The 54,819-nt window shown below is 36.0% G+C and overlaps 3 protein-coding genes and 4 pseudogenes across 3 annotated transcripts; 1 reads left to right on the top strand and 6 right to left on the bottom strand.

The window, feature by feature from the left end:
* The first annotated feature begins 6,229 nt into the window (after positions 1-6,229).
* Positions 6,230-8,375, top strand: LOC147293491 (uncharacterized; annotated as a pseudogene).
* Positions 8,376-14,147: 5,772 nt separating this feature from the next.
* On the bottom strand, positions 14,148-14,861 carry LOC147293490 (secreted RxLR effector protein 161 pseudogene; annotated as a pseudogene).
* A 3,891-nt stretch (positions 14,862-18,752) lies between these two features.
* On the bottom strand, positions 18,753-21,041 carry LOC147293489 (protein DETOXIFICATION 16-like). Its single transcript, XM_086232745.1, has 8 exons — positions 20,760-21,041; positions 20,108-20,652; positions 19,854-19,940; positions 19,678-19,734; positions 19,331-19,569; positions 19,127-19,245; positions 18,902-18,988; positions 18,753-18,812 (listed from the first exon to the last, which is right to left on the bottom strand). Exons 1-8 carry the CDS (start codon positions 21,039-21,041, stop codon positions 18,753-18,755), a joined length of 1,476 nt encoding a protein of 491 aa, XP_086088871.1.
* Positions 21,042-26,370: 5,329 nt separating this feature from the next.
* On the bottom strand, positions 26,371-30,124 carry LOC147293488 (phosphoserine phosphatase, chloroplastic-like). Its single transcript, XM_086231866.1, has 8 exons — positions 29,994-30,124; positions 29,275-29,515; positions 28,743-28,875; positions 28,555-28,662; positions 27,670-27,763; positions 27,115-27,264; positions 26,987-27,040; positions 26,371-26,646 (listed from the first exon to the last, which is right to left on the bottom strand). Exons 2-8 carry the CDS (start codon positions 29,507-29,509, stop codon positions 26,506-26,508), a joined length of 915 nt encoding a protein of 304 aa, XP_086087992.1. The 5' UTR covers positions 29,510-29,515; positions 29,994-30,124; the 3' UTR covers positions 26,371-26,505.
* A 7,082-nt stretch (positions 30,125-37,206) lies between these two features.
* On the bottom strand, positions 37,207-40,518 carry LOC147293487 (protein DETOXIFICATION 16-like; annotated as a pseudogene).
* Positions 40,519-47,385: 6,867 nt separating this feature from the next.
* Positions 47,386-48,875, bottom strand: LOC147293486 (nuclear transcription factor Y subunit C-1 pseudogene; annotated as a pseudogene).
* A 2,020-nt stretch (positions 48,876-50,895) lies between these two features.
* Positions 50,896-54,137, bottom strand: LOC147293485 (protein DETOXIFICATION 16-like). The gene is made up of 8 exons (XM_086231703.1): positions 53,820-54,137; positions 52,856-53,400; positions 52,611-52,697; positions 52,448-52,504; positions 52,085-52,323; positions 51,681-51,799; positions 51,477-51,563; positions 50,896-51,395 (listed from the first exon to the last, which is right to left on the bottom strand). Exons 1-8 carry the CDS (start codon positions 54,096-54,098, stop codon positions 51,348-51,350), a joined length of 1,461 nt encoding a protein of 486 aa, XP_086087829.1. The 5' UTR covers positions 54,099-54,137; the 3' UTR covers positions 50,896-51,347.
* Between the last annotated feature and the right edge of the window lie 682 nt (positions 54,138-54,819).

Below are 54,819 nucleotides of genomic sequence, written 5' to 3'. Positions count from 1 at the left end.
GGGGCGTGGCAGGCGGCGCGGCAGGGGGGGCGCGGCAGGGGGGGCGAGGCAGCGGCGCAGCAGGGGTGGAGAGAGAGAGAGAGAGAGAGAGAGAGAGAGAGAGAGAGAGAGAGAGAGAGAGAGAGAGAGAGAGAGAGAGAAAAAAAAAAAAAGAAAAATAGTGGAAAGTTGTGCTGAGAGTGGAGACTCGGGGGGAAAGAAAGAAAAGGGAAGGAAGGAAAGAAAATGGAGAAAAGAAAAGAAAAAAAGAAAAGAAAAAAAGAAAAAGATGAAGAAAAAAAGAGAAAAAAAAAGTAAGAAAGAGAAAAAAATTAAAAGGTTTAGGGTAGATTGGAGTTTGGGGCCTTTGGTCAATTGTAAAGAAAATAAAATAGTTTGGGTTTTTATTTGGCTTTTTTGGAGTTTTATGTAGTTGTTTTTAAACCCTAAATTTGTAAACTCTAATATATTTCAATATAAAAAATAATTTAAAATACTCTAAAGAACCTAAACCCTAATATCATATACCTTATCCTAGTTTGAGGTTTTTGGGCAATTGAAAAAAAAAATGATCTGAGATTTCGTTTGGCCGTGTTGGAGTTTCGTTTAATTGTTTTTAAACCCTAAACCAATAAACTCTAATACCTTTTTATATAAAAAATAATTAAAAATATCCTAAAGGACCTAAACCCTAATATTCTATACGATATGTTAAATAATATAGAGTATAGATTGTAAAGTATATAGAATTTAGTATATATATTATAGAGTATAAATAATATATTAATTTTATTTATTCATTATACTAATTTTATTTCATAGTATTTGCCTCCAGCGCGCATTATATTCATCACATATCACATGAAACCTACCATATAATTTGATTTTTTTCAATGTTTTTTATCAATGTAGTAGATAATATGTTAAATAAACATATTGTGAAGTTTCATTCAAAATTTCCGTATTTTGATAATAATTTCCATCGTTTCCGTCGAATTTTTGTCGAAATTTAAAAATCTTCGAAATTTCCGTCGAAATTTCCTCGAAACCCGAAATTTTATTCCTTGAATGCACCAATGATATAAACATTTAAAATCTCTCGAGTTACGAATTGAAATTTTCAACGAACGACTTGGGATGTCCTAAGGAATAATTGGAGATACTCTAAGAAACAACATGAGAAACTCTAAGGTATGACTTGGGTAGCAATAAAACATGACTTGAGATGTTATTAGGTACAATTTGAAATGCACCATGGGTATAACTAAAGAAACAAGGGTACAATTTGAAATGCACCAAGGGTATAACTAAAGAAACAAGGGTATAATTTGAAATGCACCAAGGGTATAACTTTTAAAATACCTCGATGTACGAACTGAAAATTTAAAGAAACGACTTGAGATGCCCTAAGAAATAACTAAAGAAACTGTAGAGTATAATTTAGGAATCGTCAAACATGACTTGGAATGTCACTAAATACAATTTGAAATGCACCAAGGGTATAAACATTCAAAATCCTTCGCGGTACAAACTGAAATTCTCAAGGAATGACTTGGGATGTCCTAAGGAACGACTTGAGATGTCTTAAAGAATGACTTGAGAAACTATAGGGTATGACTTGGGAAGCGTCAAAACATGACTTGGAATGTCACTAAATACAATTTGAAATGCACCAAGGGTTTTAGCATTTAAAATCCTTCGAGGTACGAACTAAAATTCTCAATGAACGACTTAGGATGCCCTAAAGAACGACTTGAGATGCCTTAAGGAACGACTTGAGAAACTCTAGGGTATAAATTAAGAAGTGTCAAAACATGACTTGAAATGCCACTAGGTACAATTTGAGATGCACCAAGGGTATAAACATTTAAAATACCTCGAGTTAGCAACTGAAATTCTCACGGAACGACCTGGGATGCCCTCAGGAAGGACTTGAGATGCGCTAAGAAACGACTTGAGAAACTCTAGGGTATTATTTGGGAAGCGTTAAAATATGACTTGAAATGTCACTAGATACAATTTGAAATGCACCAAGGGTATAAAGATTTAAAATATCTCGAGTTACCAACTGAAATTTTAACGAAACGACTTAGGATGCCCTAAGGAACGACTTTAGATGCCTTAAGGAACGACTTAAGAAACTTTAGGGTATGACTTGAGAAACTCTATAGTATTACCTGAGAAGCGTCAAACTTGGAATGTCACTAGGTACAATTTGAAATGCACCAATGATATAAACATTTAAAATCCCTCGAGTTACGAATTAAAATTTTCAACGAACGACTTGAGATGTCCTAAGGAATGATTGGAGATGCTCTAAGGAACAACATGAGAAACTCTAAGGTATGACTTGGGTAGCGACAAAACATGACTTGAGATGTTAGTAGGTACAATTTGAAATGCACCAAGGGTATAAACATTTAAAATATCTCGATATACGAACTGAAAATTTAAAGAAACGACTTGAGATGACCTAAGGAATGACTAGAGAAATGTAGAGTATGATTTAGGAATCGTCAAAACATGACTTGGAATATCACTAAATACAATTTGAAATGCACCAAGGGTATAAACATTCAAGGAACGACTTGGGATGCCCTAAGGAACGACTTGAGAAACTATATGGTATGACTTTGGAAGCGTTAAAACATGACTTGGAATGTCACTAAATACAATTTGAAATGCACCAATGGTTTTAGCATTTAAAATCCCTCGAGATACGAACTGAAATTTTCAATGAACGACTTAGGATGCCTTAAAGAACGACTTGAGATGCCTTAATAAATGACTTGAGAAATTCTAGGGTATGAATTGAGAAGTGTGAAAACATGACTTGGAATGCCACTAGATACAATTTGAGATACACCAAGGGTATAAACATTTAAAATACCTCGAGTTTAGCAACTGAAATTCTCACGGAACGACCTGGGATGACCTCAGGAAGGACTTAAGATGCACTAAGGAACAACTTGAGAAACTCTAGGGTGTTACTTGGAAAGCGTCAAAACATGACTCGAAATGTCACTAGATACAATTTGAAATGCACCAATGGTATAACTATTTAAAATACCTCGACTTACCAACTGAAATTTTAACGGAACGACTTGGGATGCCCTAAAGAACGACTTTAGATGCCTTAAGGAAAACTTGAGAAACTCTATAGTATTACCTGAAAAGCGTCAAATCATGACTTGGAATGTCACTAGGTACAATTTGAAATACATCAATGGTATAAACATTTAAAATTCATCGAGTTACGAATTGAAATTTTTCACAAACGACTTTGGATTTTAAATGTTTTGACGCTACCCAAGTCATACCTTATATATCGTTCTATCCTCCATTGAGGATAATTTAATTTAATTTCCTAGTGATAAAATAGTCCATTTGGCTTCCCAATTCTACTGGAAATCAAAATATATATCTAATTAAAATAAAATTACTCAATTAGAAAATTAGGTCAATTACAAATAGATCAATAAAAATTTTCAAAATTACACATTAGTCAATGTATGAACTATTCTTAAATCTCATAAGAGTATTTATTGACTAAAATGAATTAAATGAAATTACACACTCTACAAAAGAGGATATAACAAATACTAGAAATTACATTCACTGCCACCAGTCCAATGTTACTAACATCACTAACGTCTGAAAATTTAAAAAAAAAAATACAAAAATGTCAAAACCTTCTCACAGTGTGGACATATTTAAAGCTCAAGTTGAACATGTTTAAAGCTCAAGTTAAAAAACTAAGTAAACACAAAATTCAATCCATGCGCTACATAGAAAAATTAACTTAACTAACTAACTGCCATTAACAAACTAATACTGTTTAATCCAACTGGACCTAAGAATCATTTAATTATGGACATGCCACCATTGCTGACATCAGCTATGTGTCAACAAAATTATGTTTTAAAATCAGTCAATTTAATTATGGTAGTGACATGTGTACATTTTAGGAAATAAACGAACAAAAAAGGCAAGAATGCCAAATCTAAATGGGATATAAAACGTCCAAAAAAAAACCTGAATATTTGGAAGGTGGCTAAAACTTACATATCCCTTGTTGTATACAACATGTGAGACACTCTCATGATCATGTGACTATCACATGACTATGTTTGTGTCCAAGGTCGGTCTTGTCTTTTGGAAGGCTTAGGGGCGAAAACAATTGACAGGGTAATAGTTCTAGCAGCAAAACATCATTGAAAATGTCTTCTTCTAACATTTCTAGAAACAAAATTATGAATAATAGTTTCAAATTCAAGTTTTTTTTCTAACATATCTATTTCAATACATAAGATTGTCAATCCATTCAATCTTTCCTGTGACATAGACGACTGCAAGTAAGACTTTATCATTTTTTTATTTTGATCAATTCTAAAAGCTTCTTCAACTGATTGTGTTGCCTCATCATTATCAATTTCATCAAACTGTTTTTTTCTATAAACGTGACGTTTTGTAGGAAAATTAGAATCAACTCCCATATCAGATGCAATATTTTTGGCAGCAATCATGGCATATTTAAATCTATTCTCCCTATATTTTTTTAAAAAAGAAATAAACTCCTTCATTCTATTGCAGAATGAACACACATATCTTTAAATTGCAAATTTTGCTAACCATATTAATACTAAACAAAATTTCAACCCAAAAATAGTCATACCAAGTAAGAACTCAAAACTTTTAAGATCTTTTACTAAAGTTTCAGCTTCTCTCTTTGTCTTGGCATCATCACATTCGGCCTTCGTGTGTTGACATTGGATTTGGACCTCTAGCTGTTTTTTTTTTTTTTTAATTTTTTTATAGCAGAATTTTTTTTAAATATATATAATATAAAAATTTGTGGGCCCCTTTGAAGGTGGTCTTTAGGCAGTCGCACTTTATTCCCTTTAAAGGGCCGGCACTGTTTGTGTCTCATATGTTATATACAACAAGGGATAGGTAAATTCCTCTATAAAGAACATGGAAGGTTAGTTTTAATTGTTCTTCTTCTATATGTCAACCATTCCAATATCCTGTGCACTCTGAAGCATGAATACACTATTTTGGTGCTGTAACCGTATCAGATATGTGTTGGATATGAATATGCATCAGATACGTGTTGGATACGTATCCAGGTCAACAGATACGTATTTGACTCGTTGGATACACATATCCTATGCTATCGACACGGGTATCCGAAAAATCGGATACGTTTAATAGCCAATTGAAGGAAATGAAGTGAATTTAATTTGCCCACTTCACAATTAAGAGATGATGAAGGATAAAAAGAGCCTCTAACTTGAAATCATGAAAACGATCGACTCTGCATGTCTGCCACAACACTTCATCTTCTTTAGTTCTTCATCTTGGAAACCCAAATTGGAGAGAGTCAAGACTCGAGAGAGACCTGTGCATAAACCCACTTCATCTTCATCTCCAACTCGGCAACTCCCCACAAAAATCAACACCTAATCAACGGAGCTGTGGCGAGACCTACACTGCACCGCCAACGAGTGATGAAACTGAATCAACGGAGCTGTGGAGTGACCTGCACAACACTGCCGACAAGTGACAACACCGATCTACTGGTAAGTGGTAACTGGTCTTTGTTTGTTTCGTTTGTAACTTTGTTAATTTCCAGATTATGGTATACTGTTATACTTTATGTTTAATGTGTAATATATTATATATGTTTCCAGATTGAGATTGATTGTAATATAATATTATAATTTAATATATATGTTTCGGTGTTTCCATTGTGGTGTACCCAATACCATGTGTGATATATAATATATGTTTCCAGATGAGCTATACAATATATGTTTCCATGTGCAATATAATTCAATAAATTAATATATATGTTTCCACTTTCGAGATTGTAAAATATGTTTCCATATTGATAGACTACCCACGTATATAATATAATTTTTCTTTATGTTTCTAGATTGTGGTATTATATAATATATATATTTTTTTTTTATGTTTCCATATGAGGTTTTTTTTTATTTTTATGTTGCTTATATTGTATAAACTATTCATTTTCAGGAAAATGAGTCATCTGGATGATAATGCAAACACTAATGTTAACCCTACTGAGAATACTGAAAGTTTGGTAAATGATCATGCTCCACTGTGAAAGTATGTTAAGAGGCTTGGAAAAATGGGAAACGGAGGAGGCAACACTATGTTTGAATGTAATTTTTGTCATAAAACTTATAGAGGATCCTACTCCAAAGTCAAGTTTCATTTGTTGAAAATGTCGAGAAATGGGATTGCAAGTTGCAGCAAGGTTAATGATGAAGTTTATGCAAAAATGAAAAAACTTGTGAGAGAATGTGAGTACAGGTTGAAAAGTGCAGCTCCAAGACAAGTTTCTTTGCCCACAACTGGTTTTTCGGGTTATTCTGTGCCAGTGCATGTTCATCAAAAGAAGAGACAAGCAATAAATGGGCCGCTTGAAAAAGCTTTTCAGAAGGAGGCTAAAGAAGAATGTGATGCAGAAGTTTCAAGGATGTTTTATACAGGTGGGTTGTCCTTTCACCTTGCACGGAATCCACACTATCGAAACTCCTATCTTTGTGCTTCTACACTTCCAAGATATGTTCCACCATGTCACAATGCACGAAGAACTACTCTTTTGCAACAAGAGAATAGCTACATTGAGCGATGCTTACAACCAATCAAAAGTACATGGAGCACTAAAGGTGTAAGTGTGTGTGGTGATGGGTGGACAGATTCGCAAAAAAGACCATTTATCAATGTTATGGCAACTTGTGAAAGCGGGCCTATGTTCTTGAAGGCAATTAATTGTGAAGAAGATTACAAGGACAAACATTATATTGCCAACTTCCTTATCGAATCCATTAAGGAAATTGGTTATCAAAATGTGGTTCAAGTAATCACTGACAATGCGCCTGTTTGTAGAGCTGCTGGATTACTTGTTGAGGCCAAATATCCTAACATCTTTTGGACATAATGTGTGGTTCACACCCTTAATCTTGCTTTGAAGAGCATATGCTCACCAAAACTAAATGATGATTGGCAAGATGAATGTATATTGGATTTCAGAAATTGTTGGCGATGTTTGGTTCATAAATTTTTTTATTATGAACCATAGTATGAGATTGGCTATGTATAAAGACCACTGCAAATTGAAGTTGCTCTCCATTTCTGAAACAAGGTTTGTTTCTAAGCCTTCTATATTTGCTGTTTTTTTCCTTTTTTTTCTCTTTTGTTAATTTTAACTTTTGAGCTATGTTAATTTTCAATTTTCAGGTTTGCTTCAACACTTGTGATGATTAGAAGATTTAAGGAAGTAAATGAAGGTCTACAACAAATGGTGATTAGTCCAAACTAGTCTTTATATAAAGAGGATGATCCGGGCAAAGCAAGAGCAGTGAAGCAAAAAATATTGGATGAATACTTTTGGGATGAGATTGATTATATGCTTTCCTTTATAGCTTCTATATTTGAGATGATTAGAATGGCTGACACAGATAAACCATGTCTTCACTTAGTTTATGAGTGGTGGGATACCATGATATAGAATGTAAATGTGAATGCAACTATCTATAGGAATGAGCACATGCAAGTACATGAATATAGTGACTTCTTTGATGTGGTGTATATCATTTTAATGGAGTGACGAACTAAGAGTAGCACACCACTACATTGTTTGACTCATTCTTTAAATCCTAGGTAAGTATTATATGCTTCTTTCCTTTTAAAGTCTTTAAAATTTACTTTTAATTTTTTTATTATAATTTTATAAAATGATATCATTCTTTACTTATAGGTATTATAGTCCATAATGGCTTCAAGAAGATTCTAGCCATGTTGCTCCACACCAAGATGTCGAGATTACAAGAGAAAGAAAAAAGTGTCTTGAGAAGTACTTTTCGGATGAGCAAGCTAAAAGAGATATCAATGTGGAGTATGCCTCTTTTTCAATGTGCTTGGGTGACTTTTGGAGCAATTGAGCTAATGATAGGTTTCTCATGGAACCAATGGTGTGGTGGATTGTCCATGGAGCTTCCACACCAACTCTCCAATCCATATCTTTGAAGCTACTTGGTCAACCTAGCTTGTTCCTCCTTGCGTTGTGAAAGGAATTGAAGTATGCATAGTTTCATTCACTTTTTATGAAGGAACAAGTTAACACTACAAAGAGCTGAAAATTTGGTATTTGTGCATAATAACCTTTAATTGTTCTTTTATCAAGGAAGAGCCCAAGCTACAAAGAAGGTGTTACTCAAATGTGAGATGTTGGAGGAGATATATTTGATAACTTGGGTGAAGAAGGTATTGGGATGCTTGAAATTGCTAGCCTTTCTCTAGATGAACCATCATTGGAGGCTACTTTATTTACCATAGAAGAAATTATGAACATTGAAGTTGATTGAGACTTATGTTTTTTAATTTTCTAGAGTTTGGATGTTTTAAATTTGGATAATCTTTTTAAGTCTTTAGAGTTTGAGTGAAATGAATTTGAATTTGGATGATGAATTTGAATTTTTATGTTATTTAAAATATGTTTTAAATTATTCATATTTTTATTATAATATATTGATATATATTTTTAATTGCCGTATCCATGACATATGATATCTTAGTTTTTAGAAATTTGTTCGTATCTCCGTGTCGTGTCATATTGTATCACCGTATCCGTATCCGTGATTTATAGCCTGCACATAAAGAACAAGGCTGAGCCTGCTAAAGAACAAGGCTTCTACGCACACACTCTCTCTCTCTCTCTCTCTCTCTCATCAAGAATTACTTAAATTTACAGACCAGGTACTCTCTCTTTCTGTCCTAAAGATTTAATTTTTCTCTGTCATTTCTTAATTTTGTTAAAATTAGACTCTTAAGGACCTAAGTTTTTGTGGGTGTGGTTGAAAAAGCAGTTTCTGCTTGTATTTTTGACACCTCTTTGTTGAAATTTCCAGAAATTTTTGTTTTTGTTTTTGTTTTTTTTATTGGGTCTCCGTCAATTTTCATGCTTATTCTATTCTCGAGCTTGATTATAACATTTTCTGGGACCTATGCTGAGACTTTTTTATTCTTTTATCTGAAATTTCTACTTTTTTTAAGCAGCTCAAGAAGTGTTTTTTGTTTTCTCTGTTTTTTTAGCAGTATGATTATTTGATTGAATGTTGCTGTTACACGAAAATTTGATTCAATGTTTCCATAGAATTTAGTGTGTACGATGATCAACTATGTCTTACTTGATTAGATATGATGAATCAAAGTTGATATTTTTTATATGATAATCATCTACTATGAAAGCACTTATTTTTTTTCTTTTTTTGGTAAATGGCTATGAAAGCACTTCATTAATTGTCTGTTTCTGTTCTAGTGATTCTACCAGAAACTTCATATGCTTTGTCACTGATCTTCATGTTTTGGAATCAGCAGCAGCAGCTCCAACAATGAAGAATAAGAAAACAAATAAGAAGCGTGCAGCAACATCGGATCCAGACCCTTCAACTGTTAAAGACATGGTTGAAATTGATAAGGGTTGTTTTACTTGATACAAAACTAAGGAACACCAATTTAGATTTTGGACAATTAGTAAAGTGCACTGCTGCTTGTGTACTATCAAAATTCATTGTTATCAAAATTCATGGCTGAGAAGTCTACTTCTTCAATACGCAAGTGGGATAGTGTCCTAAGAATCTTCTTTGAGTGCCTTAAAACTCTTTATATCAGGTCAGAAACTTTTAAATTCCCCCCAATGGAAAAGCGGAATCTGATGCAGAAATTGGTGGTGTAAGTGATTTTGAAGGCATCGAAGGAATTGATGACATGAGTGATTGATGCAAATTTTGATATTCATTCTTTGTAAGTTCCCTTGCACGCTGAAAGTGGGGAAGTAGTACAAGGAGCTCTGCATTGCCTTACCATCCCTCGGCTTTGTTTCCTCTTAAGCAGATTCTTTCCTCTCTCTAGTTATTATAGTAAAATCCAAGAATCCCACACTCCCATCACATTGTTCTTCCACCGGAGAAGTCCTGGACCATAAAGCCTGGCCTTAGTCGTGGAACTCAAGTAGAAGTCAGATTAATGTAATTGACATTAATACTATTTCATTCATAAAACTAGAGACTGCGAGTACATAAGATCAAAGATAAGAGCAGCAGGACACAAATTTTATTTTATTTTTTGTCAGAGATGATGCCGAGCACGAGTACAAAACATATTCCCAGACCCCAACGCAAATTGACAGTACTTATTATGCCCTTGCACGCACTCTTGACCGCCACAGCGGCACCCACAACAGCACCCACAACAGCACCGCCAGCCGCTCCAACAAAGAACACAAAAGGCGCCGAAAACAGTACCGCCGCCGTTGTAAAAGCTGGTGCAGCTGCTGATACCACGAGTACAAAACATATTCCCAGACCCCAACCCAAACTGACATTACTTGCTATGCCCTTGCACGCACTGTTGATCCCCACAGCGGCACCCACAACAGCACCGCCAGCCACTGCAATAGAGAACACAAAAGGTGCCGAAAACAGTACCGCCGCCGTTGTAATAGCTGGTGCAGCTGCTGATGCCGCTGCTGAAACCGCCGCCGAAACCTCCGAAACAGCCTCAGACCAAGACATTCTGCTTACACTTTTTAATCAAATGTTACACTGCATGCAATGGGAGGATGAGGTCGTTTAATTGTGGATGGGCCTGTATTTATAGTAATTTGAAGGGCATATCTAATTGGCATATTAGTTGTCTTGGATTATTCTTTTGCTAACTAAACTAAGGCTTGCACTAGTCCCAACAAAAAAAAGAAGCTATAAAGCTATAAAGCTAGAAGGATATATGAACCCGATAACTTATAAAGATATAAAAGGTTTAAAAGTTAGAATTTATATGAACTTGGGAGGAAGGAAACATGAACTTGGTGTGGAAGGAAATAATGAAATATGGCCTTAGTGAGGAAGGAAGGTAGAGCGTTTTATTATTATTTTTTTTTTGGCCATTGAAGGTAGAACGTTTTAATCTAGTCAAACTAGTCATAAACCGTACTGACATTTCTCTTTATAGACTTAAGCTTCTTCTTTTTTTTTTTTGGGCCAGGATAGACTTAGGCTTATAGCTTAAGAGAGGAAGGAAATCAACCAAAGCACTCTGAATAGTGCAAGCCACGTCCCTTAAAATAAGTCACTTAAAATGTCCTTTGACACCCAAATGCAAGGTTTACATTACTGTTGAGTATTGAGCTTCAATGTATCATTGCAATAACTCAATTTCAATACCCTAAACCCTAAACACAAGAACTATTATTATTTTATACAAAATCATAATTTCTTCACAAGAGTAAAATACAGTAATAGTCTTCGAACTTTTACTCGAGTATCACTTTGGTCATCCAACTTGTTTATTAACTCATTTAGTCCTCCAACTTTCATTAATGCATGTATCACGTTGGTCAACTCTGTAACTCCATCCAATTTTCAATTGCTTTTAGTCACGTGCCAAGCACGTGCCCTTTTTTTAAGAATAAAAATATCAATGCACTTTTCTGACTTAGCCAAAAAACTAAATGTCCAGTTTAGAAAGAGGAATAAAGAGATTAATCAAGAGAGATATCAAAAAGGGAGACTTAGAATTCAGTCCATTTTATGAGTCTTTCTTAGACTAAAACCGGTAGTGATTTAGGGTTTTTAATTAAGTCATTTTATTTTTCTTATTTGACCGGTGATTTAGGGTTTTTAATTAAGTCATTTTATTTTTCTTATTTGACGGCTTTATGTTAGGTTTTAACTCCAAATTTTGGGCTCCGCCCAAAATCTCAAAGTTAAAACCTAACATGCAGCCTCTACAAAGCACACTCTACACTCTAACCCAAAACTTGGAGTTAAAACCTAACATGCAGCCTCTACAAAACACACTCTACACCCTAGGAGGGGAAATACCCTCCAAAGAAGAAAAATAAAATGACTTAATTAAAAACTCTAAATCTACCAGTTTTAGTCTAAGAAATACTCATAAAATGGACTAGACTCTAAGGGCCCGTTTGGCACTGCTTTTTAGAAGCGCTTATTATCAGTAACGTTTTTGCTAGAAGCGCTTATGCTCATAAGCACATACAAATTTTTATAAAAATTCCAAATGCTTAATGCAAAAGCACTTGACAGGTGCTTCTCTTCTGCTCATAAGCACATACAAATTTTTATAAAAATTCCAAATGCTTCATGCAAAAGCACTTGGAAGTGCTTCTTAAGGAAGCACCTGTCAAGTGCTTCTCAAAAAACCACTTAAAAGTGCTTTTATAACCCAGAAGCACTTTTATTTATTTCTGCCAAACGTAACCAAAAGCGCTTTTATTAATCTGAAAACGCTTTTGCCAATTCTAAAAGCAGTACCAAATGGCCCCTCCCTATAAAAAATTACTTAAAATGTCCTTTTTGACACCCAAATGCAAGGATTACAATACTGTTGGGTATTCAGCTTCAATGTATCATTGCAATAACTCAATTGCAATAGCGTATTAAATATTAAATGTTTATTAAAATGTATAAATTTAATTATTTTAAAAATTATATCATTATAAATATTTTAATAAAATCTTTAAAATAAGACTAACATTCAATATTTTTTTTCCACATGTTTAAATACTTTGCAATATGTTTAGAGTAATAAAAATTTCAACGGTGTTGAGGGCCTTGAGGCCCGTTCTTTAGATTAATAGAAACTGTAAACCAATACTTTTGTTTATCCCTTCAATGGGTTGACCCCTGCATTGGAGAGGGGCTTCTTGCTCAAAATGGCAATGGGTTGCATTGAAACCCATATTTACAAAATGACATGGAAGCCATAACAAATTCCAAGCCCACCATTCCAAAAAATAAATAAAAAAAGTAATAGAAGATGGGCCACAACCCTCTCCACACTGGGCCACAACCATGAATTGAACTCTTTTATGGCTTTATTCACTTCCACCTTGACACTATAGAACTTCGATTAAAAAAAAAAAAAAACAAAACAAAAAAATACTAAACATGAACTCACAGTGGTTCAAATCGTTTACCTCCTCTCCATTCACTATCTAATTTTTTGACCCGGAGAGTGACATACATATTAATCCATGAGTGTCACGCTAGTCAAAATTTGGTCATATAGGATCATAGGCATAACACTAGGCCGTTGGCCACACATAATATATTTTTTTTGTTACTTGTGAGTCTGTGACACCCGGAGGATCTTCAACAAGATATGCATAAACAAGTGAATCTAGTACATATGCATTTATATGATAAACTCCAAAGAAATGGTACATATTTAATAGTATCCAGCACATTATTCAAGTAATATAGCATATAATAGCAACAGTGATCTGATTTATATGCAACAGTGATATTAAAATAAAGACCTGGGATCTGAATTGGTCAAAAAAAAAAGACCTGGGATCTGATTTATGAGAAATTTTAACAGATTCTCTGGGCATTTGTAATGGAAAACCATATGCTGACATGCATTTGTTTTATTGTTGGCTTTTATAAATATTCTTGTTTCTTGAATTAATAAACAAGAATATGATAATGCTTGTTAGCTTCAGTCTGCTTACTATTACTACTAGTTCTTGGAATAAAACAGAGGAACTGTACATTAGTGTTTTCTTGGAGCAAAACAGAGGAAGCAATGAGGCAATGAGGCAGGTGGGCTTGTATAGGAAAAATTTTAGGCTCAAATCAGTAGTAGTTTTAAGAAATGGAGGGGAAGTTGAAAATAGTGGAGATAAAATGGTTCATCGAAATGGAAATTAAAAGAGATACTAGTGATCCAAAGAGATGAACATTGGTGCAAAACAGATAAATGTGATAGAATTTTTGCCTCATAGTTGTAGTAGTAGTACTACTAACACTATACTTGTTGGGGGAAAGACCACACAACTGTGATATATTGCAGGAAATTAAAAATGGCAGAGAGAATATGAAGTTGAACTGATAATTTTCATTGAATTAAATATGCCATATTATTATTATTATTGGCTTATTTATAGTTACAAATACACCTCTTCATGAGAGAGGACACAACTATTGAATTAAACTTAAAAGATGTATCTAAATCCTAAGAGACACAACTAATACCCTTTAGGAAAAGTCATGACTGCTGTAGAAATGCATTATTAATTTTAACACTCCCCCTTAATGCATTTTCTCTTGCACGCTTCACTTATTGCAGAAAAAATAGAATTTCTCTCTTGGAAGTGCTTTGGTGAATACATTTGCTATCTGCTCGCCACTGCTACAAAACTTCATTTCGATTTCTTTATCCTCAACTAACTTTCTGATAAAATGATGGCGGAGCTCGATGTGTTTTGACCTGCTATGATAAACAGGGTTCCTTGTCATTGCAATTGTGGACATGTTATCACAATAAATATCAATTGGAGAGTTTTGTTCTTGATAAAGATCTGTCAAAATTCTACGTAACCAAATGGCTTCACATGCTGCACTTGTGGCTGAAATATATTCAGCCTCTGCTGTAGATAAGGCCATTGTCATCTGCTTCTTGGATGACCATGATATAATTTTGCTTTCCAAGAAAAATACATGGTCGGATGTGCTTTTTCTATCATCAATCGAACCAGCCCAATCATTGTCCGTGAACCCAACTAAAACACTTTCTTTCTCTTGAGTATACCTGATGCCATATCCTTTGGTTCCTTGCACATACCTTAATATTCTTTTCACAACAGCAAAATGATTATTACTTGGATCACTCATGAATCGAGATACCACACTTACTGCATGAACAATGTCTGGCCTTGTGTTTGTTAAATAAATCAGTGATCCAACAACACTTCTATACATAGATGCATCAGCTTTGGGTGCTCCATCATTACTTGAAAGTTTCAAATTAATTGTCATTGGAGTATCCATTGGTTTGCAATTCAACATATTGAAACGTTTCAAGAGATTTTCTGCATACTTTTCTTGACAAATAAAAATTCCTTCATCTGATTGTTGAACCTGAATTCCTAAAAAAATCTCATAGTGCCCAAATCTGTCATCTCATTTTCCTTCATCATATCCTTCTTAAAAACTTCTACCATCTTCAGTTTAGTACTCGTTTAAATTAAATCATCAACATAGAGACATACAAACAGAAAATCATGTGTACCTTCTTTCTTGACATAAAGTGGTGGCTCATTTGGACTTAACTTTCTCTTCCTTCCCTTTCTCAACATATCCCTTCGGTTGTTCAACATAAACTTCCTCTTCAAGTTCTTCATTCAAAAATGCTGACTTGACTTCTAATTGATACACCGGTGTCTTTATTTGAGTAGCCAATGCCAAAACAGTTCTTATAGTCTCCATGCGAGCTACAGGAGCAAATGTCTCATTAAAATCAATACCAGGTCGTTGAGAGTAACCTTTCGCAACCAAACGAGCCTTATGCTTTTGGATTGAGCCATCTTCATTAAACTTTGTCTTGTATACCCACTTAAGTCCAATGATTTCTTTAGTCTTGGGTCGATCAACAAGCTCCCATGTCTTATTTTTCTTGATAACTTTTATTTCTTCGTCCATTACATCCTGCCATATCTTTTCTTTCATAGCATCTTCAAACTTTTGTGGTTCAATAGCACTTAAAGCAACATCGCACGACTCATAAATGTCTTCTAATGGGCGCATCTTATGGGGTCTTTTTGCACTTGAATCAGGTGAACTCTCATTACTGGAACTAGTTCTTGAACTTGAGATTGGACTTTGAGGCTGTGGAGTGTCATCTAAGTTTGATGAATCTGGTTCTTCAAAAAATCTTGGTACTTCAGTATGGTCATTCTCCCATCTCCAAGCCTTGAGTTCATCAAAAATAACATCTCTAGAAATTACCAGACTATTGGTTCTTGGATCAATCAATCTGTATGCTTTGGATTTATCACTATATCCAACAAAGATATATTTTTCACCCTTTTCATCAAACTTTTCTCTCTTTTGAGAAGGAATAAGTGCATATGCGATGCAGCCAAAATTCTTGAAGAAATCCACCTTGAATTGGCTTACACTGATGCCATGCTTCAAAGAGAGTCATATCTTGGACAGCCTTGGTTGGAGATCTATTGAGAATGAACACTGCTGTATGAATTGCTTCAGCCCAAAATATATTTGGCAGATCTTTTGCTTTCAACATGCTTCTTGCCATTTCCACAATGGTTCGATTTCTTTGTTCCGCAACTCCATTTTGTTGCGGGGTGTACCTTGCTGTCAACTCTTTTTTCATACCATTGTTCTTGCAATATTCTGAAAATTCTTTTGATGTAAACTCTCCACCACGATCCGTTCTCAATACCTTCAGATTGTATCCACTTTGCTTTTCTCCATAGGCCTTGAATTGCTTGAAAAAAGAGAAAGCTTCTGATTTTTGTTCCAGAAAGTAAACCCATATCATTCTACTGTAGTCATCAACAAAGAAAAGAAAGTATCTCTTCCCATTGAAGGATGATGTACGAGTTGGACCGCAAATATCTACATGTACTAATTCAAGAGGGGCTCTTGCTCTCCATGTCGATTGTGAGAATGGTAACCGGTGGAATTTTCCAAAAATACAACCTTCGCATATTTCTTTTTCGGAATGAACGGAAGGAAGACCAACCACCATATTTTTCTGGTGTAATAGGTGCAGACTCCTTTGATTTAGATGCTCGTACCTCATATGCCATAATAATGATTCTTCTACATTCTCTGCTTTCAAAACATAGTTTTTGATCTTTTGATATCATGATCAGCGGGAAAACCTTGTTTGCTGTCATTTTTATCTTAGAGACCATAATGTTATTCTTTTTATCAGAAATAACACAGTAGTCATCTTCAAATTTCACCATAAAGCCTTTTTGCAGGAGTTGTCCAACACTAAGTAAATTTTGAGTCAAATTAGGAACATACAGCACATCATAGATAAGTTTTGGTATACCTCCTTTTGTTTGCACAGAAATAATACCCTTGCCTTCCACGTTGTGAAGTTTTCCATCTCCAAGCTTGACTTGTGAGTTGACGTTCTCTTCAAACTTGACAAAACATTGTCTATTTCCCGTCATATGATTGCTGCATCCGCTATCCACATACCATATATCTTGTGATTCTTGACGAGCACTCAGACATGTATAAAATAGTTGCTCTGGAGAATCATTCTTCTCTGTGAAATTCACTTCATTATTTTTCTGATATCTGCAATCTCTTTGTGAATGGTTGGGTATTCTGCATCGGGTACACTTATATCGACAATCTGCACTTTTGTGCCCATACTTTTTGCAAACAAAGCATTGAAAATCTGATTTTCCAGTTTGATGATTTGAATTGCTGCTTCCTTGTTGATTATTGTGGCTGCTACTTCCTTTATTGAAGTTTCTATGACCATAATTCTTGTTTCTTCCATTTTGATATTTTTGAAATTCTCCTCCTTTTTGTCTGCCTTCTTTCTCCTTCGAATTCAATTTGGATTGAGAAGCTTGCTCCAAGGATTGATATGTAGACCTGTTGATCTTCTTTTCATGTGCTTCCAATGAACCTACAAGTTCATGTAGCGAAAATACAGATAGATTCTTTGACTCTTCTATTACTACAACGACATGATCATATTTTGGCGGTAGGCTTCTTAAGATTTTCTCAACAATTTTCTTGTCTGGAATTATATCACCATAACTTCTGATTTGGTTTATAATTCCAGAAACTGTTGTGAAGAATGCTTGAATGGATTCATTGTCCTTCATAAGTAAGTTATCAAACTCCTGCCACAAAGATTGGAGTTTGATGGTAATCACTTTTTCTGAACCTTGGAACTCAATTTTGAGTATAGCCCAAGCGTCCTTTGATCTTGCAGCAGACAATAATCTCGGAAAAAGATTTTTGCTCACTCCTTGTTGAATTAGGAACAAAGCCTTGGCATCTTTTTTCTTATTTTCCTTGTAAGCTTGCTGCTTTTCTGGTGTCTCTTTTTCTTTTGATGAAGTTTCCGGTTCCACACAGCCATCTAGTACAATATCCCAAAGATCTTGGGAGATGAACAGAGTCTTCATTTGTAGACTCCAATATTGGTAGTTCTCTCCATCAAAGATAGGTATTAAATTATGGATATTGCCAATGCTTGAGAAATTTGAACTTGTTGTCATTGTTAATACAGCGGTAGGATCGATTTGCTCTGATACCAAATTTGTTGGGGGAAAGACCACACAACTATGATATATTGCAGGAAATTAAAAATGGCAGAGAGAATATGAAGTTGAACTGATAATTTTCATTGAATTGAATATGTCATATTATTGGCTTATTTATAGTTACAAATACACCTCTTCATGAGAGGACATAACTATTGAATTAAACTTAAAAGATGTATCTAAATACTAAGAGACACAACTAATACTCTTTAGGAAAAGTCATGACTGCTGTAGAAATGCATTATTAATTTTAACAATACTAACAATCACCAACCCCTCCAGAGTGAATAAGATGCTACCCATTTTGTTTCTTGCAAATGCTAAAGTTACAAATTTTCCCCAAGTAATTACAGAGTATTATAGTACTCCTGTTAAAATTTTGAAAATGCAACAACACTAAATTGGGGATATTATATGAAGATCATATGACAAAACTTGCATAGCAAGACATATACAAATCCAATTCAAAATCATTTCAGACTCAAGCCTGCAGTTTTTGATATGGCTCTGAGCCCTCTTTTTTCTTTTTTTCTTTTTGTGCTTTTTCCAATTTTCCCTTTTTGAATCACTCCTCTTGAGGACCAACCTAGATATGATTATGGCTGTTGCATCAGTTTTATGATAGTGCATCAGCCGCGGTCATTGTGTTGTGCACTCTATCAGAAGCTTTCTTCACCTACAAGAGGAATGAAAATGGACCATGAGATGAATGTAAGAATGTAACAAAGATTAACACATGAAACATAACATGACAAAGTAGTTTACTTCTTTCTCCCAATCTGTGCATGTGATTATGATTGCAAGAGCTAGTGCTTGCACAAACAGTGCCACAATATTTCCCATCCAAAGACCCTGTGAAGCACATGTTAAGTTGAAATTAATATGATTAGTATTATATTTTTATGGAGGACTAAGAGAGGAAATAAAAGAGAAATAAAAATAAAAAGTGAGGGGACTAAAAAAATTGGAAGAACAAGGATATGAAGTCACCTTTCCACCAATGTGCAGGCCAAAAGCTAATAACACAGCAGTAGGAATGCCCATAAGATAATAAGCTCCCAGATTAACATAAGCCCCAATCTTTTGCTGCCCACTTCCTCTTATGACACCTGAAGTTGTAAATTAAAGTCATTTCTTTTTAGAAGAGGAAAATCAATTATTATGAGAGATGAAATATTGTATTATGGCCAGAACCTGAAAGCACAGATTGAGGTCCATCGATAAAGTGGGCTACTGCAACGAAAATCAGCATTTGTGCAACATAATTCACAACTTCTTTTTCATTGCTGTAACAGTATCCCCAAACTTTTCGACCCAATATCAGGACAGCAGCAACCACAATGCCTTCAGTAACAATAATGCACAGTGCAACACAGACTGCTAGACGTGCAAGTCGCGGCTTACCAGCACCCAATTGATTTGAAACTCTTGTGCTAACAGACAATATAGAAGTACAGAAACAGAAAATAATTTTTGAGACAAATATGCACAATAGAGGAATTCAACATTAATTAAATGCAGATTTGTAGATTTAGACTCACCTTGCTGCACCACTGAATGCCAGGGGAATCATGAAGACCATTGAACTTGTGTTAAGGCTGGGAATGTGTCACAATCGGTTAGTAATAACATCAATCTTTGTTTCTGCTGCATGTTAATTAGCTACCAACAAGAATTTGTATTGCTCTTAAGTCCTTAGTTAGTGTCAATTGCAAACCTGATTGACAGGACTGAGGTTTCAAGCTTTGGATTGGGAAGAAAACCAGATAACAGGACCATTAATTCGAATGACCAGATTTCTAAGCTGTTCACAGACATAAAACCAACAAACAACAAATGTAAGTACTAATATTCAAAAATTTCCAATGCATTTGGCCAAAAAAAAAAAAATTCCAATGCATATTGATTTTTATTTTTTAAGATATTAGGAATTGGGAATTGCAACAGTGAGTGAAGTCAACTAAAGATTACCTGATCATTACAGCTGATGGAATAGCCAGTTTTAGAAAACTGGGAATTCCATGGAAGGCCTCCTTTGAGAATCCAGTCCATGTGTGCTTACAAGAGGGCGCAAGTCTGACATAAAAAACCAATAGAAATGCATTGATCCAATATGTGATGCAGTTTGCCACGGCAGCGCCTCTATATCCAAGGCTGGTCTTGTACACCAGAAGCCAACAGATAAGCAAATGTAGTAGTGTTGCAGTTCCTGTGCTAACAATCATGGGAACCACATTGTTTTGAGTTTGCAAGAATCTGGCATGACATTGAAGGATTGCATAAGCGAAAATGCACGGTATCATGAAACGAGCATAATTTCCAGCAGCAGCTGAGATTTCGGGATCTTGACCCAAGAATTCAAGAATGTGGCCTGCATTGGCCCATATGATTGCAAGAGGAATGCTGGTCAGAAGAAGAACAAGCAGTGCCCTCTGCATATGAATACCAAGCATGTGAAACTGTTTTGCTCCATAGGACTGGCCACAGAATGTGTCTAATGCGCTACTCATTCCTACCTATTCAACAAATCAAGAGGGAAATGGAGATTCATATTATCATCATACACAACAAGCATCACAATTCACACATCATGAATATAAGATAACAAGGGAAGCCATTTTACCATCAAGCTCAAACCAGTTACTGAAGCAAATGAAGTGGCCATGGAAGCACCTGAAAGTGCCAGCTCTCCAAGATGACCAACATACATGACTGAAATAAGCTGTGTACAAAATAGCAAGAAATTTGATGACACAAGTGGCCCTGCTAACCACAGCTGCTTCTTCACTTCCTCGACAATCTCATCCTTGGACAGTAGTCCCTTTCTTGATTGTAATGCATGTTCTTGAGGAACTGGAATCAAGGGTGATTCAAGACCAACGGCTTGTTCTTGATCTACATCCATTTGTTATGTTATGTTTCTCCTTTTCAAAGAGTTGAAGGGGCGCATGAACTTTATGAAGAAAGAGTTGTATATATGATCAAATTGATGAATAAGTCATGGGCAGAAAAAAACAAAGAATCTGACGCTGTTGCAACTTGCATACATATTGATATCATAGAATATGGGGAATGAGTTGTATTTTGAATAAATCGAAGTGCAAGGAGGATGCCTTTCGTGATTATAATTAAAAAAGGGGTATTGTGAAGGCCATCTAGGAACATGGTCCAAAGGTGAACTTGTCCGTTATATATATATAAATCCTTCAGGAGCAGGATCCTGCTGCTGGGTTGTCCTCTTTAGGGGAGGAAGTCAATTTTTGGTAGCAGAAAATCAAATGCAAGCAGCCACCACTAATCACATCAAATAGTTTTTGCCCCGTAAGGGAGTACGTCAAGAAAACTAGAGACAATAACCTAAGACAAAATAGGTTTCTTGGGGTCAATTAACCCCTTCACAATGTGTGTGGATCCACCTATGACTTGGTTGCTCTGTTTCATGAATCTAATCACATTGAGTTGCAAGCCTTGGTCAATCTCTATCTCAACACTCCATATGTTCACACGCCTCCTCATGTGTGGTAAGGCTCAAGCCAAGCTAGGTGACAATCACATGAAGCATGTGTGACCACTTGGCCTAATACGTGGGTAGCATGGCTCTCATAAACAATTGGAGTATCAAACTCAAAATTAATTGACAATAAGTAAAAAAGTTCAAGATCTTATAAACACTAGTAAGACTTTATTTTTCCAAAGTTAAAAACACTCTCACAGCATGTAGAGACACATTCACTCAACTTTCTCATCCCATTTGATAAAATAAGAAAAAAAGAAAAAAAAAAAGCTCATCCCATTTAGTACCCAATGTTATGATTTATGAACTAATGATTAAGAGAGATATGCAAAAATCTCCCCGGGTGTGGCGTTAGTCAAAATTTGGTCATATATTAATAATAACACTGGGGGCACATTATTTGTTCCTTATGATATCCAGAGCATCTAAAATAAAATATTTATATGCATAAGCAACAAGCTAGGCATGCAATCCGGTGCATAAGCATTTATATGATATCCTCCAAAGAAACAGTACATATCATGCATCAGTCACCTTCTTCAAGTAATATAGAATATAATAGCAACGTATGCAACAGTGATATTATTGTAAACAAAGACTTGGAATCTGATATATATGAGAAATTTTCAAAGATTTCTTAGAGGCATTGTAATGGAAAAGCATATGGTGACATGCATGTGCTTTATTGTTGGGTTTTAAAAATAATTTATTTTTGTTCATTTTATCACAATACAAAGATTTTTGCATCTTGAATTATTTATGCTAGCTTCAGTTTGCTAACTATCACTACTTGTTCTTATAATTGTCATCACTTCATTGTCACCATAATTAACACCATTTCAACACATTGTATCCTGTTTTATTATTTAGCAGAGCAGAAAGGTTTACCAGCTGTGCTTATTGAGAAAGCAACCAGTGAATTAAGTGCTCATTTATTTCTTGCAAATGCTAAAGTTACAAAATTTCCCCAAGTAATTACAGAGTATTATACAGTTATACTCTGTTTAAAATTTTGAAAATGAAAAAACTCTAATATGGGGAAATTATGTAAAGATTCAAATGATAAAACTGGCATAACAAGCCATATAAAGATCCGATGCAAAATCATTTGAGACTTATGGCCTGCAGTTTCTGATATGACTCGGAATGCCTTCCAAAGGCGAAATAATTAATTAAGGACTAGAACCTTCATTATTAATATATATTTTTTTTTTCAATTTTCCCTTTGAATTATTCTTCTTCAGGACCCAATCTAGATATGATCAAAACTTCTGCATCAGCCGCGGCGGTCATTGTGTTGTACACTCTATAAGAAGCTTTCTTCACCTACAAAAGGCATAAAAATGGACCATGAGAGATGAATGTAACGGAGATTGATACATGAAACATAAAATCACAAAGAAGTTTAGTTCTTTCTCCCAATTTGTGCATATGATTATGATTGAAAGACAGTGCTTGCACAAATAGTGCGACAGTAATTCCCATCAAAATACCCTGCGAAGAACATGTAATATGACCAGTATTGTATTTCCATGGAATATTAAGAAACTAATAAGATAAATTAAATAGAAAAGTGAGAGGACTCAAGAAATTGGAGGAACAAGGATATGAAGTCACCTTCCCTTTAATGTGAAGGCCAAAAGCTAATACTGCAGTAGGAATGCCAATAAAATAATAAGCACCTAGACTAACATAAGCCCCAATCTTTTGCTGCCCACTTCCTCTTATGTTACCTGAAATTGTAATTCAGTTAAATCACAATTTTGATATTTTTTTTGTTTATAATTCTTTCTAGTTATGCCTTGTATTATAAAAAAAAAAAAAGGTTTACAAATCAAAAGACAAAAATCTATTGTTAAGAAACTGAGGAAAATGGCAGAAACCTGCAAGCACAGATTGTGTTCCATCAAAGAAATGGGATACTGCAACCCACAGTAACATTTCTCCAACATATTCTACAACTTCTTTTTCTCTACTGTAACAGTAACCCCAAACTTTTCGACCCAATATCATGATAGCAATTGCCACAATGCCCTCAGTAAGTCAGTAACTACCATGGATGGTGCAACATATACTGCTAGATGGGCTAGTCGTGGTTGTCGAGCACCCAGTTGATTTGAAACCCTTGTGCTAACAGACAATATACAAGAAGTAAAGAACAGAAAAGAACTGTTGAGACAAGAGAGGGATACAAACTTAATGTGTGGCTTTAAACTGACCTTGCTGCACCACTAAGTCCAAGGGGAATCATGTAAACCAAATTGTTTTGAGTTTGCAAGAATCTGGCATGACATTGAAGGATTGCATAAGCGAAAATGCACGGTATCATGAAACGAGCATAATTTCAAGCAGCAGCTGATATTCTGGATCTTGACCCAAGAATTCAAGAATGTGGCCTGCATTGGCCCATATAATTGCAAGAGGAATGCTGACCAGCAGAAGAACAAGCAGTGCCCTCTGCATATGAATACCAAGCATGTGATACTGCTTTGCTCCATAGGACTGGCCACAGAATGTGTCTAATGCGCTACCCATTCCTATCTGTTCAACATATCACGAGGGAGATAAGGAAAGTCATGCACCAAAATAAATACTAAACAACTAAAGTCTTGCATCACAAGAAAAGTAAAAAAAACACCTTCAATAACGTGTGGGATTGATCCAAAAAAGGAAGAGGACTGACCCTGGTTCGAAAATCGCAAAAGAAAAAGTTGGCCTCTCGCCATGTGCTGCATCTCTAATATTATCATCATAAACAAAAATCACAATTCACACATCATGTTTATAATAAACAGGGGAAGCCATTTTACCATTGAGAACTCTAAAATTGCGTACATTTAATACCTTTCTTTCTTAGTTTATTGCTTTGTTTTTTAGTTAAACTTGTGTGTTTTATCCTTCTTGTGTTTAGTTTTCAGCTAATCGAACCCTAGAAGTTAAATGGAAGTAATTGGAGCTATAAAGATTGAAAATCTCGTGAAAACTGCCTTTCAGATAGGTCACATCTTCGGATAAAACTGTACCTACTCAGAATGAAACAGGCGATGAGATTTTATGGTTGGAAATTTCTGGAAGTCAGCTTTCTGGAGAATTTTATGATTTGTGATTTCAAGTTTTCTAGAAGAAGTTATGTTGGTTTTAGTGTCAGTGGCTCAGTTTAGGAAATTTGCGCTATTCTTGACTAACCTTCCATCACAAGTTACCAATTCGGGAAAGAAGGCTCTTGGATGGTTCTAGGCGACCTTTTTTTGTTTTTTTTGGTTAAAATTCTAGGCGACTTAGGGCAGTTAATAAAGGCTTAATATCTGTTTTAACTCAGCCTTTTAGCTGACTCGAACTCCCTATGAGAGCTGGGAGATAGGATTGGTTAAGATTGGACAAGGAATCCTAATGTTACTTGGATTAGGTTTTCTACTATGGGCTGGATTTGACTTAGGACTGTTTTGGGCTGACTTTGGCCCAGCTAAGGACTTCTTACACGCCTATATTAAGGGGAGAACTCAAAAAAAGAGAGGAGACAACCGAACACCAAAAGAAGACCACATCTAGCCGCAGACATCAACAACGCTTGAGTTGGCTGCAGCTTTGGAGCAAGGAAGTCGGGAAGGAGTATCTTCTACACCAGGAAGTTCTTCAACAAGGGTTTCTTCTCCTCAATTTCTCTATGTTATGCATGTATAACTTGCTGGAGTTGGCTAAGTTCTCTTTCTAGGGTTTGATGTAGCCTAGCATGATCATTCTATGTTTTATGTTATCATGTGTTTGTCTAATGCTTGATCACCATTATTTGAAGGCATGTTTGAGACAAGGTTAGGCCACAAAGAATGGTAACCTTGTTATAGCTCTTGTGAATGAATGAGATGATTGTTGAGGCACGAACCATGCTAAGGCACTCTTAGTTCTTAATGTTATTCTTGCACTTAATGAATTCTTGTTTGTAATCTTGATCACGAAGAATGGCTAGAAAGCAAACTAAGAGTACTTGAGAATGACCACAAAGCATGGCTTTACTCACCTAAGATAAGAACGAACCTTGGAAACTAGAATTGAACCTTAATCACTAAGTTAACTGGCATAGAATTGAATTGCTATGGTGAAGTCGAAGTCCTAGTTCCCATCCTTTAATTTCGAAACCCCAGAATATTGTTATGAGAGGAGAAATAGTGCAAAATGGCAAAACTTGAAAGCACAAATTAATGAAAAATTATTAGGTATAATCAATATACCGCCACGTGGTGTAACATATTCAACGTGTAAAGATATTATTGGACGACATGTTTTTATTTGTAAGATATAGTATTAATAACATCTACTCATATTATAACACATAAATTGACACTGCATGATCCTTGAGTAAAAACTTACAAAATACATGCACTAATGACCAGGCTCCATTTTAGATAGTTTTCGGTCTTAATCAAGATCATCGAAATGATTGTTTGCGCAAAGATGAAAGGAATAGTTTAACAATGTTGCAATAAATTATAAAAACTGCACTTGAATTATGATGATAAGCCATTTATTTCATAAATACACGATGACATTGATATTTGACATATACATCTTTTTTGATAGGAGATGAATGAGGTGGGGACTAGACCAATTCAATGAGTTGGCCAACCACCAGCTTTTGATTAATTGGAATTTTAAGAACCCCAAGCCCAGTGGATGGAACTTGCTTGTCCACTCCTCTCCTTTATGATAAGGATGAACAATGGAATGGAATCAAACTCGTAATTCATCTTCTTATGAGTTTTAAACACAACCTTGTAAAAATAAGAACAATGTAACTATAAAATGCAGCAATGCAGGCCCAATAGGGAAACAATAGCACAAAATAAAGAATGACTACGGCTCAAAGGAGTACAGGCTCTTCCAAGGAACTTATCAAGTCTTCAAAATTAAAAACAAGCCAATCGGCCTTTTTTGCAACAGCCTCTCGAAGTTGAACACCAGCATAACAAATGAACAAGTCGGCACCTCCAGGTTGACGGGCCTGGATATAGAGAGAAACGATATTGGATAGAGAGCTTCATGCGTCAGCTTAAAGAAAAGATTATTACATTAATCATGCTTAGATATCAGAGAAATGTACATGACACTTCACTAATTTTGACAACCATCCTAAAGAAGTTGATTTCTATTGACAGAATATGAAAGGATCCTGATTCTTGGCTCTTCCTTTCTTTTTCCCCAGAATATTGGACCAGTCTATTTATCAGGTTGTTTTAGAATTATCATTTAGTTGTAAATGCATGGCTGCATGCTAGTATGTGAGCCACAGCAAACACAAAACAAAACTTTTTGTGAGATAGGCGTTTGAGTAATTTACTTACCTCAAGATCAGTCGCACCATCTCCAATCATGACTACTTTCTTGTAATTATGAGCCTGGAAAACCAGTTTAATATATAAGCTTTGCAAGCAACACACTTGACAAATAGAACAAAAGGCTAAAGACCAACCTTCCTTATTTGTTGAACTGCAGTGGCTTTTCCTCCACTCCTAGAAGTGGGCTCTTGTTTGTCAAAACCCAGAAACTCCCCAGAACTTCCAAACAGCAGTTGATTGGCAAACACATTTTCAGGTGGTATCCCAAGAATTGATGCAACAGGCTTTAGAAGAAGTTAACTTGGTTAATAATTACAATATAAGGAGAGGATTTGAAATTTTAATTTATTCTCCATCATAAGCTAATTCTATATTTATATATGAGTTCACGTGTAGGAAGCTCTATATGAGTCTCATAAGTCATAACAATGAAAACACCCCCCAAAAAAAATGGAGTTTCAGTCAGGTTAAGCACATGGCGTTTTTTAAATTGTCTATGGATGGAGCCTACTTGTCTGGAGAGTTGCCAATATGTAGGCCTATAACACTATTCAATATCATCAAGATGAAATTACAAGTGACTCCGTTTATATTTGACTGAGTAATAATAATCTTCTACTGACAAATGATAAATTAGACAAACAAGTAGCAATAGAACAGAGATGCTCATTTATTATTCAGAAACATACTTTGATCATTTGGCGGAAGCCTCCAGAGACCAGGTAAACGTTGGTGCTATTAGCCTTCAGCTTCTTGACTAACTCATCAATGCCCAGAGAAATCCTACATAAAAATGTACACTAAGACTAGATTCAGAAAAAATTTGGTCATCAAATTCCCAGAACTGCAAATAGTAATCAGACTCCAAATCATTTCATTTCTGCCCTCTCACAACCATCCCTTAAACGTAAGCATATACAAATATTGGAAGATCATTATTTTGGCTTAACAGTGTAGAAGAACTATAATATCAAGAAATCAGACCATTATAAAAATGACCATTACTCAATGGCTTTGCTTAAAACAGGTACTCCAAAATCTTGGCCCTGAGACTTCAGAATTCAGGGACAATTACAGTGTTCTCTTTTGAGAAACCTGAGAATATGGTCCATGCATAACATTTTTTCAAACAGTGTCACAGAAGATTTCAAGTAAAATCTTTTCATGATTTTAGATATAAAGAACATATCAGTTGGCAAGTTCCAAGCTGACTATTTCAAAATAAAAATAAAAAGACCAGGGAAAACAATAGAAGAAATGGTTAAGTAAATGATGTGCTTGTCCATGCTGTAAAGCAGCAGGTGCCAGCAGACATGAAGGAAAATAAGTCCAGGATTGCAATTATAACATTCAGGTTACCCTATTTTCTTATATGCTATCATAAAAATTTCTCATTTCCATCTTTTGGTAATAATGAAAATATTTTCATCTTAAACTAATACCAACTTGTGTCTTCAAATTCTATGCAAAACACAATACATCTTTCAAAATTTATGAAGACCGAAAAACACATCCCCAGTTAAGCAAACAAGAAGGCAACAAATACTCAAGAGAACTAAAAGAAGCACTCCTACCTTGGGGGCCTCTTTTCAAGAAAATCTTGGACTTGAGAAAGGGAAGGATTGAACAAAGATAGTCTGGCAGCCAAAGCATCCTCAAAAAGTACTGAACCATTCATTGCCCTGACAAGAATGGGAATTACAATCAGAGCTGAAAATTCTACAATAAACAAATGAAAGCAATTCCAATAACTGGCTCCAACCTAGCAGTCCATTCTGCAACAACCTTTCCAGCTCCACAAAATTCTGCAAGTTCATCAATACCCTCATCGAGGCAAACCGTGCTATCCACATCGAAGCACACCGCATCAGCACTTCTCCATACATCAAGGACCTCTGTAAACATTAAAATAAAACCATCAACCAAGTCCATATGGTTCTGAAAGTTTCAAGACTTATCTCTTTTTATCTTCTTCCTTCTATTTCTAATTTTTAAATTTCAACAACCCAATCCATAAGCTCATACTCCAGCCTAAGTGGGGCAAAGGTTCTTTAGTCTTTGAACATCAACTCCAAACTTAATTTAAGTGTATCAGTTCAATGCTCCAACAAGCTATAGTGCCACACTTTGTACCAACAAAATAGTAAATATACAAATATTTTTCAAAACTAAGTTTTCAGCTCCAATGAATCAAAATACCATACGAAATTCACAGTGAACTCGTGTTTTTCCTAAAACCAATTTTAAACCACAAATGCAAATACAAAATTCCTAGATTCAGTCAATCAGATTACCTTTGAGTGGTAGCCTGTTTTCAAAGTGGCTCAATGTGGAGGAGGCTTCTAATGGTTGAGTTGAAGAAGCAACTGGGTTGAATAATTTGGAATTTCGTTCCATCCCAACTTGACTTCTATTTCTATACAAACTTTTTGCAAACCGTAGTGAGACTGTAGGAATGGAAGGAAGGTGATTTTGCCTAAAATGAGTACGAATTGGGGTGATTTGTGACGAACCCAGCAACCCTTCCATTAATATCTGTCTCCAACAAATCAAAAGTAACAATCATAAGAAAAAGATATCCTTTCTAAAGAAGTTGAATAATACTAACATTACATTCACTTTTTCTGTTAAATTAACAAAAACTTAGCGACCCCATTCTTCAAACCCACGAATTAAGAGAACGCAGTACTAGAAATGTTTAATTTAACACAATTTGAGAAAAATAAATGCATATAGACGTGCATAACCTTGTATAATACACCTTAATAAACGAAAACTTGAGTAGAAACTAGTAACTAAACATAATTTATACTATAGACCACCCTTATAGTATAAAATTATTTCTTTTCCGTCACATTTTCTAGGGAAACAAACAGAGAGCAAAATGTCATAAGCAGTCTCAAACTTAAATATTCATGAACGAAACTTGAAAAGGGACACCAAACAAAAATGGAGAAGAACAAAAAATGAAAAATTCAAAAGAAGAAAAACGGAAGATTGAAATGCAAGTTACCGTTGTATATAACTGTTTTTGTTTTCCCTTCTCAGATCTAGCTGCTACTTTCTTTCTCTTTGCTTCTCGGTTTTCTGTTGCTCGTTCGCTCCTCTAATAATGTTTGGTAAAATTTAGCACAAAAAAAAAAAGTTTGGTAAAGGATTCTAAAGTGCAAAGCTATCCAAAACTTTTCATAATTATGAAATTAACCCCCAGGTCTGTCAGTGAGCCAGCCCAATTACTGGGTGGTGAGTCAGAGTGAGGGATGATAGGGCCTTCTCTATTACAAGCCCAATAACCCATTTACTTTGTTACCTTCAGCTTAATATGACCTGCACCTTTCAGGACCATTCCTTATGCTAGATATTTTATAGAGGATTGTCTTGTCTGCATATGTTTCTAGTTGTGCTCACATAGGTCAGTAGCTATACTAGGTTTATGCTTGTATAAATAATCACTACAGTAGTCCTCAAAGGCTGACAATTAATGAAATATTTCTTTTCCAGTTTATTCTTTTTACGACTTTCCTCTCTATTTCTCTGGTGCCTACCAAAGAAAGGCGACGGGGGTGAGACAGAGAGAGAGGGAGAGAGGGAGGCGACAGTGGCGAGACAGAGAGACAGATAGAGGGAGGCGACGGTGGTGAGACTGAGAAAGGGAGGCGACGACAAGAGAGAGAGAACTGGAACCGATGAAGGTGGTAGGGTGTAAACGGCGTCAGAGATGATGGGCTTTTGGACCCTAAATCTAACGGTCCACATTAATCCACGTATTAAAAAATATATATAAATCATAAAATTTTAAAAAATTGGTTCAATATCGGTAACCGATGGTTTGGGATACCAAAAACCGTTTCAAAGCCGATCTCGGTCGGTTTGATTCAGTTATACTACCAATACCGAAATTTCAAAAAAAAAAAAAAAAAAACACTAAACCAAGCGGTTCAGTTCAATCGATTTTTTAAGTAAAAAATCTCACCCCTAAGTGGAATAATGTAGATAGGCAGTTCGACCGGCTTGCCTTCACCGGATATGGAGTTGAACTCATTATAAAATGCTCTGATTTTGGTTTGTATATAGGTGAGCAAACATATTATTAAATTTGAGTTCGGCATGATTTACGGGTTAAAAATGTGTTTGTATTGTAAGATCCTAGAATTTTCCATATTTTGTTGTTCGGTTTTTCTAAATAGAATTAAGTTTATTTCTCGGAGTTGATGAATTTTTCTGAAGACCAAGTGACTAAGGATAGGCCTTGGTAGCGTAGAGCTAATTTTTCTGAGAATAACGACCTTTGGTTCGTCGAAATTGGAGTTCGGATGAAGGAGTTACGAATTTTCAAAGTTAGATAATTGTTTTTGGTTATTATTTGATTTTTCGGGATTTTATTTGGATAAGTTGAATTTTTCACAAAAATTCTGCAGATCAAAATAATGTTTTGAGGCCATATATAATTAGTACTCAGCCTCACAAGTCCATAGGAATTTTCGGGAGATTTTTCGAAACTCGGATGTAATTTTGGTGATTTACTTAAGTATGGAGAAATTCAAAAAATTTGAGAAATTAAAAGAAATTTGGATGCTGACGTGGCGCGAACTGGAGCGTCGATCACGCCGGATTGGATGGCCCAGATGCGCCAGCCCTTGGTCACGATCCGATGCGTCGCAACGCACGGAGCTTATCGTGCACCCGCGATCCTCAGCGCACGCCAACGAACGACGCAGACGATGAGCAATCCGGACTGTCCCTCACAAATGACACATCGTACGCCCTAGCCCCAAATTCGTTTAGGCAACCTGCTCCGTTTTCTTTCATAGCATGACCTGCGCCTCAACCCAACGGGTACCGCTTGACCCGGTTCGATTTTTCCCTTATCCCACATCGAAAATTTACAAGTATTTCTCACTTTTTCAAGGCTATAAATAGAGAACCACCCTCCTCTTCACTCCACACCTTCATTTGAAAACTTTTTGATTTTTCCGAAGTTTTCTTGAGACAAACCACTTGTTGGGAGTCTCTTAAATTTAAAATATTTGTTTGGATTGTCTCTTTGGGTGCCCTTAAGAATTTTGCACCAAGGAACATCTTAAACAAATAATTTTAGCAATTCATGGGAAAGCTTTGCCAAATTTTCTGCTCGCCTTGATAAGGTCTTTGGGTAAGACTCTTGAGCTCAGTTAAGTTATTTTATTTCAAGGTTAATTACTTATTAGGCTTTAATTTTTGTTTTAGCAATTCTATTTGTGGAGATTAAGCTAAGAAGGTTTACAACTAGGTATTTTAATCTCTACTTTCTCTTTAAGATTTTTATGCATGATTAATTAGTTAAGTTGGATTTATTAGATTAATTAATCATGTTTAAAGTTGGATTTAATTGTGCATGATTAATTAATTAAGTAGGATTTATTAAATTAGTATCATGTCTGAATTGAATTTAAGTATATAATTAATTAATTAAGTCGGATTTATTAAATTAATTAATTATGCCTAAGTTGGATTTAATTACATAATTAGTTGATTAAAGTTGGATTATTTATAATTAATTAATTATCAAAATCGAATTGGATTATAAAACTGCTATTTACTAAAAGAAAATAGATTTACTAAGAGGCATGCAAATAAATTTTAAGTTGGATTAATTTACCTTGCTTGCACGATTAGTTGGACTTAATTACTCGTTAATTCATCAATCTAATAATGAATTGAGGCCACCCTATTAAAGTAACCAAACACGTGATGTCAAGGTCAGTATCGACTGTTGTTGCTCTGCCGGCTTAAGGATACTGGGACTGATCCCACAATCTCCCCCGTACTGACCTGATCATGTTGTTGAACTTTAATTAGTTAACCTTCAGACTTATAAATAAAATTGGACTCTAAGTAGAAACCATAAGTCCTGAAAAAATAGAAACTTAGTCTTAGTAGACTAGTTTGTAAAAGTTTCTGGAATTTTCTGGGAAAACATGACCGAAAGGAAAGGTCATGCCTAAACTCTGCTGAATTTACTTTTTTATTAAGTCGATATTTTGTCGAATTTGGATTTCTAGTTTCCCAGAGAAGAATTTAAGGACGATGGTGTTGTGGAAGTACACAAAGGTTAAGCTTGGACACCAGGTAGAGAGATTCTCACACCCTAACTGTTGAGATTATTTTGTGTATGTATGTATGTATGATAATAAATATTGTTGTCTGTGAGCTCTGCATCATTTTTGTATGCATTTGTTGCATGGTTTTGATATTGTTAATGATGATCTGAGAATAAATAGTTACGAAAAACGATGACCTTGAATTGCGATCCCTTAAACTTTCGAAAAAGGTAAGTACGGACGAGCTAGTCGATTTGTCCTTATTGGGAGGCTAGGCTTAAGGGGTACTACCATGGTAAAGGATACTCTCGCTACCTTACCAAGATGGATACGATAAGTGTAGTTGGCCATTAGTGATCAATCATCAGGTATGATATTTTGGGTACCCATAAACAATTTAAGAAGATTGCATGCTCATTATCAAAGATTTCATGGATTTCAACGATTAAACTTTGATTTTGGTTTGTTGGTGAATCTTTTCGAACTGTTTTATTACTAGCTATATCTATTAAGTATTTTACTTACTATTTTCAGACCCAGCCAGGTCCCCCGAGGGGAAGTTTTGATCGTATGTGATGCTTACCCCCTACGTTGTTTGTTTTGCATTCTCTTGTGATTGCAGATAACGTTCCGGTTGACGACCTTGACTAATTAGTTGGGCGATGCACTCGTATATCTTGCTGGGCATTCTCAGGCCTTTCATATGTTGTTCTTCACTATGTTCAACTTGTTATTTTGCTGAGTCTTCTACCCGTTTATTTATCTATCCTTTTTATTCCAGTTTGTAATTATTCGAAATATCTTTCAAGTAGTCGGTTGGTATCTCATTTTGGGTATTGCGCGCTTATCAAACATGACTTTTACTGACATCATGTTATGTTAGGGTTATTTTTGTAAAATTTCATATCCTATCGAGTTGGCTTATTTTAAATTTATTTTTAAGTATCTTTTCCGCTATTTATTATATTCTCTGATCCAACCCGTATTTAAAAAAAAAAAAAAAGCTTAACTTGTCTTAAGAAACTTGGAACAGTGATGATAAGGCATGGTATCATTATTCTGGAGTTCTTGGGGCCGGTGCCTCTACTAGGACCCCAGTTCAGGGCCTGACATCTATTCTATCTATGTTTGTGCGGTAAAATTAATGTTCTATTAATTTCTAGTTGCTAGTTAACTAATATAATCAGAAAATATAATTTCTAGCATTTACTTATTAATGTTACATTCTTTTATGTATACTTTGATTCATGTTTGGTAGGGATGCAATAGTCACCAGAGTTTGTTAGTGAGCTACTAAGAGCTTTAATGGGAAGAAGGGATCGCAATTTTCATATACCAAAAGGAGAACTGCATACTTTCTGCCTTTTGGATGTCGTATGTCTGACTCTTGCTTCAATTCGAGGATACAGATGTTCTTTGACCTGTAATAATCCTCATTTAAATTCAATAAAAAAGCCTAGCTAGTTTCATATTATATAATAATGATATGTTTATGGCAAGATTTTTATTATTGACCTTTTTCTAATGTTGTAATTCTTTTCAGGTGTGACAGAGACATGGATGGAAGAATAACTGAGACAGATATTAAGCAGGTAATTTTGTCATGAAAAACACTCTTTTAGAGCTACATGATTGTAATTAACTTTATAATTTCAGGTATACTGAATATTCATAGCAACAATTTTGTTTTCATGTTTACTGGTTTGCTTGGAATTTTGGGCACTGTTGCAGACTATCATACTAAGTGCTTCTACAAATAAGTTGTCTTTGACCCATGAGGAAGCAGAGGACTATGCTGCTTAATTTAGTCATGGAATTGACTGACACTGAAAACCAGGGCTATATTGAGGTATACCCTCTTTTAGAATTAATAGAATCTTAATTCTGCAGATTGTACCATGTTAATACCATTACTTATGGGCCAATCACTATGACACACACATTGAGTTTTTAAAGTTTGTCGCTAACTTTTGCAGTTCCATATCTACAATAATCTTCAATAAGATAAGCCAGTATAGTAGTGTTGCAGTACATGTGCTAAGTGCTAACAATCATGGGAACCACATTGTTTTGAGTTTGCAAGAATCTGGCATGACATTGAAGGATTGCATAAGCGAAAATGCACGGTATCATGAAACAAGCATAATTTCCAGCAGCAGCAGATATTTCTATATCTTGACCCAAGAATTCAAGAATGTGGCCTGCATTGGCCCATATAATTGCAAGAGGAATGCTGACCAGCAGAAGAACAAGCAGTGTTCTCTGCATATGAATACCAAGCATGTGATACTGCTTTGCTCCATAGGACTGGCCACGGAATGTGTCTGATGCACTACCCATTCCTATCTGTTCAACATATCACGAGGGAGATAAGGAAAATCGTGCACCAAAAGAAATACTAAAGAACTAAAGTCTTGCATCACAAGAAAGGCTAAAACTGAAAAGAAAAGTAAAAAAAAAGGCCGTCAGTAACGTGTGGGATTGATCCCAAAAAGGAAGAGGAGTAGAGGACTGATCCTGGTTCGAAAATCCCAAAAAGAAACGAAGTTGGCCTCCTGCCACGCGCTGCATCTCTAATATTATCATCATAAACAAAAGGGTATAAGTACCCTTTTCTTAGTACCTATACTTAGTACCTAAATTTTGACCCTTGTCTTAATGTGGTACCTAAACTTTTATTTGTCCTAATTGAGTACCTGAACTTTTATTTTGTGTCTAATAGGTACCAAAATGAATTTCTATTAAAATTATCAACAAAAGTTAAGGACAATATAGTCAAAGTATATTTTAATTATTTTCTTTATATGTTTAAAATTATTTAAAAAAAACACACAACAAACAAAAAAAATAAAAAATTATAATTAAAATATAAATTTTTTGAAGTGACTATATTGCCCTTAACTTTTGTTGACAATTTTAACATAAATTCATTTTGGTACTTATTAGATACAAAATAAAAGTTTAGGTACTCAATTGGGACAAATAAAAATTTAGATACCACATTAAGACAATGGTCAAAGTTTAGGTACTAAATATGAAAAAAAAAAAACCCCCAAACAAAAATCACAATTCACACATCATGTATATAATAAACAGGGGAAGCCATTTTACCATGAAGCTCAAACCAGTTATTGAAGCAAATGAGGTGGCCATGGAAGCACCAACGTACATGACTTAAATAACCTGCATGCCAAATAGCAAGAAATTTGATGACACAAGTGGCCCTGCTAACCACAGCTGCTTCTTCACTTCCTCGACAATCTCGTCCTTGGTCAGTAGTTCCTTTCTTGATTGTAATGCATGCTCTTGAGGAACTGGAATCAAGGGTGATTCAAGACCACCACCTGCTCCTGCTTGTTCTTCAACCTCCACTTGTTATGTTTCTGTTTTTCAAAGTGTTGAAGGCTTCAACAAAAGATTTGTATGATCAATTGATGAATAACCATATTTAAGTACCACATTGTGGTACCACCACCTGATGTGTCAGGTGAGATTGAATTGCCATGTCAGTCAATGTATCCAACTGTATTTAAGTTTTTCTTTTATTTTGTTTTTTAAAGGGGGCTCTTTTCTGAATAACCATATTTGAGTTCTGCCAACGTGGACAAGGAGGCTACTTAAAAATTTGGATGTCATTCATGATTCTACTATATATGTCTTGATGAAATTGTTGATGCTGGTATGTTCATGTCACGTGCATTGCCCACTGCACTCGAACATCTAGCAATGCATGATCCATCCTTAAATGATGTGGATGTACACCATATGAAATGAGAGAAGCAAGGAGAGAACACCAGTGCTTGCTTATAAGTATCAAATTTGCTTAAAATGTCACATTGTTGTCAAACCATAGCAAAATAAATGAAACCCATCGGATGAAAATAAGAAAAAACAAAAAAAAAAAATCATCATTATTAATAAGCAAAGAGAAAAGAAATGTTCCATATAATATGGTTTGTTAGAGCAACCCCAATGAGGACTTGCGGTTTAAGTGCAAAAAAAAAAAAAAAAAATTAAAATACCACAAAGCGGAACTCAAGTGCAACTTTTGAGTTGAATTTATGTGTTGTGAAGTGGAACTCAAAGTGATATGGATTGAAATGTCAAACCACTATAACCTTCATATTAATTTCTTAAAAATTAAAGTTATTCCTCTGATGCATCGGCCACGGTCATTGTGTTGTACACTCCATCAGAAGCATTCTTCACCTACAAAAGGCATGAAAATGGACCATGAGATGAATGTAACAGAGATTGATACATGAAACAGAACATGACAAAGAACTTTACTTCTTTCTCCCAATCTGTGACCATGATTATGATTGAAAGGCATAGTGCTTGAAAAAATAGCGCCACAGTAATTCCCATCCAAAGACCCTGTGAAGAACATGTTAATTTGACATTAATAGGATTAGTACTACATTTCCAGGGAAGATTAAGGAGGTGTTAAAATAAAAAAAGTGGGGGGGACTTCAAAAAATAAAAACAAAAAGTACAAGGATAAGAATTATGAAGTCACCTTCCCTCCAATGTGCAGCACAAAAGCTAATAATACAGCGGTAGGAATGCCCATAAGATAATAAGCTCCCAGATTAACATAAGCCCCAATCTTTTGCTGCCCACTTCCTCTAACTATACCTGAAATAGTAAATTAAAGTCACATCTTGTCAATGCATCTTTTCTTAAATTAAAATTCTAAGCATTTGCAACAGAGGATGCTATGACATACATACCAGATTCAGTTAAATGTTATGGTTACCTGCAAACACTGATTGAATTCCATCAAACAAGTGGGACACTGCAACCAACCAACATTTCTCCCACATATGTCACAACTTCTTTTTCACTGCTGTAACAGTTGCCCCAAACATTTCGACCCAATATCATGACAGCAGAAACCACAAGGCCTTCAGTAACAACAATGGATAGTGCAACCCACACTGCTAGACGACCTAGTCGTGGTTGGCCGGCACCCAATTGATTTGAAACTCTTGTGCTAACATACAACACAGAAGTAAAGAACAGATAATTAAGAATTGTTGAGCCAAATAGAAGCATATATAAACCGCTTAAGGTAGCTCTAAACTCACCTTGCTGCACCACTGAATGCAAAGGGAATCAAGTAAACCATTGAATTTGTGGTCAGGCTGGGAATTTGTCACAATTTGTTAAGAAATTATATTGTTCTAAAGTTATTAGTTAGTGTGAATTGCAAACCTGATTGACAGGACAGAGGTTTCAAGCTTTGGATTTGGAAGAAAACCAGATAAGAGGACCATCATTTCAAATGACCAGGTTTCTAAGCTGTTCACACACAAAAAACCAAAAAGCCAAGTAAACAACTACAGTAAATACTAATAATTCAAATTTTCAATTATATTTTAAAATGTTTCTCTCCTCTCTTTTTTTTTCGCATTCTCAACTTCCAAGAGTTTATTCGATCACATCATACACACGGAATGCATATGATAAAGTGAAGGTTATTATTATAGGAATGCAATAGAGGTGGAGAGAATGTAGAGTATGTGGGACCAAAGTGTATAGGTTGGAAGTGAGATGATGCAATTCCCATATTATCATTAATTTTTAAAAGGATTGCTAAGGTTTGTGTAAGGTAATAAGGGTAACAGAAATTTTGGCATTCACATGAGGGTCATTTACATGTAATCTGCATGAAATCCTGTATACAATCATGGGAACCACATTGTTTTGAGTTTGCAAGAATCTGGAATGACATTGCTGGATTGCATAAGCTAAAATGCACGGTATCAGGAAACGAGCATAATTCCCAGCAGCAGCTGATATTTCTGGATCTTGACCCAAGAATTCAAGAATGTAGCCTGCATTGGCCCATGTAATTGCAAGAGGAATGCTGACCAGAAGAAGAACAAGCAGTGCCCTCTGCATGTGTACACCAAGCATGTGATACTGCTTTGCTCCATAGGACTGGCCACAGAATGTGTCTAATGCGCTGCCCATTCCATTCTATACAACAAAATTAATAAGGAAAATGTAGACTAATATTATCATTATACACAAATTCTCTTATCAAACAGTCTAGCAACATAAGATATATACATACATACTGATGGTTTTAGGTGCAAAGGCATTGTCTATCGTCGCTCAACCCAGTTTTATCAAAATTGGCCACCACTTTTGGCAGCCATAGCCGTTTTTGACCCTGGATCCTCGACATGTTTAACCCCATAATTGTAGAATAGGCTGAATAGTTTGTGGATACTGTATGTTAGATTTTAACTTTGAAATTTTGGATCCATAATTAAAACCAGGGGAGGAATCGGAAATTTTTTTTTTTAAGGGGCCAAGAATCCAAATGACGTAATTGGAGAGACCATTATACAAAATTTTTCAAAATACTACAAATATTTTTTACTTTTTTTTTTTTAATGCATAGAGCATTAGTGCTCCATATGAATTGGGGCCGCGGCCACCTCAAGACTACATGTAACTCGGCCCGTGATTAAAACCTAACATAAAAGCCGATAAACCAAATGAAGATGCTTGTATAGTTGTAGATATATTTATATATAAGAAGCTCAATGTTGTAGCAATTAATGGTTTATGCAGCACAACTCTAGAGATAATTAAATTGAGGGGCAAAAATCTAAAAAAGTAGGTTTGGCAGTCTGGCACACAAAACAAGTGAAAGGGAAAACGTAGTGGACCTCTTGTGAAGGATGTATAGACCGTTTGTGTGTAAGTTTGCCTCTCCCAAGCAAAAACGAAAAACGAAAATTCCTCAATGAAGAATGGAGCATCGTCTGGTTTTTTGGAGAGGATATAAGAGAGGAGAGGGGCAAAATGGGGATAAAATGATCAGAAATCCGAACTGGTACGATGGACTAATTAACTCTAATTGAACAGAAACTGAAATTGAATTTTTTTTTTTTTGGGGTTTAAAGTGTGAGGAGGGCAGAGTGAAACTGCACCGCAGAATGGAGCATCTTCACTCCAAAGATTGTTTTGAACTTTAGAGAGAGAGAGAGAGAGAGAGAGAGAGAGAGAGAGAGAGAGAGAGAGAGAGAGAGAGAGAGAGAGAGAGAGAGAGAGAGAGAGTTTTCTAGCTATATGATATTTATATGTGTAATTTTATTTTAATGGATGATCGTATGAACAAGACATATAAGATATATAAGAGGAGAAGGCATCTTATCTTACTATCAAACTCAAACCAGTGACTGAAGCAAATGAAGTGGCCATTGAAGCACCTGAAAGTGCTAGCTCTCCAAGATGACCAATATACATGACCGAAATAACCTGCATGAAAAATAGCAAGAAATATGATGACACAAGTGGCCCTGCTAACAATAACTGCTTCTTCGCTTCCTCCACAATCTCATCTTTGGTTAGTTGCCCCTTTATTGATTGTAATGCATGTTCTTGAGATACTGAAATCAAGGGTGATTCAAGACCACCTGTTTGTTCTTCCACAACCATTTTCTATGTTTCTCCTTTTCAAAGACAAGTGTTGAAGCCCTTGGGTTATGTTTTGCTTTTCTTTGTTTGGGTCAATTACATAAAAGGACAAAACAGAGTTATCACGCACAAAAAATGACTTAACCAACAGTATAATTTCAGCAATACTTAAATTTCAGGACAAAATTCTTATCGAGCACTCAGTAAGAAATGCCGAGCACTCGGAGGTTGCATACAGGCTCTAAACATGTGTGTGCACCTGCATCCTTAAAACTGCATATGCAAGCTCAAAATATCATAAAAACTCTAAAATTAGCTCCAAATGTGCATATGCATCTAAAAAAAACTGCAATGCATGTGTAGGGTGCATATGCATCTGCCGAGCTCCTAGCAACTCTTCTTACACTGCGCAACCGTGCGCACACAAATAAAATGTATTTTGGCTTAATTTTGTTTTTAGGTGGATTTCTAAGAACCTTACATTTTTTGTTTTTGGAAATCATTTATTATTTTTTTATTTATATAGGCCCACTTTAAGTGTTGCCACGTAGGATTAGTTGCCTTCTATAGTTTGATGTCTCAGCTGCTGGGCTTAAATTCTTTATGGCATTCTCAATCTGCCCTCAACCGTAAATGGTAAGAATCGATATTCCCCTTCACTAGAGGTATCTTCTTAATGTCAAATGCATTTTGAACCATAGATGTTGATGGAACCATCTAAGGGTTGAAATCAAAATGTGTTTTCTTTTTGTGTGTCAACTACATTTTTTGCATCAATATAATATATGCAGAGATTCGATGAAGGGATCCCTATTTAAGTTTATTTAAGAAATTTTTTACGTGACCCACTTCGCATTAGAGTTTAATAATCAGAATACATCGTGTATTGTGTTTTTAGGGTTTCTTTTCATTTGTATTTGAAGGGTGAACTAATGTTCTTCTTCTCATTGATATTCCCCAATTTCTCTTACAAGTTTTTTTTTTTTTTCTTTTCTAATTCTCTGGGTTCTAGTTATAGCTATTTGGTGGGTTTTAGTTGGTGGTTTAATTGTTTTAGAGGCCTTGAGGGGAACAAAGTGAATAGTCTCCTAAGTAGGCAGCACTGATTAAGAAGCTTAATTAATTCCCAGCCATTTTTTCATCTGGTATTTCTTTTGTTAGTTGGTTTATTCACAATTCATGTTGAGAGTTACATGTTTGATGAAGAAATTAACCTTGTATGTACATAAGGAACAGTCTGGTTTTTATGAGGAACTTAACATGAGGGATATATATATAAGTGAGGGACAATACAAATAATGATTGGATAAATTGAACATGATTATAAAATCAGTATTTTATTAAAGTAAATCGAACCATTAAATATTTTGTTCCTTACTTAATTATCTCTCATATTAACTCCTCATAAGATCGCCGAATTGATATAACGAAATGTTTTCTGGGAAGATAATCCAACATGAGGAGACATTGCAACATGCATGGTGCATGTATGTTCTGCTCAGACAACAATATATACCTCAGATATTTGTGTTTTGTTTTGTTTTGTTTCTTTTTTTTTTTCCCGTGGGAAAATCACATTCTAGTTTCCTAGACATTCTAATTGATTTACAATCAAAATAGAGGCTTTCAGTGAGAATTGATCTTTATTTGCAAGGACAATGTTGAGGAAAGTCGGTGATCACTGATCAATGTGACTCGTCAAGCTTTGGTCCAGCCATATATGTATATGGACCATTTTTTCGGTTCACTACACCATTTGTTGCTTAAATCCACTATTGGCTTATGTTATCTATTGATGCATCAGCAACCAAAAATTAGTTTGAAAGCCACCCTGCAATTACTCTTAGGCAGTAGGTTGCAGAGAAAGGGGTGGCAAAGTGGCTACCCAAACCAATTTTTTGGAATGGTGGAATTGGGAGACAAAAACTGTCTAACACTACTGATAGTTTATTTCTCCACCAATGTTGCAGGTAGTTGCAAATAAAGACTCACCATTGTTGCATATAGTTGATGTATTGGTGAATCTAGTAAAAGATTAAACAAAAACTAGCCATGGATTTTAGGACCTTAAGTATAATAGTGGATAAAAGCAATTCTCCCACCAATGTTCAAATATTACAGTAGCATTTAGTTACAAAAGCAATTCTGCATTCCATTAAATCTTGCAGTACTCACTGCATGATTATTGAGCTGCTATAATTAACCATCCTTTAAATTTTCCTCTCTTGCATCTAATACATCTTAAACACTAGTGCTACACTTAATGATAAAATGGAAATTCAGTAGCAGAACATGGCAGAAAGCATCACATAAACTTCATTAAATTTCATTGATTACATTAACCATCCATCTAACAACTGATTTAGAAATACAAATGAAGATACCAACCTGCCATCTACATTACATCAACCATCATCAACCATCGCCAACATACCCACAATACAAAAGAGAGTTTTTCAACCAACTTCATAATGCGAAATCTATACTATACTATACAAAAGAGAGTTTCTGAACCACTGTTGCATAGAAGTTAATTCCACAACCATACTATAATCGGAAAATTGACTTGCACTAAACCCTAAAAAAGATTTGTACAATTTGCAAATAACTAAAAAATATTACAAAAACAACCATACCAAATTAGAAATCGATTTAGAGAGTAGAGACCTGCAAATGAAAAAAAAAATTATAATGAAAACATAGAAGTTTAATGAGAACAAAGAAAAATTATAATGAAAACAGAGGAAAGGAGTAAACCCCGATGAAGATCGCCGAAATCCGCCTCCTAGATAGCCAGAAACAACGGAGGAGGGTCGGGGCTGTTAGGGTTTTGAACCACCACGTACGGCGGCTGAACGGGCTGGGTGTTTATACCATTGAACTCAGCTCACCCAGGGGAAGATTTCAGGACCAACTCGACTGCAAGAGGTCTCCGGAATTAGTGACCCATTGGAGAAGAAGGCCGGTTCAGGTTCGGTTTAAATCCATGTTTTCATTGGGTTGTTGGGCAATCAAAAGACAGGAAATAGAAAGAGGAGGAAGAGACAAGTTTATTGGGGTCCATGTCGCCGGCGTTGGCTGCCGGACGATGAAGAGATGGCCGGAGAGAACTCACGGCAGATTAGAGAGAAGAATGTGTGCCGCTGCTGAGGAGGAAAATGAGAAAAAAAAAATGCTGAAGTTAGGTTTTATAGTAAAACCTTAGCTGACGAATTTACAAAATTGCCCTTTAACTTAAAATACCCGAAGCTTGATGGTCATAGCTCTGTTTCACGCCTTCTTCGTGTCTACGTGCTGTATTCCCGAGCCCTATCCAACTAGATCAAAAGATCGTTTAAAATCTAAACATTTAATTTTGTCAAAATAAAACCTTAAACCAATTTATAAAAGCATTTCTTTTTAAAACAAACAATTTTATAAATTCATAGGAAAATAATTTTAATGAAATATTTAATAGGAAATAATTTCAAAATTTTCTATAATAAGTATTTAGAGTTTTTTTTTAATGGGAATGGGCTAGTGGTAGGGGTGTGATTTGGATTGGAAAATCCGAATCCGATCGATTTCAATTCGAAAATTTCCAATTTTGGAACACTTGATTCAAATCTGAAAATGCAGAAATCCAAAAATTCAGAAAAAAATTAGATTGAAATTGGAATGTTTCTATAAATTCTGATGCGAAATTTTCCTAAGGCATTCTGATCCAATATTTCATAAATTATGCCAAATTTATTTTGTATTTATATTAAATATTTTATCATTTTTTTAGTTTTCTACTATATGTTTCAATAATTTTTTATTTGTTTAAAACATGCACATACATATATATTAAAAACAGATGACTAATTATAAATATAAGTATATTATAAATATATATGTATCATAATAATATAAATTCTAACAAAGACACTCACATTTTTGTACTTGTAATTACTTTTTTTTTAATCAGGGGCAATTAATTTCATTATTAATCAAAAGTTCCGAAAATGTAATATTTCAAAAAAATCTAAAAAATCAAAGAAATTTGAAAAATTTCGAATTGGAATGAGATGTTGAAATTCCAATTTTTTGGAATAGAAATTTCATTCCGAAATTTTTTGGATTAGAATTGGAATACCCTATTTCCGTTCCCTCATTTCCGAAACACACCCCTAGCTAGTGGGAATGGGCTAAGGTTATATTTAGTGGCAATGGTCTAATAGTGTTATATTTATTGGAAATGGGTGAGGACATGTAATCCACTTTTAACAAATAGTGGAGATTTGTAACTATTACTTCTATAGTTTGAGTCTTAAGTGGGAAATAATAATTTATCAAATTTTATTAATCTCACACTTTGTCTCTTTTGGTTGGATTTGGAGTGGGAAAAGAATAATTATCCCACTAATTTTTTTATTTGTTTCAATGTTCATCATGCCACTTATTAGTCAACTATTGTACAAATTAGTGGGACCTAAAGCAACCATCTTCTCCACCATAATTTTTAAAACAAACCAAAATATTAATTGGTGACTCCAAAAATGTCAATTCTCACTAATTTCAATCTAGTTTCAATTCAAGGTGGCTTTAAGCCATATTTGTTGTAGTGGTTGGTCCAGCCATATTTAAGATGATGAGAAAGACCTGGCCAAAAAAAAAAATGATGAGAAAGACGTACGTGTATCCATCATTCATCCTAAAAAATTGTGGTATTCTTTCTCTTTTCCTTTTTCTACTTGAGAGAAAATTCAAACTTAGGATTTTTTTTTTTATAGAAGTGGCAATTGGTGTTAGTACGTAGGTGGTGTTTGTATTAAAAACTAGTTAATCCTAATCTAATCCGTTTAATTAATTATGTGGAATGACTCAACCCTAACTCAACATGTCTATAATCATGTCATGTTTGGGTTGACTCATATATCTTATGATCTTAAAACTTAAATATAATTTTCCTTATTTTTAAACCAAAACTATCACTTATAAAACAAAAATTTATTTAATTATGATATTAACAAAACCATAAAAAAAATAATAATAACTCTATAATTATATAATGACTCATACAATAAATATTAAAACAATGAGAAAAGTTTAATATAGTACTAGTTGAACGTGTTTATCTTATCATAATTGTGTTACACATATTTAACACTAACCCAACCCATTTATTATTCGTGTTTAATTAATATGTCGTGTCATAATCATGTTCATTTCAAGTGTTGAGGTGTGGAGCCAATTTGAAAGAGGTTATGATGTTTTTTGGTAAGTGGATTTGATCCAAGAACACTTGGGATTAATCCACTAACATGTTGGTGAAATGTAGGAAGACAGCAAGGTTATGTGGGATCGATCCCACAGAGAGGAGTTTTCTTGCAGAAAGTGAAAGTGGGATCAATCCCATGTCGCGACCCCCTGTTTTTCTGATGCATTTTTTTACCTCCAAATGTTCTCATTTTGCTCCAATGTATACCTTAAGTCCTATAAGGTATAAATATGAACTTATAGGCATTCTAAACCCTAACTTTTCAGATTTAAAGGGAGTGAAGAGAGAGATGAGAGAAAGAGAGAAACACTTGAGAGATTTTGAGTGATAAATCTTGTAATCCCTAAGAGTAAGTAAGAGATATACTTGTGGGCTCTTGTATTTTGGGATTCTCCCTCTTGTTCTTCTTCATCTATAGTGGAACCCTAGCAACCCCGTGGAGTAGCCCGTTTGGTCACATTGGCCGAGTGAACCACGCTAAATTTGGTGTGTTCTTTCTTTTGCTTACTTATTTGTGCTTGCTTGTTAGGTGTTGCTATTTATTTGGGTTTGTTTTCTGTTGACCTAGAATATTTAGAATTTGTTGGCATTATTGGATTTCTTGGTTGTTGTCTATTGTTGTTAATTTGTACTTATTATTGGCTAGGGATTGGGGTCGAAAATCCCCTAATCAAGAAATGTTCAACCCCAACCTGCCTACTTCGTGTCGTGATAAATCAATAGCTACTTGTTCATGACCAATTGGTTTAGTGGATTACATGCACATGGTCTCCCCGTTGGCAGGAGGAGGTTATGAGTTCAAATCTCATGGATAACAGTTGTTGATAAATAAAAAAAAATCACTACTACTTGGAAATTAAGCTTTGATAACTGTAAAGTTTTCCCTAAGATCCCATCCATTGTAACTCGTTTAAGTATAATTCAACGGTTGTTTCTTTTCAATTGAGTTCTAAACTATGTGGTGGATCTCTTCAACTTAAAGTTTCCAAGTCTAATGTTTTAATTCAGGAGATAAATTCTCTCCTCTAACTATGTACGTGGTGGATTCTTTAATTTTAAATGAAATTAAACAGTTGAGATTTCAATTTTGAGAAATGAGAGAATGAGCACATATAAAGAAGAGAGTGTCCTTGTCCCTTTACTTTTTGCCTGGTGTTACAAAAAGGTTTGCACATCCAAATTTAAAAAGGCTTATTCGCGCCAATGCCCCCTGAAAGTAACTTCGATTTTCAATTTGCCCCCTGAAACTTCATTCCTCCTACTTTGCCCCCCAAACTTTACAATTTCAATATTCCGTCAACTCCGTCTATGGGTCCGTCAAAAACGCCTACGTGGAAGGGGCAATTTGGTCTTTTACATTAAAATAAATAAAACAGCACTAGCATTCCCTCCCCCACCTGAACCCCGACCCCACCCAACCCAACCCACCCCACCAACCTCCCCACCACACCATTAACAGGCAAAAAATGAAACCATGAAATTCAACAGCACAAATGCAGGTACACATTTTAAGTTAATTCATCAAAGAAGCATCAAATTATCACAAACCCAACAACCAAAACTCAGAGAAATCTCAATTAAACCAAGCAAACAAACAATACCCATATGAAGAATCACCCAGCAAAGCCCAAAAGAACCCACATTATCTATAGACACAACACAGCCACATACCTTTGACCATCAAGATTGCCCTGCCCACTGCTCCCTCCACTGCCGTACGACCCATCATCCGCCGCCGCCTGCCACGCGGACTTCCAGGCATGCGAGGGCAGCGGATGCAAGCCGTAAACCCCGGTGGGGTCCACGGCGGGCCTCCCAATCATCATCCCTCCGGGGGCACCTGCAGGCTGTCCCATTGGAGGATAGTAGGAACCCCACTGGCGGTGGCCCCCACCATGGCGCCGAGGCCGACGGCGGCCTCGTCCTTGATCTCATCCCGGGGGACAATATCGATGAGGAAATCGAAGATGTCGGTGCGGGTGATGGCAGCAGCAATGTTGTTTTTCTGGAGTGTGCGTCGTTTTTTCTCCTCGGCGTGGAGCCAGGAGCGAATGGTGAGCTCGAGGATGAAGAGCTCGCAGGCCTTGGCGAAGAAGACGATGGCTTCTGCGGAGATCATGCGGACGTCCTCGTCGGCCTTCATGATCTTCTTGATGCGGGCAAGGGGGAGCTGGTGGTTCTTAAAGTCGTTCACTTGCTCGATGTCGTGGCGCTGGTAGGTCCAGAACATCTGGAGCTGCTGGTGCTGGTGCTGCAGGAGGTGGTGGAACGACGGAGCAGAGACCGATGAGGGTTGGGTTGGTGGGTATGTGATGGCGGAAGACTGAGGTGGGTTGGGTCAGGGTTCAGATGGGGGAGGGAATGGTGGGGTGGGGTGGGGTGGGTTGGGTTGGGTGGGGTCGGGGTTCAGGTGGGGGAGGGAATGCTGGGGCTGTTTTATTTATTTTAGAGGGCTGCTATTTGCACACCCTTTTTTTTCTTTTTGCACACCCCATCTGAAAAAAAAAAAAACACTCAAAGAAAAAGACCACTTTGGCCCTCCACACACCCCATACACCCACACACCTCATTCCCATCTCCCCCCCGTACACACCCCATCTTTTTGCACACACCGGCGCAGCACCACCACCGTGCGCAGCACCACCCCCTGCATGCGCCACCCTCCTGCACCACCCTCTCATTCTCTCTCTCCTCATCTCTCTTTCCTCCCTGCTGCACTACCCTCTCATTCTCTCTCTCCTCATCTCTCTCTCCTCCTTGCTGCACCACCCTCCCCGCGCCCACCACCATGCCAAGCTCACACAGCCACGCCCACCACCATGCCAAGCTCGCACAGCCCCAACGCCCGACCACGCCGCCGACGCCCGACCTCGCTCTGCCCAGCTCGCACAACCACGCCGCAGTCCCTGCCAAAAGGATGAGCTTCGCAGGCCGTTCGGCAGTCATCCGCCGAAACCTGCGGGTTCGTTCGGCAGCCATCCGCCGAAACCGGCGATTTCCTTCGGCAGCCACCCATCGAATCTTCGGCAGCCACATGTTTCTTCTTCACCGTCAACCTTGGCCGCCGCCCACACGCTACTACACCTCCGCCCGCAGCACCTTGTCTTCCACCTCGAAGCCCAGAACCAGCCACCATTAAAAAAATATATATATATATGCAGTTCGGCAGACCGGTGCCGAACCGGGCTGTTTGGTTCGGTAGTCATCCGCCGAATATAACAGGATTGTTCGGCGGATGAGTGCCGAACGAAACAGCCCAGTTCGGCACTGGTCCGCCGAACCTGCTGAACTGAAATTTTTTTTTTTTTAATGGTGTTCGGAGGGTGGTGCTGCTGCGGAAGAAGAGAGAGAGAGATAGGAGGGTGGTGCTGCGGGGAGGAGAGAGAGAGAGAGAGAGAGAGAGAGGTCGGTGCTGCGAGGAGGAAAGAGAAAGGGAAGTGGTCGGTGAGGGAAGGAGAAAGGGAGGGAGGTGGTCGGGGGTGAGGGAGGGGGAGGGGCTGTGTGTTTTTTTTTTTTTGGTATGGTTGATGGGGTGTGGTGGGTGAAGGGGTGTGTTATGAGAAATTTTGTGAAATGTATAAAATAGGGGTATTAGGGTAATTGGAGGGGTGTGTTAAAGAGAAATTTTAAATTTTGGGAGAAGATAGGGGGTGTGTAGGAGAAAAGTGTGTGCAAAAAGAAAAAAAAGGGTGTGCAAATAGTAGCACTCTTATTTTAATGTAAAAGACCAAATTGCCCCTTCCACGTAAGCGTTTTTGACGGACCCATAGATGGAGTTGACGGAATATTGAAATTGTAAAGTTCGGGGGGCAAAGTGGGAGGAATGAAGTTTCAGGGGGCAAATTGAAAATCGAAGTTACATTCAGGGGGCATTGGCGCGAATAAGCCATTTAAAAAAGAAAAATCTATTGTTATGAGAGAAGAAATAGTGCAAAATGGCAAAACTCGAAAGCACAAATTATTGAAAAATTATTAAGTATAACTGATATAGTCACGTGGTGTAACCTATCCAACGTGTAAGGATATTATTGGACGATATGTTTTTATTTGTAGGGTATAGTATTAATAACATTCACTCATATTATAACACATAGGTTAGTTATACCAAGTGACAGTGTATTGGTTATACAGAATAATTTTTCTAAATTAAGGTCCATCAAAAAAAATTGGACACTGCAAACCAAAATCAACATTTGTCAAGCATATTTCACAACTTGTTTTTCACTGCTGTAACAGTAGCCCCAAACTTTTTGACCCAATATTAGTATAGCACTAACCACAATGCCTTCAATAACAGAATGGACAGTGCAACACATACTACTACACGTGGTTGCCCAGCACCCAATTGATTTGAAACTCTTGTGCTAACAGACAATATATGCAGAAGTAAAGAACACGAGAATTTTTGAGAAAAATATGCAAAATATAGTAGATTTGTAGATTTACACTCACCTTGCTGCACCACTGAATACCAGGGGAATCATGAGACAATTGAACATGTGTTAAGGCTGGGAATGTGTCACAATCAGTTAATAATTAATAGCTTTATATATATTTTTGGTCTATTTCCTATTTGCTTAAAGTTTTATAGAGTATAATGGTTGCCTAACATGGTATTTTGTATTTAATTTACAAAAAGTCCAGGGTTCGAAACCTCCAATGCTCACTCCCCGCTATTTTGTTGTTTGTAAAGTGCTAGGTGAGGCAGCACCTATCTGGCTATCTGTTATGTCTGCTTTTCTCTGTTTGATATATCTTGTTCTTAGCATATTCCCCAACTAAATTTTGGGGGTCTAATAGTTGTTCAAGAGTAATAGATCCTGCATTTTCATTTGTACCAGTAAGAATTTTCACTGATTTTAAGGCTTTAGTTAGTGTCAATTGCAAACCTGATTGATAGGGCTGAGCCTCTCTACCCATTGCGTATTAGTTTTGGATTAGATGCCATAATTACATATCGTTTTAGACAATTAAATAGGAATTTCATGGAAGGCCTCCAAACGGGAGAGACACTAACAATGAATTGATCCAATATATTGGCACAGAAGCACCTCTATGTCCAAGGCTGGCCTTGAATACCAGAAGCCAACAAATAAGCAAGTGTAGTATCTGACCTAAAAAGAAAAAGCAAGTGTAGTAGTGTTGCAGTTCCTGTGCTAACATCATTCCAACACATTAGATCCTGTCTTATTATTTAGTAGTGGAGAAAGGCTCTCTAGCTGTGCTTTGTGAGAAAGCAATAAGTGAATTAGATGCTCATTTTGTTTCATGCAAATACTAGAGTTACAAAATTTCCCCATGTAATTGCAGAGTCTTATGCTCTCTTTAAGGTTTTGAAAATGAAACACTAATTGGGAAAATTATTATATAAAACAAACTTGCATAGCATTAACAAGCCATACAAATCCAATGCAAAATCATTTCAGACTTGTCACTTGTAGGTTCTGATATGGATTGAAATGTCTTCCGTAGGGAAAACAACTATGCACTTATAATTAAGCACTAGAACCTTCTTTTTTAAGTCTAAATTTTCCCTTCCTGAAATAATCCTCTGAAGGACCTACTCTAGATATGATCATGACTTTTGCATCAGCTTTGCGATGATTCTTCAGCAAACGGCCTTTGTGTTGAACACTCTATCCGAAGCTTTCTTCACCTACAAAATGAATAGAAATGGACCATGAGATGAATGCAACAGAGATTGATACATGAAACATAACATGACAAAGTAGTTTACTTCTTTCTCCCAATCTGTGCATATGATTATGATTGCAAGAGATAGTGCTTGCACAAATAGCGCCACAATAATTCCCATCCAAAGACCCTGTGAAGGACATGTTAATGTGAAATTAATAAGGATTAAGAAAGTAGAAGATAAAATTAAAATCAAGAGTATGATGGAGACTTAAATAAATAAAAAAGCACAAGAATTTGGTGTCACCTTCCCTCCAATGTGCAGAACAAAAGCTAATAATACTGATGTGGGAATGCCCATAAGATAATAAGCTCCCAGATTAACATAAGCCCCAATCTTCTGCTGTCCACTTCCTCTTATGATACCTGAAGTTGTAAATTAAAGTCACTTCTTTTCAAAAATCAGAGATCAAATCTTTCTTAGAATGAGAAACTTGGTATAAGGGTAAAACCTTATAGTGGATAACTTATTTTCCACATGGATGAGTTGAATTCAAATTTCAAAATCCTTGCAACAGAGGAATCTCTAACAAACACTTTTTTTTTCCTTAATTCAGTTTTAACTCTTACTAAAAAAAGGCTACTAAATCCAAATTCAGAAGAGAAAAATCTACTTTTATGAGAGAAGAAATGGTGCAAAATGGCAAAAACCTGAAAGCACAGATTGAAGTCCATCGAAAAAGTGGGATACTGCAACCAAAATCAGCATTTGTGCAACATAATTCACAACTTCTTGTTCATTGCTGTAACAGTAGCCCCAAACTTTTCGACCCAATATCAAGATAGCACCAACCACAATGCCTTCAGTGACAACAATGCACAGTGAAACACTTACTGCTAGACGTGCTAGTCGTGGTTGCCCAGCACCCAATTGATTTGAAACTCTTGTGCTAATAGACAATATAGATGTAAAGAACAGAAGAGATTTTGTTGAGACAAATTTACACAACAGAGGCATGCAAAACATGTAGCTTTAGACTCACCATACTGCACTCAGATAAAAAAAACACTCACCTTGCCGCGCCACAGAAGCCAAGGGGAATCATGTATATCATTGAACATGTGTTGAGGCTGGGAATGTGTCACAAGCTGTTAGTTATGAATCTGCTGCATGTTCATTAGCTACCAATAAGAATTTGTATTGCTCTTAAGTCATTAGATAGTGTCAAATGCAGACCTGATTGACAGGACTGAGGTTTCAAGCTTTGGATTAGGGAGAAAACCAGATAACAAGACCATCAATTCGAATGACCAAATTTCTAAGCTGCTCACAGAAATAAAACCAGCAAACACATACAGTAAGTACTGACATTTCAAATTTTCAAATATAGATATTCGGAACTCTGCCAATCATGATATTGCATTCTAAAAAATAGGAATAGATAGTTTTAAAATATTAGGACTATGTCAACGAAAGATTACCTGATCATAATAGCAGAAGGAATAGATAGTTTTAAAAAATTGAGAATTCCATGGAAGGCCTCCATTGAGAATCCAGTCCATGTGTGCTTACAAGAGGGAGCAACTCTGACATAAAGAACCAACAACAATGCATTGATCCAATACGAGATGGAGTTCGCCACAGCAGCGCCTCTATATCCAAGGCTAGTCTTGTATACCAGAAGCCAACAGAAAAGCAAGTGAAGTAGTGTAGCAGTTCCTGTGCTAACAATCATGGGAACCACATTGTTTTGAGTTTGCAAGAATCTGGAATGGCATTGTTGGATTGCATAAGCGAAAATGCACGGTATCAAGAAACGAGCATAATTCCCCGCAGCAGTTGCTATTTCTGGATCTTGACCCAAGAATTTAAGAATGAGGCCTGCATTGAACCATATAATTGCAAGAGGAATGCAGGCCAGCAGAAGAACAAGCATTGCCCTCTGCATATGTATGCCAAGCATGTGATACTGTTTTGCTCCGAAGGACTGGCCACAGAAAGTGTCTAATGCGCTACCCATTCCTATCTGTTCAACAATTTAAGAGGGAAATGGATACTAAGTTACTAACATTAACATCATACACAACGAACATGAATAATAATGTTTTTATTAGATAGTCTGACAACATATATAATTATCTATTGAGATACAACAAGAATCACAATTCAGACATCATATATATACTTTTTCTCTTCTTCTTTTTGTATCCATGGTCTAAGTAGCACAAATTCTAGAGATAATTAAAATTTTGGGGGGGACCTAAAAATATAGGCTTTACACACTTTTCTATAGTCCTGTAAATAGTTACTTTTGGGTTTGTATGTTTGTAAAATATTTCTTAAACATCATCTTTTGGGTATGGTGTTTAGTGGGGTACTTTCTGTAAACTCAAATCCCCAACTTTGATGTAAATAATGTTTAAGATAGAAGGCATCTTATCTTACTATCAAGCTCAGACCAGTGACTGAAGCAAATGAAGTGGCCATGGAAGCACCTGCAAGTGCCAGCTCTCCAAGATGACCAACATACATGACTGAAATAACCTGCATACCAAATAGCAAGAAATTTGATGATACAAGTGGCCCTGCTAACCACAGCTGCTTCTTCACTTCCCCGAAAATCTCGTCTCTGGTCGGTCGTCCCTTTTGTGATTGTAATACAAGTTCTTGAGGAATTGGAATCAAGGGTGATTCAAGACCACCAGTTTGCTCTTCCACATCCATTTGTTACGTTTCTGTTTTGCAAAGAGAGCAGAGTGTTGAAGGCAGCCACTCTAAGGAAAAAGGAATTGTCATTTTTATGATGAATTGAGGAATATATATTTCAAGTCTGCGAATTAGTCAATGCCAGAAAAAACAAAAGAAGAATCGGCAGAACACAATATGTACTGTGCGAATTAGTCAATTTCTATTATCTTACATCTTATGTCACTGTCCATCCTCGCCATACATTCAAATCAAGAACTGCTGACAAATTTAACACATTTTACCCAAGAAATATGGTTTGGCCTTCTATAGTGATAGTGATTTTTGAGCCTATTGTTGTACCAAATTAAATTAAACATAATTTTGATTATGTGACTTTTAATTTATAACTTATAGCATAAGTGAATTATAAAAATTATATTAATGTCATTAATTTAATGAGATTTTTAATATGAATTCAATATCAAATATATTTATATATTAATTATTTGAAGGCACGAGTGATACTTTTTTATTTTAATGAAATGCACTAGAAGTTTGATAAAAACATTACACATAGAATGAAATGACAACTATATAAAGGAAACAACATTGGAGTTAACAAAAATAAAAACACTCAGTTTAGGAGAGAGTCTTCAATGGGGCATGCCCCAGTGAGGCATGCCCCATACAAGATTTATCCCTCGGTTTAGTGGTTTTTATGCGGTGGGGGCCAATTTAGGTGTCTCGGTTCAATAGG

This window comes from Dryas octopetala, chromosome 2, assembly GCF_963921425.1.
Source record: "Dryas octopetala chromosome 2, drDryOcto1.1, whole genome shotgun sequence".
NCBI lineage: Eukaryota > Viridiplantae > Streptophyta > Magnoliopsida > Rosales > Rosaceae > Dryas > Dryas octopetala.
This window is presented reverse-complemented; position numbering and strand designations above follow the sequence as displayed.

Coding starts and splice junctions, on each gene's coding strand:
- LOC147293489 (XM_086232745.1), bottom strand. CDS start 21,041: ATGGATGTAGATCAAGAACAAGCCGTTGGTCTTGAATCACCCTTGATT. Junction 20,653..20,759: donor TAACTGGTTTGAGCTTGATG/GTAAAATGGCTT, acceptor TTTGTTGAATAG/GTAGGAATGAGTAGCGCATT. Junction 19,246..19,330: donor ACCTCAATCTGTGCTTTCAG/GTTCTGGCCATA, acceptor TTACAACTTCAG/GTGTCATAAGAGGAAGTGGG.
- LOC147293488 (XM_086231866.1), bottom strand. CDS start 29,509: ATGGAAGGGTTGCTGGGTTCGTCACAAATCACCCCAATTCGTACTCAT. Junction 27,764..28,554: donor CTTGAAAAGAGGCCCCCAAG/GTAGGAGTGCTT, acceptor ATTTTTATGTAG/GATTTCTCTGGGCATTGATG. Junction 26,647..26,986: donor ATGGTGCGACTGATCTTGAG/GTAAGTAAATTA, acceptor CTCTATATCCAG/GCCCGTCAACCTGGAGGTGC.
- LOC147293485 (XM_086231703.1), bottom strand. CDS start 54,098: ATGGATGTGGAAGAGCAAACTGGTGGTCTTGAATCACCCTTGATTCCA. Junction 51,800..52,084: donor ACTTCAATCTGTGCTTTCAG/GTTTTTGCCATT, acceptor TTACAACTTCAG/GTATCATAAGAGGAAGTGGA. Junction 51,396..51,476: donor GCACAGATTGGGAGAAAGAA/GTAAACTACTTT, acceptor TTCATTTTGTAG/GTGAAGAAAGCTTCGGATAG.